The sequence below is a fragment of the Tasmannia lanceolata genome, unplaced genomic scaffold, assembly GCF_043159265.1.
Source record: "Tasmannia lanceolata isolate RefF3 unplaced genomic scaffold, GAP_Taslan_0.1 ptg000002l, whole genome shotgun sequence".
Lineage (NCBI taxonomy): Eukaryota > Viridiplantae > Streptophyta > Magnoliopsida > Canellales > Winteraceae > Tasmannia > Tasmannia lanceolata.
This window is the reverse complement of record NW_027518679.1, coordinates 26,486,502-26,558,590: the sequence shown is the minus strand read 5'-3', so window position 1 is coordinate 26,558,590 and position 72,089 is coordinate 26,486,502. Positions and strand designations below refer to the sequence as shown.

General features: G+C 39.8%; 3 protein-coding genes across 8 annotated transcripts in view; all 3 read left to right on the top strand.

The window, feature by feature from the left end:
* The window catches only part of LOC143848312 (receptor-like serine/threonine-protein kinase SD1-8), a 21,291-nt gene extending 7,146 nt beyond the window's left edge, over positions 1-14,145 (top strand). Inside the window, exons 3-8 of one of the 6 annotated variants that reach the window (XM_077357259.1) lie at positions 9,220-9,345; positions 9,436-9,632; positions 9,925-10,159; positions 12,610-12,847; positions 12,943-13,093; positions 13,174-14,145. In XM_077357259.1, coding sequence (XP_077213374.1) covers positions 9,220-9,345; positions 9,436-9,632; positions 9,925-10,159; positions 12,610-12,847; positions 12,943-13,093; positions 13,174-13,485 — 1,259 coding nt within the window. In that variant the 3' untranslated portion in view covers positions 13,486-14,145. Of the gene's footprint in view, positions 1-9,219; positions 9,346-9,435; positions 9,633-9,924; positions 10,160-10,228; positions 10,366-10,417; positions 12,101-12,609; positions 12,848-12,942; positions 13,094-13,173 lie in introns of those variants that run through there. The other 5 variants (XM_077357333.1, XM_077357405.1, XM_077357542.1 and 2 more) reach the window with 5 other exon arrangements.
* Positions 14,146-29,431: 15,286 nt separating this feature from the next.
* On the top strand, positions 29,432-33,736 carry LOC143883283 (uncharacterized). The gene is made up of 2 exons (XM_077386632.1): positions 29,432-29,787; positions 31,275-33,736. Exons 1-2 carry the CDS (start codon positions 29,709-29,711, stop codon positions 33,620-33,622), a joined length of 2,427 nt encoding a protein of 808 aa, XP_077242747.1. The 5' UTR covers positions 29,432-29,708; the 3' UTR covers positions 33,623-33,736.
* An 11,368-nt stretch (positions 33,737-45,104) lies between these two features.
* LOC143890049 (uncharacterized) lies at positions 45,105-66,068 on the top strand. Its single transcript, XM_077394579.1, has 3 exons — positions 45,105-45,177; positions 47,380-48,285; positions 65,746-66,068. Exons 1-3 carry the CDS (start codon positions 45,138-45,140, stop codon positions 66,066-66,068), a joined length of 1,269 nt encoding a protein of 422 aa, XP_077250694.1. The 5' UTR covers positions 45,105-45,137.
* The last annotated feature ends 6,021 nt before the right edge of the window (positions 66,069-72,089 follow it).

Sequence of the window (72,089 nt, the reverse complement as noted above, 5' to 3'; positions counted from 1 at the left end):
GGAAGCAGTGAAGGGGAGATTGTGGGTGTGATTACGGGTGGTGGGGCGAAGAAGAAGGTGGTTGGGAGGAGGAGGTGAAGATGGTGGTTGGGATGAAGGTTGAAGATGGGCTTGAGTAGGTAGCAAAGGTAGGAGGGAAGAAGGAGAATGATTGAAGGTGGGCGGCAATGGCGGAGGTGGGGAGCCGGCACCGGCAAGATTGCCGGAGAAGAGAACCTGCAAAATCCCTCTCTCTCTCTCTTAGCTCTCTGCGTCTCTCTCTCTTTCTTGATTCTTAAGAAACCCCTCTCTAAAACCCTAATCGAGTGGCCTTTTAAAGGGAAATGATAAATTTGCACCCCCTTTATTTCCTATAGACAGCCCTCCTCAAGTGTATTTATAACTACTCTTTTTCTCTACAAGGTGGGGTGAGGTGAAAATAGGGGTGTGATTATCTTACAACAAGAAATGATATTTTCACACTACTTTCCCTCCTTGGACAGCCACCTTAAATTCATTCATCACTACTCTTTCATCCTATGGAGGGTGGCTAGGCAAGGGGAGGGACAAATATATCATTTTTCTTTTAGCACAAGGGATTAGTATTGGCACACATCCCTTGTCTAAATAGCCCCCTTTCTAGCCTTGTTTAACTAAGAAAATGATAAGAGAACAACCATTTTTTTTGGGTAAGTGCACTCCCCTAGCTCGCCATTTATCTTTTGGGTTAAGAGTACATGGGAATTGACATGGGAACATCCCCGCTTCGATAAGCCACCCTCCTTCAACATTGAATGAAGGATCAATCAGTATCTCTTTCCGGGTTTTCAAAATGTTTTGTAAACGAAGGAATTTTAGACTTTTCAGGTTTTTTCGCACTCAGGACTAGATTTTTCAGAAATTTCGAGATCGATTTTGAGAATTTGAAATTGACTCTGAATTCGGTTTCGAAACTCGGGTTTTGGGAATTTCGGGATTAGTTTCGGACGCTTCGGGATTTGATTCTAAATTTAGTTTCGAGACTCGGGTTTTGGGAACTTTATTCAATTTTGGGCACTTTAGGGTCCGGTCAAAATGGAGTGTCTACAGTAGGGAGGTGTTACTATCGATAAAATGTCGATACATTGTTGATCCGTACATAACCACTTTAGTTGATGTTGGTAATGACGATATCCTCCAGTCTCTGATGAAGATTTTTGACAAAGATGCAGTCAATTCTGTGATGCTGTACATAACCCAAAGCAGAAGCCCAGAGGATATTAATTCAATGAATACGTTTATGCTTCCCCCGAATAATGTTTGTATGTACCCATCTATGCTTCCCCCGAATAATGTGTGTATTTCTGAACCCTCTCATCATCCACCAATACCTTATGTTTCAATTCCACATGTAAGGGATAGAGAACGCCGAAATTTGAAACGCCCAATCTTGGAAGTGGATTTGGAAAAAGACTTTGAAGATGAATTTGTTAGTGTTACAGGAGGTGATTCAGCCCAACCTAATGACAGTCAATGGTATTGTACTTCTTCAGGAATGTTTTAGGACCTCTTAAACAAAGGATTTACCGATGATCCGTGTATGAAAGATGTGGAGTTTGCTGCGGACCATGTGGGGGAATATTTTGATGATAGACAAAATGAGACAGTTCCGAACCATGTGGAGTTTGCTGCAGACCATGCGGGAGAATATTTCGATGATAAACAAAATGAGGCAGTTCCGGAGGGCTTGGATCATCCTATGGTCTTAAGGGTTAAGATTTGAAAAAAAGTAACATTCCCTACTTAGTCAGCACCCAATTATGCTTCTGCAGCTGTCAGATTTCAGCACCCAATGGTGCTTGTTCAACAACATACCAAACATGTATACATGGGTTTCAAACAACTCAGTCACTGTTTACTCAAACCTGTATATGTACAACTGAAAATAAAATGTTTACAATGTCTCAATCATTTACACTGAAAACTCAGTCACTGTTTACAATGTCTCAATCATTTACACAAAACAAAATGTTTACAACAACTCAAAACACAACGTATACAACAACTCAATCATCTTTGCTAGCTTTACACTCTCCAAACTCCCCCTGTAGAAATCTTTGACAAAGAGCCTGACGCATGTCAGGGATGTCTGCCGGGCCAAATTTCCAAGGGGCACCGCGATAAAGATGGTCGATGAATTGTAGAACAAACAATCCACAGTCAAAGCTGCATAGTAAATAATGAAAAAAGCAGTGAGAAAACTTTTACTAAATTTATAATTAAACAACTTTACAACAAACTTTCTATTCTGACTAACCCATTGTCTTGCTGTGGGCAATCACTCCTCTGTTCATACGGAAACTCATCTATATTCATAGCACGATCCTTGAAATATTGCTTTATGCAGTCTATCTAAAAAAGAAATTAAGGTGTGATACGGTGTTATACAAATAAATTAGGGTGTCAATTAAACGGTGTTATACAAAAGGTGTTTTACTTACGGTCGGTGCTGCCAGTTCCTCAAATTTGAATCCCGTTTATGACTTGAACTCGACGAAGGCTTTTTTGACCAAGTCAACCCTGAGAAGAGCCCAGTGCATATTTTGACATAACGGGAATAAGATCATATCCAACTGGGTCAAATCTTCATCCCCAAGAGCATCGGCCAACACCTTCTTCCCGTCCGCCCACACCTCCAGCTTTCTTCTTATATCCATCTGGTCACGGCCAACCGTTAGATACCCCTGAACAACCGTGTATGCAGATATTAAGTTGGAAAGAAATGAACATTAATAAATAAAGATATTATGTAACATGCATATGTAGAGAAACTCTCTTACATGGAGTGACGAACTGACTAATGCAATTCGGTTCTGACCGGTTAAACAGTAGTTGGAGTGAATGGCCTTCTCCCATATGTCTACTATCTGTTAAAAAAAAGGATTCGAATTTAATTCAAAACTACTATTGGTGCTGATGCGAACCAAATTTGAAGAGAGGAGTGCGATGCCACTTACAGAGGTTGCAAGGTACCCTCTAAGGCTCCAGAGTTTGTACAAGTCCTCCGCAATTACCCTAGTGCCATCATTGCAGGTAATGAGTTCCAAGCTGCATAATCATAGAGCCGTTAAAATTGCAACACACTCGCATTACCGTGACAAATAAATCTATGTACTACAATCTCGCATTTACGTACTTTTTATTATACTTTATGAGCTTCTGAATAGCTGCGCTTCGCCTGCCTGCCCCTCCCTTCTTCACATTGGGGGCTCGCTTCCCCTTCTTGGGGGCTGCCTTCGTCTCCTGCTCATCGGTTTGAGGTTCCACGTCGAAGGGTGATTGTTTGAACCTGCTCGTAGCCCTGGTCTTTCTCTGTTTCACTTTCTTTTCAATACTACCGATAGGAGGAGCTTCGGCATGCTTCCTCTTCAGAGGGCTGTCCTTCTTGGGGGCTACCTTCGTCTCCTGCTCATCGGTTTGAGGTTCCACGTCGAAGGGTGATTGTTTAAACCTGCTCGTAGCCCTGGTCCTTCTCCGTTTCACTTCCTTTTCAATACTACCCATAGGAGGACCTTCGGCATGCTTCCTCTTCGGCATGCTTCATTCCAACACTTCCGGTCGATGTAATAATGAATGGTGTGCTCTCAACCTCTAGAGGACTGTCATTAATGGTGACAGCCACCGTTTTCAAGACATCTGGAACTTGTAGAGGACTGTCAATAATGGTGAGAGCCACCTTTTTCAACACATCTTCAATCTCCTTCTCCACTACATCGTCCAATACACCAACTCGAGCCTCCTCCAACACATCACCATCCTTCTCCTCCAAAACACTGCCACCCTCCTTCCCCATTACACCAACTGTCTCCTCCTCCAATGCACTAACTCTTTCTTCTATTACGTCTTCACCCCTCTCCCTCTCTTTTAGGAAAGCTTCCCTCACTTTCCTAAATTATTCAGTCTCCCTCCTAAAGGAAGCTTTCTCTTCTTCAAAATCCTCCATCTCTTTTCTCGGCTCCTCTTTTCTCTTTTCTACTTGTTCCCTCTCCTTTGCTACCTCCTCCCTCTCCACCGATTGTCTCCTCCTCGCCTTCCTTATGTCCTCCCTCTCCATCCTTGTCTCCTCTCTCTCCTTCCTTTACTCATCTCTCTCATTTCTTTGTTCATCTCTCTCCTTTTCTATTTTGTCCTCTCTTTCATGAGGATCGTTAAAGTCACTACCACCAATTGGCTCGTCTTCTCTCTCATTTTCTCGTCTCTCGGGTGGGTTGGCAAATGCAGGGGGGCGTAGGGGAACGTGTCAACGATAGAAGCCCCTCTATTGAACCCGACTCATCATCCTCCTGCCATACAAAAAGTGTAAATAATAAAAGGACAATAAAGAGAGAAATAAGCGATGAAATACTGTGATTACAATATAAAGTGCATTACCTGGTAGCTTGAGGGCAGGTACCGTAATTCCTCCCCATCCGGAGTTAATGAGACGACCACCAGATGATTTCAATAACCTATTATCATTGTCTAATCTCATTTAAAAATAACAATTAATGAACAATCTATGTTGGTTATGTCTCACCTCATGTCCACCGATGCGTCTTTTTTCGATCGATTGATACTTCGGTCACTCCTCCTCCGACCCGGACTTAGTATTCCAGTCCCACTTCAGGAGACGTGGTCGGGCTTCTGGATTCTTTGGAACCTATAACTTGGTATGCTCATAGAGCCACACCTACATAATACACCTAATCGTCATAATTTGAACATATAATGATTTAAAGAAGCTGAAATGACACCATACCTGAATTACCAAAGAGCAGCCGCCGAGGTATATTCCAGATGACAGGTACTCAACTAACCAGTCATATACTGCGTGGCCCCAGGCGTAATCGTCTATCTTCTGCAGGTCCTCTATGTAGGGCCAGAACATCTGGTCTGCCCGATATGCGGTATGCGTGAAGAGGATCATCGCAAATAGGTGAAGGAGAACATACTTCACCGTTGCGTCGATCGACACTTAGTCCTCCCTGTTCACTACCGTCATAATCTTCTTCTCAATCTCCGGTGCCATCGCAGATGCTTTGGGAAACACCCAACCCGGCACAAGAGGAGGGGGATTCCTCTTGTCAGTAGGGATTACCCTAGCTATGTTTACTCTTTGTCCTCTCAGTGAGAGGCCTAGCGCCAATGTGATATCAGTCACTTCAAAGGGAACTGCGATGCTCCCTAAAATAAAGGACTTCGTATGTGCATTCCAATTAGAATGCAGTCCTCTGATTAGGGGCTTGTGTATCACCACATCTTCTAAATTCATCAAATCCTTGAAGGGAATCATCTTCAGAGCATTCTTATGTCATTCCCTCAGCTTCATCCTCCCCATGGCAGCTGTAAAACATGCAGGCGAACATCGTGCCGGCACGTTCTTAACCTGCATGACAGGTTAAGTCATCAATGAACATAAAAGAACTGCTAATACATCAAATAATAAACTACAATAGAGTACACTTACAGGTTTCTTCCCTCCCTTAGCCATATAACAAATGAACAAATATATCGAGGTCTGTACAAACATCATCAAAAAGTTATAAACAGCCCACATTAAAGAAACAAATGAGTGAATTCATTCAAGATACAAATAAATGAATTCATTCAAATTCTGTTGCCTTCTAACTAGACTGAATTCATTCACGATACAAAGAAATGAAAAAAGCCCACATTAGAGATTAAAAGAATTGAACCGAATTCATTGCCAACATAATCAATAAACAGAACCCACATCAGAAATCAGCACATCTAAACAAACATATGGAAATGACAAATACAAGAACAAGAAGAAGAAAGATGAGTTTTTTTGGTTTCATACCAGAGGTATAAACAAATAATCTATTAGTTTGCCTGTTCGTATTGTGATCTAATTTCAGGAAACTCACAAGTAATTCAAATGGATAATCTAACGGCAAGGCTTATAAGTTTAAACAAGAGTTATCCTATCATACAGATGGGTTATCCTATTATAGACAAGGCTTATCCAATTATACATAACGGATGCCAAGTTATACATATGGGATGCCAAGTTATACTGAGGTTATCCAATTCTATACTGAGGTTTATTCTATAATGAGGTTATCTATACAGAGGTTATCCAATTCTATACAGAGGTTATCCAATTTATATTGAGGTTATCAATTTATATACAAGGGGTATCCAATTCTATACTGAGATTTATTCTATACTGAGCTTATCTAGACTGAGGTTATCCAAATATACAGAGGTTATCAAATTTTTACTGAGGTCGTTAATTTATAAACAAGGATTATCCAATTCTATACTGAGGTTATCAATTTATACCATTATAGACAAGGGTTATCCTATTATAGATAAGGGTTATCCAATTGTACATAAGGGATTCCAAATTAAACATATGGGATGCCAAGTTATACATATGGTATGCCAAGTTCAAAGAGGGCCTATCATCTGGTATTAAGTATAAACAGGGGTTATCCTATCATAGAGAGGGGTTATCCTATTATAGACAAAGATTATCCAATTCTACATAAGGGATGGCAGGTTATATATGGGATGCCAAGTTATACATAGGGGATACAAATTACAAAGATGGCATATCATCTGCTTATTAACTTTAAGTACGGCCTATCAATTGGTTATTAAGTATAAACAAGGGTTATCCTATTATACAGAGGTTATCAATTTTAAACTAAGGTATCCAACTCCATACTGATCTTTATTCTATACTGAGGTTATCTATACTGAGGTTATCCAATTCTATACAGTGGTTATCCAATTTATACTGAGGTTATCAATTTAGAAACAAGGGTTATCCAATTCTTTACTGAGGTTATCAATTTATACAATAACAACTTCTTTACAACACACCAACAAAATGAAATAAAAAAAAAATCCAAATATCAATTATTAGTTTTAAAATAGGTTTGGGATCATAAGAAAAACAATGTTTCCAAATATAAATGGGGGTTATCCAATATTTACAGGGGGTATCAAGTCTAAACAAAGGATTATCAATATAAAAAAAAACTTCCACTTACTTATTTACGCCGGGAAACTAAATGCTGGAAGGAAGTGGACGGTGACGATGACGGCAGCGGCGTCAGCGGCGAAGGCAAGGGAAGTAAAAAAACTTCCACTTACTTTTGAGGAAGAAGAAAACGAGGGGTTTTCGGTGGTGGCAAACTAATAAAGGGAAGTAAAAAACGAAATGTAAGATGGCTTGGAAAGGAAAAAAGAGGAAAAAATACGGTGTTCAAGAAACCTTGAAAAAATGGAGGAAAAAAATGGCTTGGAAAGAAGAAGAAGAAGAAGAAAACAGATGGCTTGGAAAGAAGAAGAAGATGAAAACAAATGTCTTGGAAAGAAGATGGCTCTAAATATGGCTGTAAAAAGAAAAAGAAGAAGATGGTTGTAAAAACTTGCTTGGAAAAAAAAGAGGATGAAAATAAGGTTTACTTGAGGGAGTTTGTAAAAACCATTTCGATTTGACGAGGAGTATTTGTGTTATTTTCTCAGGCGGGAATTGGGTTTCGACACCACTTGGACATGTTGAAATTTGGTGACTTCAATCGGACATTTCCCTATTTTTCCGACTTCACATGGAAATTTTTCCTATATATAATCAAGACTTTAATGTCTGAAATCTAAACCTTGAATTAAAGAACCCGTGAAAGACCCTCTTTCCATGATATTTCAGTGTCAGGGAATGATTTGTACACTGCAAATGCTTTTCTAGGCTCCATTCCAATTCAAATACTTTTTTATTCTCTATATTTGGTAGGAAGACTTTCTAGTCTTAGCCTCTCCACACCTACAACCATCCAACCAATGAGCGTGAGCAGGACCCCACCCTGATTAGTGGTGGGTATTCCATATGAGAGGCGGGAGTTTCCACGCATGGTTTTTTTTTTGTTTTTGTTAGGTTGTCAAGACTCATTAGGAGTCTTTTGCTAGGGGCGTAGATCAATCTTCTTATTTCACTCGTTCCATAGTGGGCCCTACTCTGGTTATTGTAACCATCAAGTTATATATGGGATTTGTTTGGCAATTTCGCACAAAACCAATTCACGGCTCAATTTTGCAGTAGAGAACAGTCCCACAAGCTCATTTTTTGGAAGATCTTGTCTTATTCATTTAGCAGGATTGTCGTATGAGTGTGATTTTCAAACTAATGGCTCCATCAAGTGAACATGATAGACACAAGCTTAAAAACCAAGATCACTAAGCAATGTAACGGATTTTCAGGCTCTGAATACAACCTTCTATCAGCGGGCAGGCTCTTGTTATTTGTTAAAGTATAAAAGACTAAATAACACCGGCATAAGTTTTTGGAGTAACTGGTTGTTTTCACATGGTATCAGAGCTATTGCCTCATGGCAGGTCCTAGGATCAAAACCTAAAAATCCTTGTTATTAAAAATCCACATGCACATGCACAGCCAACCCAAAAGAGGGGCCACATGTGCCATGTGTATGGCCAGGGGCGGAGCCAGAAATCTACAGTTGAGGGGGCCGGATTAATTTACACTTGTCTGCATTGGTCATTGGGGGGGCCATGGCCACTAAAATATCTAGGCATGCATGTATAGCCATGAACCATAAAAGGAATTTTGCAAGTCATGGGGGGGCCATGGCCCCCCTCAAGCTATATGTGCCTCCGCCCCCGTGTATGGTGAACCCAAAAAAGAGGGGCCACACTGTGAGAGGGAGTGTTGATGTATTGATGCTTAAATAACACCCACACTTACATCTTAAGCTTTTGGAACAATTGGTTGTTTTCACATGATATCAGAGTTGCTGCCTCACGGCAGGTCCTATAGCATGAGGGGGGACCATGTGCCCCCCCCCCCCCCCAACCCAAAAAAAAAGGGGCTTGCAAAATCCTTTTTATAACGCATGGCTGACTGGCTGTACATGCATGCATAGCTATTTTAGTGACCATGCCCCCAGCCCCCTCGGCCCCCAATTGTAAATTCCTGCCTCCGCCCCTGCGCAACAACTCCTTGATATTAAAAATCCACATGTACGGCAAACTTAAAAGAGGGGCCACATGTGCCACGTTTATGACTAGCCCTAAAAAGAGTGGCCACACGTGACGAGTAGTGTTGAAGTATCAATGCTTAAATAACACCCACTCTAACAGCTTAAGCTTTTGGACTAATTGGTTGATTCAAATTATTTTTCTTGCATCTTCTCTGCTTGTACCATAAGGTGAATGATTCATTTGAAGATTATATAGGCAATGGTGACAAGAAGAGAGTGGCCATCATAGTCAGTGCAACCGTGGTTCCAGTGATGCTTCTATTGGGCTTGATTGGCTATTGCGTATGGCGAAAGAAGAGGAAGAATGCAGCAAAGAAAAAAGGTGATTAAAATGACACCTTTGTTCTCTTTAAGGAGCGTGGAGTTTCCTTTAGTTATATCTCTTATCTTTAATGTATTTGTTGTAAGTCAGGTAATTCGGAGAAAAGCCAAGAAATTCTTTCGGTTGATGAAGTTGGTAGTAAATCAAGGAACAAAGACAAGGACGATGAAAGTGGAAAGGAAGACCTTGAGCTGCCTTCATTTGATCTGGGTATTGTAGCAATTGCCACGGACAACTTCTCTGTTGCAAACAAGCTTGGAGAAGGTGGATTTGGCCCTGTTTACAAGGTAATTTCTGATTTTTTACCACTTCTTTAGTAGTATATTAATTTAGCAGGGTTATGCCTATAGTTTAAGTTGTTAGAGTTGGTGTTATTTAATCAGTTATACTTCAATACACGTGCAAATGTGGCCCCTCTTTTGGGTTGGCCATACACATGGATTTTTAACATCAAGGAGTCGTTGGGTTTCCAAACTTGCCGTGAGGCAGTATTGTGAAACAACCAGTTACTCCAAATGATTAAGCTGATAGAGTTGGTGTTATTTAATCATTTATAACATTTTGGATTACTATATCCAGGGGAAGCTCACAGATGGCCGACAAATAGCAGTGAAGAGGCTTTCTAAGAAATCCGAACAGGGTCTAGAAGAGTTCAAGAATGAGGTTTTATTGATTGCCAAGCTTCAGCACAGGAATCTGGTTAGACTACTGGGTTGTTGTATTGAGGGAGAAGAGAAGATGTTGATCTACGAGTACATGCAGAATGGAAGCTTGGACTCCATTATTTTTGGTTTGGCTATTATCAACTCTTCATGTATTCCACTTCAAAATTTAGTTCTTTACTTATGATTTAACTCTATGAGATGGATTTGTCTAGGAAACTTGTGAAACATTTTGGGTCCACTAAATGTTTTCAACGTGATCCAAACCTTTCAACTGGTGACTACCCTCCCTGAATATGCCACAGCCCCAAAGTCGCACTTGTTGGATAATCGAAACCATGCAATCAGAGAGCTTCAAGTAAACTCTTGTGCAATTTCTTCTATAATCCCATTTATGCAGCTGTTAAATGAATGGTTTAGATTGTCTAATTGGAGCGATTCAGTAATAACATCTCCATGGTAGGATCATCCAGATAGAAGATCTACACCATACTACTTGTAGTTAGATCTTATATGGCCAATCATTGATCTTAGATTGGTATTTTGATAAATGAGATTAAGTGTGAAATTACTGGATTTACCCATTGACCATTGTGATCAATAAAGGCTATAAGAGTAATCAGTACATCTTATCCTATTAAGACAAGGATAATTAGTGTCACACTAAGTTTAGCTACATCAAGAATATTAGTTGATTAAACTGTTGCTGCTCTATTATGAGTCGCAACACTAGCAGTTGTTTTCTCTGTATATGGGGTTGGACTCTGCTGCCATCCATGAGACCTCAAGGAGATCTTACCTATCAGAGATCAGGTCATCCAAGAGAGGCAGTAGAAGATCTGGCCCATATCGATCTCCAACTTGGCAGATTGAGATTAGTTTTTTTTTATTTTTATCGGTAAGCTGGGGTTAGGCGGACCCCTACCAGAATATTACTTAAAGAAAGATGATACAAGAAAAGGAACAAGACCACTCCCCCATCCTTTGAACAATGACTAAGGAAGGGGGCAAAACAACCAAGGACATGATACCCTTGATATCAAAACTTAAAACAAGCAACAAAGGGAGAATACATGTGAACTCTAGAACCAATCCCCATACTCATGTGATTGAACCCCTAGTGATCCAAGACTTCTTTCATCTTCCGGCTAAATTTCCTTGCTCTCATGTTCTTCCTCAATTTCTGAACCTTTGGGGGTTCAGTTTTCCTTTGATGGAGGAATTCTTTTTTCTTCTGTTGGGGGTGATCTTCCCCAACTTCATGATCCAACTCTTCTTTGGAAGAGTACTCCGTTTCAGTGATTTCCTACTCTTCTAGGGAACTTGGCCCTTCATTTCTAGGCTTTGCTAGCAGGTCCTTCCTCTTGTCGGCATTTAAGGGTTGAGAGTGATTTTTATGATCACTCTTTTCCCTTGAGCCGGTGACCATAACTTCATCCTCTTCAATTCCGTCATGCGTTTGAAATTACGATCCTCTGTTTTGGGATGGGGCTGGAGTGGTGTGACTCCGGAGATCTTTGCTTCGAGCTGCTTCCATCTGGACATGCCAGATCAATTGCACAAAACCTAGTGCTATTTTGATCCTTGGCATGATCAAAACTATTCTGCCTCGCACCTTCTTTGTTTGGTTTTTGAACTGGCCTCCACTCTGATCTAGATTCCACTTTTGGATCCTTCTTAGGGCAATTTGTGTTTCCATGGTTGAATGTTTTGCAGAAATTACACGAAGGAGGTCTCCATTCGTATTCCACCATTTGAGAAGTGACACTAGATGATGTCTTTAAGTCCAGTTGATCATGTAAGCTTGCCCCGGCTTCTATTTCGACACAAAGACATGCGTAGCTAACGCGCGATCCTTCCGCAGTGTGAGTGTCCATATACAAAGGCTTACCAATTTTGCTTGCTATCTTACTTATCCCTTCCTGAGTCCAAAATTTCAGGTGTAACCGGAACCGGAGAGAGAGAGACAATCTTTCAAGCGAGATGTCCGGAGTCCATCTTCGTAGGATCAAAGGTCGTCCACCAAATGAAGTATTACTTTCCAGAATTTTCTCACAATACTCGGCCAAGTTGAAAAGCCTCCATGAAGACCGGTAAGTTGGAAGTCACCTCTGATCTTCCAAACCCTCTTTAGATGGTCCCTTAGAGCCACATAGTATGGGCGTCTTCCCAGAAAGTATCCCACTAAGGCGTTTTTCCATCTCTTCTCAGCTTTCGTGACTATCTCGTCCTTGAATATCACCTCCGTATCACCTTCCTCTGGGTCTTCAATGAAGTCCAAATTTGCTGGTTGGTTTGGTTGGGACTGAGTGAGGAGGGCACTCCATGCGTTATTAGTTTGATGGCTGTCTGGTCTTTCATCTGATGGTTGGTTTGGTTGTTAATTCATGGTTAGACCAATTTAAATAGACATGTAATGTTGTTTTGATTAGATCTATTGTGTATAGCTTTGAATGCCTTGATGTAGTTTTACACGTGAGTAGGTCCAGTCAATGCATGTCGCAAGTAATCCAGATATGCACCTCATTGTATCATTCACCTTTCATTTATCTTGGTATACAAAACAGAAGTTCTAATTTAAATTCAATAAAAATTGCTCCAGATGAGGCAAAGACAACATTACTAGATTGGCAGACACGCTTCAACATTATCATGGGGATTGCTCGTGGGCTTCTTTATCTTCACCAAGATTCTAGATTTCGAATCATTCACAGGGATCTCAAAGCTAGCAACATTCTATTGGATAGCAAAATGAACCCTAAAATTTCAGACTTCGGCACAGCAAGAATTTTTGGAGGAGATCAGATTGAAGCAAATACAAAGAGAGTGGTTGGGACATAGTAAGTATAATTAAATATATCAGTCTTTGGTGAAAACATAATTAAATTTATTAGTTGCCGTGAGCTAAATACATTTTGTGAACAATGTGATGCAGTGGATATATGGCCCCTGAGTATGCAATGGATGGTCATTTTTCAGAGAAATCCGATGTATTTAGCTTCGGAGTTTTGGTGCTAGAGATAGTGAGCGGCAAGAAGAACCGAGGTTTTTCCCACGCCGAAGAAGACCTTAACCTCCTAGGACATGTAATTATAGAAAATAAGATGTTACTTTCATATATCTATGTCATTGTTTTGGTGACTGAATTGGAATGGAATTGTTTCAGGTATGGAGACTGTGGAATGAAGGGAAGATCTTGGAATTTATTGACTCATCAATGGGGTTTTCATGTCTCATGTCTGAAGTGTTGAGATGTATACAAGTGGGACTCTTATGTGTGCAAGAACGAGCGGGTAACAGGCCGGCAATGTCGTCTGTGGTTTTGATGTTGAGTAGCGAAAATTCTTCAACACTGCCCAAACCCAAACCGCCCGGATTTTGTGCAGGGAAGAGTCTCCCCCGGTCGAATTCATCATCAAATGTGATACAATCTTGGTCTGTAAATGGTGTAACTGTTACAACACTAAATGGACGATAGAGACCAATCGGGGTTCTAGGACAAAGATTTACATGGTTTGGCAAAGCCTACGTCCATGGCAGAGGCGACGAGAAAATCCACTATAAGAACAGCAGATTACAAGAGAAGATCACACTGTCTTTCACAAAAACCCACTTGAGAAAATCCACTATAAGTCCATAATACGAAAATAGCCCTAAAACCCCCTTTTATAAGGCGGCCCCAAACTTGCTCTCTTCAGGCCGAAATCACTTAAAAACGGGCCGGGCCTATTCGGATCGCACACAATATTTCGGACCCAACCGGATTTAATTCAAGACACCCAACTCAACATCTTCCATTTTTCGCTTGTTTTTTAAAATACCCATAAGCCTAAGATTGTTTTTTTTTCCCCGGAATTTATCTAGAAACTAAAAATATTGCTGAAGGTGTCATTGACGGTGTTGTTTTGAGTTAAGCTAGTTGCAAGGCAAAACCACATTGAAGGGAATTTAATTAGCGGGTAAAAAGTTTTTTTTATTGATTTCTCAACTTGTGGAAAGGTGATTATTATTCTTGTACTTATGCTTTTTAATATCTGAACAGTGGATTTTTCATTGACTGGTAATCTGAGAGAGAGAGAGAGGTGGGCAATGATGTAGCCCACCTCATGGTATTTAACATGACCTACACATTTCATCATCTAGATGCCACAAAAATTACTTTATTCTTTCGCCTATATTTGGATGGCTAAAGCCCACATTCAAACGCTTCCACATAAATGGATGCTTGAAAATAAGGCAAAGGCAAAGGCAATGGAGCAACATTCCCCTCCAAGGTCAGTAGACTAAGTAGTAGTCAGTACTGTTTGAGCCTCTAGCTTGGGAGGCAAATGCTTGGGAGCGACATTCAAATGCTTTCAGATTACAAGTGCACTTGGGAGTTAAAGATTGTCCCATATTGGGATTGAGCCTCTAGCTCAACGCTCAAAACTTTGGTCTTCAACCTTGAGGTCCAAGGTTCGATCCCAGCTTACCTACGCAAACAAAAAAGAATTGCCCCTTATAAAATGATCATTTAGAAGCCCATAATTTGGCAAGGTGATCAACCAAATCATTGGCACTTCTAGGTACAGGAGAAAAAGAAATAGTACCGTGTACACAGAGATCTTTAATCTCATCCAATCATTCGATTGGTGACTCTTCAAATACATTATTCTTGGCTAGCTAGATAAAAACTTTTTATAGATAATTCTTTTTCCATGGAAAAACCCCACAGTTCTGCTCTTCCCAACTATTAGTTTTTGTTCATATATGCTAAAATAATCTCGACCAACAACACAAGTAATGTTATATGGTTAGCACATTAGCGCAGAGGTACGATGGTGTGAAAGGGTCCCAAATTACACAGCAGTTTGGTCTTTGAACAGTAGTAAATGGGTAGCGCAAGTCATACTCTCCATTATTTTATTAGACTAGATAAAGACTTTTTATAGATGATATCTTATTGGACAGGCAGTCTATAGGACACGCCATACTCGTGTTTGGTCTTTGATTTTGGATATGGATTGACGTCAAATAAACATCTAGTTGCCACATAAGGAGTAGAATTGCATAAATTTCATCGGGGAGATTATCCTCACAAAAATTTTCTACTAGGATGAACGCAGATGGGGGCTCACCGAACCCAAAAAAAAAAATAACACACCCTCCACATTTGCCACAATAACTAAGCCATTGCCATAGTTTTCTATGGTCATAGAGCCTTAATTGGTGGGGCCTACTTCCGCCATTTTTTGGAGGAAGAGTGAACGTCCACAAGATACCCCTGGCGTTGAATGAGACATGTAATAAACAAAGGGATGCCCGCCCAAGAGACTAAAATCTTAAATAAAACTTTTAAAAAAGAAATTTTGTGTTTTACAACGAGGCATATAGGGGCATGTGTGTGAGATACTATGAGTTGACCTCATCCCAAGAAGAGATACTATGTGTAGGATAAAGGACTACAAAAACCAATGATTTATATCTCGAAACTGGGCTTGATCAACGCTTGTTTGATCGGGTGCCCAGGATTATCCGATCGAGGTGGTCTCAACGGCATTTGGCCTGCTCGGAGTTAGGGGTCTGATCATAAAAACAAGCTAGAATTAGTGTCCTAGGATGGAAAGTAATAGTACTTTCTTGTAGCCTTTTTCCATTAACAAAGCTAACCTTTTTCATTGCTTTTTCTTTGACAACTTTAATAATTTATTAACACAATAAGAACAGATGAACCTGTCATCATTTCTTCATAACGATTTGACAGTGACAAAGCCCTAACACCCAGTTTGAGAGTCACAGTTGTAAAAAGGATTTTCACAGCATTCTGGAAGGTACAACTCCAAATTTATGATATAAGTTGGGCAAATCATAGAGCAAATCATAGACAAGTCAAAGAGGTTATCTTCCAGGGTATATTGTGATTAATTAATGATGGGGTCCGGACTCAGCACTGAGGGAATCCGGACTCAGCACTGAGGGGTCCGAACTCAGCATCCAATTAGCTGCTGGCACGTGGCCCTCACAAGGACCGTTGGAAGGCCAACACCTGTCTCCACTAGGTGTGGCACCTGGACCAATCAGGGACCTCTACCTGCCCTCCTTAGGTATGAGACCTGGTCCATACAGAGGCCACCACCTGTCTTGGACAGGTAGCTCAGAACTACCACCTGTCCTAGACAGGTGGCTCAGAATCACTATAAATAGCCTTCACTTGTACTAAGGTGAGGGTCCTGAAAATCTGAGAACCAAAACTCTAAGCTTTTGCTCTGACATTGCTCTGCACTCCTGCTCATACTGACTTGAGTGTCGAAGCGCCCGTCCGGAGTATCACTCCGGGTTGGTCCTCTGACTCTTTTCTTTCTTGTCTGTACTCTTGTGCAGCGCAGGACTCAACCAGTCCCTCAGTCGTGGCTTGTTAGCTCGGACCACCCAGCCCTACCATAACCTGTTACCGATTTTAGGCCTAACAGATTTGGCGCCATCCGTGGGACTACGCAACAAAAAGCTGTTCGAAATCTCACTCAGATAAAAATGGTAGGACAGACCGGCAAGCGAGCACCTCCGACTTCTCGGGCTACTCGGGCTACGGCCCCCCGTGAAGGACGAAGTGAGCGGCTGGCCTCGCAGGTGGAGGTCGGAGCGGCCGTGGAGCGGACTTCGCCCCACTCGGACCGTTCAGACCCTACCCCGACCCCAAGGGAGATGCGGGCCCTTTTTCAAGAAATGACTGCTGTAGTTGCGCAGTTCAGGAATGCGGCCCCCGCACTCCAGCAACACCCAGTCGAGGTTTCTCGACCCGTTCAGAGGGGAGAAAGCTCCCGCAGAGAACGCGCGTCTCCACCCCGGGACCAAACTCGTCACTCCACAAGAAGAGACCACCGCTCGCGGGACAGGAATGTGCGCCCTGAGCCTCGTCAGCATCACCGGTCACGATCTCCCTCCGTGCAGAAACGTGGCAGCAAGAGAGACCCCATGCACGGAGAGGGATCGCGGCACCGGCGAAGGAGTCCCCTCAGCCAATCCGGATCCGCAAGGAGCCCATCAGCCGTAAGGAGTAGACCTGCCCGTCTGGCCGAACAGAGGGATGATCCGATGTTACTGAGAATCCAGAAGATCGATAATAGAATCGAAGAGCTGGCTAGAGATCATGGCCGCCCTGCTTCAAGGATCTTCAGTAGCAATCCCCCTTTCACAGACAGGGTACTCGGTGCGGCAGTCCCCTTGGGCTTCAAGATGCCGCAGATCCCGCAGTACGATGGGACCACCGATCCCGTGGATCACCTGCAGACCTTCAGGACCACGATGCTTCTCCACGGGGCGTCGGACGGGTTCCTTTGCAGGGCACTCCCCACCACATTAACTGGAGCCGCGAGAGACTGGTACTCGCAGCTGAAGCCCAAGTCTGTGGACAATTTCGACGACTTCGGGGACGACCTGGCCCGACATTTCATGAGCAGCAGAAGACCTCGAAAGACAACGGCTTCACTGATGGCCCTGAGGCAGGAAGACGGTGAGGCCTTAAAAGCGTTCGTTGGCCGGTTCAACAGGGAGGCCCTGCAGGTACCCAACCTGGACCCCTCCGCGGCAACGAATGCTCTTCTGGCCGGAGCCCGGTCCACCGACTTCAGAAGAGCAGTCGCTCGACGCAATCCGCAGTCCTTGGCAGATCTGATGACCGGGGCGGAAGAGTACATTTCCGTCGAGGAAACTCTCGCTGCCCTGGATTCCGTCAGCAAGAGAAGACCAGAGGAGAAGAACCCCGCCAAGCAACGTAGGGACGACAGGCCCCAGAGGAAGGAGAGCAGTCCGTCCCGGAAGGAAAGGAGCTCCCCCCGGCCTCGAAAGGAGAGGAGCCCCCCGACGAGGGAGCGCTACACGCCGCTCACCGCATCCAGGGCTCAAATTTTGGCAGCCATTCGGAAAGAAGACTTCATCCGATGGCCGAAGAAGCAGACACCAGAGGCGGGCACGCAAGATATGTCCAGGTATTGCCGGTTCCATAAGAGCCACGGCCACGACACCAATGCCTGCATTCATCTCAAGGAGGAGATCGAGCAGCTGATAAGCAGAGGGTACCTCGGGAGGTACTTAAAAAATAATGACAGCACAAGGGAGCGCCAGGACAACCCGAGGCCCAGAGACAGAAGCCCTCGAGACGCCCAACCCCTGGGCGACCGCATCCAAGCTCCTGCCCCGGCCGTTCTCCCTCCTCAGGTACCGCAACCTCAACCTCAACCTCAACCTCATGGTGTTATTGGTACCATTTCAGGAGGGCCGACCGCGGGAGGAACCTCTTCATCGGCCCGCAGGTCCTATGCCCGGCAGGTCAACGCCGTCCATACCTGCAGCAAGAAGGCCGAACCGGAAAATGAGATATCCTTTTCGGAGGCAGATCTTGACGGTCTGATCCTCCCGCACGATGATGCCCTGGTCGTCACCATGCTAGTGGCGAACTGGGAAATGAAGAAGATCCTGGTCGACAACGGGAGCTCCGCCGACATCCTCTACTATCACGCCTTCGAACAGATGATGATCGGAGCTGACCGTCTGAAGCCGGCCAACTCGGATCTGTTCGGGTTCTCAGGAGAAGTTGTCAAGGTCGAAGGGCAGATTGAGCTTCCAGTTCTCATTGGGGAGCCGCCCCGCCAGTCCTTCGCTATGGTGACCTTCCTGGTGGTTAAGGCCAAGTCAGCCTATAATGCCATTCTAGGACGCCCTGGCCAGAACCTCCTCCGAGCTATTCCCTCCGCTTATCATCAGAAAATGAAGTTCATTACGCCAGGAGGCGTAGGTGAAGTCAGAGGGGATCAGCCTCAATCGAGACAATGCTATGCGGCAGCGCTGAGAGGGAAGAATGCGTCTGAGTCTCTTCCAATCGAGCTGTACGATCTGAGAGACGAAGCGCAGGTCACAGTCAACGAGCCCGCAGAGGATCTCATCTCTATTCAATTGAACAACGATGACGAACAAAGGGTTGTCCAGATCGGCTCTGCCCTGCCAGAGGCCGCGCAGCAGAATCTCGCTCAGTTCCTCAGAGCCAATGCAGATGTCTTTGCCTGGACTCCTTCAGACATGCCCGGCATTGACCCGTCGATTAGCACCCACGAGCTCGGTGTCGATCAAACATGCAAGCCCGTGAAGCAGAAGCGGAGACACTTTGCACCAGAAAGGCGGAGAGCCATCAGAGAAGAGGTGGAGAGGCTTTTGAAGGCCGATTTCATCCGTGAGATCCAGTATCCGGACTGGCTCGCGAATGTGGTGATGGTGAAAAAGTCCAATGGGAAGTGGAGGACCTGTATAGACTTCACAGACCTGAACAAGGCCTGCCCAAAGGACAGCTACCCACTCCCAAAAATAGACCAGCTCATTGACGCTACAGCAGGTCACGAGCTGCTCAGTTTCATGGATGCTTTCTCAGGATACAATCAAATCAGAATGTACGAGTCAGACATCCCGAAGACATCATTCGTTACCGACTAGGGGACTTATTGCTATCGGGTGATGCCTTTCGGACTGAAGAATGCAGGAGCCACTTACCAGCGTCTCGTCAACAAGCTGTTCAGAAATCAGATCGGTCGGAACATGGAGGTCTACGTTGATGATATGCTAGTGAAGAGCAGAAGTGCTTCCAACCACGTCTCCGACCTCGAAGAGGCCTTCCAAGTCTTGAGGGAACACAACATGAAGCTTAATCCGACCAAATGTACGTTTGGCGTCGGAGCAGGCAAATTCCTCTATATCTCTATCATCTATTATAAAAGTGCAAGCAAGCCTACCTTCCCATTCTCCAATCGCAACACCACAATCATCACTCACCTTTGCGTCATATGGGATGAGACTGGCATGATTTCCATTGGGGTCAAACTCCACAATTTTATTGCAATAGTTAAGTTTCCAATACAAATGGCCGCCTATGTAAAATGATTGAGAACCAAAATAAAATCTGTCGTCGAGGATGATGTTTGCTTTAGATAGCTCCCACTTGTTTGTCTCAGAAGAGAATACTAGGAAGTGCATTTGACATCTGCTGATGACATAATCATTATTGCACCTCTTTCATCATATAAGCCACCCTATATGATGGAGATAGTAAAAACAAATTTTGAAGATCTGTTAAATAAGGTTTCTTTTTACTTAGGGTTAGGACTAGGGTTTTTAATTACTAAGCTCCAAGATTCAAATCCATGATTTTTTTATTTTTCTTGCCCAATTAGGGTTTTGCCAACGATTGACAAGTAAGATAACTTCGACCATGTTTGTTTCATATTATCACAACTAATGGTGCGGGCCCAACCGATTATGAGCCGAAAATTATGTTTAATTTTGGGCCGCTTAATTTTGGGCCAATAATTGTTTGGGCCCTCAACATCGGTTTTCACAATCTGAAACGAATCGGGCCTTCTCTTAGTCCAGTATTTTTCAAAAAGTATTGTACCACTACCATAGGATGATCCAAACTGTCCATTTGATAGCCAAAAATTCATTTCTATAAGATGATCTTAGCCCTACGATTTATAGAGGAACTGCATATAATGTAAACCACAATAGATCGGAGGAGAGTTGGGATTATGTTGCGGCCCATTAAATGGACGGTTTGGATCATCTTATGGTGTCTGCCCTATTGGATCATCCTATGGTGTGTGCTGTACAATACATTTTTGAAAAGTACTGTACTTGCTTATACCATGGGATGATTCAATTTCAAACCGTCCATTTGATGCCCCAAAAAATCATTTATGCTGTGGCCCATCAGATGGACGGTTTGGATAATCCTATGGTGTAAGCCGAACAGTAACTTTCACACAAGAATGCTACAAATATGAAAGTACGCACCTCTTTCTCAAAACAGGTCCAAAACTAAGCTTCTATAGCAACTTAACGAGTGCCATTACCTTACAGTTGAAATTTCCAACATTCTCCCTTTCTCCTTTAAATGTTACTATTTTTTTTTCTTACCAAAAATATGAACCAATCCTATTCATTTTTAACTTATGATGATTATGTCCCTAAAATTTTGCCATAATCACATCATTTCCAAGAAAAAAAAGCCTATCAAAAATGTTTTTCTTGCAGTCTAATTAGATTAAGTAATGGCGTTGATTATTTTATATTATAAATCATAATTGGATGATTTTGGTATGTTTTCTTATCGAATCAGGGATTTTGCTATGCTTGATCTGATAATAGGATCTTGATCTAGCCTCTATGAAAACATAACCAAACATGTCATCAGAAAACATGAATACTGAACAAATGAAAGAAAACAACTGTAACTACATCCTTGGTTTGGCTTTTAGGATGTTCTAGGGTCAGGGGATGGTATGAAGTCTTCCGTTAGTACCAAAATCTTATTTAAGAACCTTCTGTTATCTGTCTTTGGTTTTTGCTTTCGCTTACTAAAAAAACTTGTCCACACCCATCACCTTGTCAACAAAAATTCAGGAAATGTGGAGCTAGGGGGCAAGCTACCGGAAGAGGCCTCTCCAGAAGGAGCTCGACTTCTACAAACTCCAGGACCACATGAGGCGCCCCCTCTCCCTTCTAATTACCTCCTTTATGAGTCTCCTACCAACTCGACGATGGGCAGATACTCCAGACTGATGGTCTGAATCGCGGTTCCACCCTAGATAGAGTCCACTAGGGGGCAGGCTACTGGAAGAGGCCTCCGGGTTCATCTCATCCTCACCCTCCATTCCGCTTCCTACTCTACTGTCAACCAAGGTTTTAAATTTCAGTTTCGGAGGTAATGTTGGTCCTATCCGAAAACTAAATTTTAGCCGAAATCCCGAAATTTTGGCCTAAATTCGGTAACGGGCGCTTGAAATGTCGTTTTTTTGGGCAGAAATTTTGGGCTAAATTATGTAAAGGAATAAAATTTAATATTTTATCCAAAATTTCGCCCAAATTTCCGAAAATACCAAAATTTTGACCGAAATTTGGTAAATTTCGGTTTCAGAACGTTTCGGTTTCGGCCCTCACCGAAATCTGAAATTTCGGATTTCGGACGAAATTTAAAACCTTGCTGTCAACCTCCCACACTCCCGTGACTCCACCACCGGACCCCATATCTTCTGGCATCGTCTAGGATAAATGGAAAAAAAATGAATAGGGATAGAAGGAAAGGAAACGAGGGAACTAAAACTTTGAGAAGATGAAAGAAAATCAGAGGTCACCGGAAAAGAAAGAATACGGTGGAGGAAGAGAGAATCGCCGGAAGGAAGTAAGGCACCCTAATGACAGAAATGACGAAAAACGAAGAGGGAAGACCCTTTATATAAGAAACGAAGGGCCCCACGCGGGAAAAGTCTCGTCGATTGGGAAACGGGATCTCCCTCCACGTGGCAGGCAAGGAATGGATAACAGGTTTAGCGCCCATCATAACGGCATCACTTCTGTATCGGGGTGCAACTCGGGTCGGGTTTGATCGAGTTGAGGCCAACCCTAACCCAACCTGAGAGAGCATTCCCTCAACCCTAACCCAACCCAACCCAACCAGGGCCTCGGGTTGAGGATGGTCAACCCTACCAACCCGCCTCTAAATTTCTCAACCCTAATTAACCCAACCCATCTAACCAGAATCAGGTCAGGTGCACCTTGGGCCAAATAGAAAAATACAATAACCCATAGGAAACCAAGATAAAATTAGAGGACGGAGGTCGGGTTTGGGTTGGTTCAGGTTGCCAAGGCCTCAACCCTGACCCAACCCGAAATTAAATCGGGTTGGCTTTTCCCAACCCAACCCAAGGAAATGCCAACCCAACCCGAGCCAAAATCGGATTGAACTCGCCGGGTTCGGGTTGAGCCCGACCCAAGTTGCACCCCTACTTCTGTAACAATTATCATTAATGCTAGGAAGTGCAGTTTTGGTTTTAGAAAGACGTAACTTTCCATCTTCCCGTTCCGGCGACGCTTTGGTTTCCTGGCAAGACGACGAAGCTTGGCATAGGCATTAGGCATGAGAAAAATACGACTTTAAGACGCTATTAGATCAAAAATGTAGTAAAAAAGTCAAATAAATGGAAACACAAATGAATGGATTTAAAATTTTGTTATTTACAAAATATAGAGGGGTAAAGTTTGAAAGTTGGCCAAAAAAACGTGTTTAATATGTTTAAAATAGGTTTTAAATGATTTCCTCAAAAAATTAAAAGTTTTAAACAGGGTAAAAATTTTAAACCATTTTTTTTTGTTGCTTAAAACGGTATTTTGCAAACTATGCTACCTAGGGATTTGCTTGGGTCCATCGCAAAATGCATTTCGGGGAACGTCGAGATTTGTTAGGGTCCATCAGAAATGGGATTTTGCGAAACTTCTGTTGCATGAGAGAGCAGCCACATGAGCTCACTTTCCAACAGATTTTGTCATTATTCATAAGGTGGCTGAGCTCTCTCATGCAACAGACGTGCTGCGAAATGCCTTTTGCGATGGACCCTAGCAAATCCCATGCTACCTGTAAGCTACCTACCAACACATGTAAAATTTTGGCAGATTGTCAGTCTATGAACGCATTTCATTGTTGTTGTCCTGATAATTTTTTTGGTAGGTAAGCTGGATGGAACCTTCGACCTCAAGGTTGAGATACAGTCTCAACCACTGAGCTACAGGCCCAACCTCTTGTTATACCGGTATGATTGGCCAATCTAGATCCTTGACTCCAACCAGATGTATCCATGTATGTAATCATTGTCATGGATATATAATCTCCATTTAGTACGGGATATAGACCAATAATGACGCATGGTGGTAGCCCCTTAGTTTAAATAACGAAAAGAAAGAGTAAATTAGTTATTTTATTAGATACAGAACTGTATATATAAGGAAATGTTATCAGCACTACTGTATTTTGATGAGGGCACTCCTCACTTTATTAAAAGTACGGTATGGCCTGCACCATAGGATGATCCAAACTGTCCATTAGATGGGCCACAGCCTAAATAGGTTGTGCCCCAAAAATCGTTTCCATAGGTTGAACCTAACCCTCCGATCTGAATGTTAGAGGGTTGATCCTAACCCAACCCTACCTGAGCCTCGGGTTGAGGATGGTCAACCCTAACCCAACGTGCCTCCAAATCGGCTCGGGTTGAGACAGGTTGGGTTCGGGTTTATCTATGGCGAAATAGAAAAATACAAGAAAAAAATAGCATAATCCAAGAAAATTATGATAAAATTAGGGGACAGAGGTCGGCTTCGGGTCGGGTCGGGTTGCCAAGGCCTCAACCCTAACCCAACCCGAAATTAAATCGGGTTGGCTTTTCCCAACCCAACCCGAGAAAATGCCAACCCAACCGGAGTCGGGTTCGGGTTGAGACCGAGCCAAGTTGCACCCCTAACAAGGGGGCCAGTTACGTGCACATATCATTGGGGCCACTTTGTTCAAGTATCGAAAGTGTTCATTTGTTGAGCCTCACATAAATAGGTCGTGCCCCAAAAATCATCTCCATCGGATGATCCTAACCATCCAATCCAATACGACGAAACCATATATAAATCTCTATGGATTGAAGAGTTAGTATCATCCTAGGGAGATGATTTTTGGGACATGGCCTATTGTGCCAGGTCACAACAAATGAACAATTTGGATCTTCAAAATGGTATTTTTTTTAAATAAAGTTTTTGGCGTCCACCTTCTTCAAAGATCTAAACTATTCATGGTTGGGTACTGAGGGTTCGTCTTCAAAGAGATGAGAGAGTACTGGTCGTGAAAATAAGTATGAATAAGTATGGGTGAGGCCTACATGTTGAGAACAAGTGATTGCCAAGGCAACGGAAAAACAAACCAATTTGCGAAAAAACGTATTTTATTTTATTTTCATTTATCCCGCTCAACATCGCATATTAATTTAAATTCTGAAAAATATAGTAAATTCAAGAAATCTAGAATCACATACATTGAGATCGAAAGAATAATCTTTCTGCTTGACTTTTGGGTTAGGATCAACCCTCTAACATTCAGATCGGAGGGAGCAAATCCTTATACTATATATAAAGCGTGAATCAGGGGCTAAAGTCATCCTCACTTTTGCGTTATTTACATTCATGTCTCACAGCCTAGCACAATACCTTTTCATTGGCATTTCTTATTTTCCTTAGGGGTATTCTCAGTATTCATGTTGGGCAATAAATACCCAATCATATCATAAAGTCATGTTGGGCAATAAATACCCAATCATATCATAAAGTCAAGTCAGGACGAGGCTTCCATTTTTTCAGTCATTGTCATATGTTGTTACATTTTTTCATATATTTTGTCGTAATTTGTCGATTTTGCTTCCATTTTCCCGTAATTTTTCATTTAAAACTTAGTACCCCATGATTATTATTTATTGCTATTATATATTGTTACCCACCTTTGCACAAATCCTACTTTTGCTAATCATTGCAGTTTGCACCACATCAACAATAAGACAAATGTCTCAAAAAGTCAACAAACATAAATGGGCTAACATCACATGATCGCATGCAATTGCAAAAGATGGGTTGGCGAAGGTGGCTAGCAAATCCCTACACAAACAAAAAAAAATCTTAAAAAATATGTCAAGCTATTATTTATTGCTACCCACCTTTGCACAAATGGATGGTACTTCTCCCAATCTTTGCATTTTGCACCATCTCAAGGATAAGACAAATGTCTCAAAAAGTCAATAAACATAAAGAGGCTAACATCACATAATCGTATGCAATTGCAAAGGATGGGTTGGCGAAGGTGGCTAGCAAATCCCTATACAAACAAAAAAACAGCTGAAAAAATATGTCAAATAGCCGACTGACCTCGGGTCGACCAGGCCCGTACAGGCCGGGTGCAGGTCCAAGCTTAGTGACTCGTATAATTTCCCGGGTCATTTTTGACCCGTCCCTTTTGCCCCAGACCCGTACGGGCCAGGTCGATCCCGGCCTGACCCGGCCGTTTACCAGGTCTATTCCCTACGATCCAAAAGCATCCGCCCATCAAAACCATCCATTTCCATTGACAGGCCTACAACCAAATCTGATCCGAAATTTCTAAGTTATATTGAAAACGAAATGACATCAGCACCACAATATTTTAATAATTGCACTAGGGTTATTGCACTTCCCAAAAGGTTCTGATAGGCTAATGACAAAATAAAAGACACGCTAAACTTCTGCAGCTATAAATCGGAATTACATTATGGAAATTTCTACATATCGGACCGTTGGGATCATTTTGCTATTTTGGTCCTAAATTGACTTTTAAAATTTTATTTTATTTGGTAAATGTTAGGGGGCATATTAGTATTATATATGTTTATGGAAAATTAGTAAGATTGACAAAAAGCCATTTTTGGATTGCATGATATCAAACCCTATCTGATTGCTGAGTTTCACAGCTGTTAGGCTTATTTCAATTAGAGAAGTGTACAAAATGAGTACAGTCATTACTGTAGTATGGGAATGCAATATATCATTGTCCTTCTATTGTTCAGATTCAATGGAAAGCTTGGATTAGAATCAACGTATTTGATATTGCCAATTCTCTATCTCTATTACTTTATTTTCATTACTTGACAACTTACGTTATTTAGTTGGAAAATGAAAATTTTCTATAAAATCAATCTTCTATGCTTATATCAGCACAAACATGTTTTAATAATTGCACTAACTCATCTTGTCTTATATCATATAAAGAGCTGCCAAGGTTATTACTGTTCCCACAAAGCTCTGAAAAGCAATTTTAAAAGACAAGACAAGCTTAGTTCGTGCCATTATTAAAACATGGTTGTGCTATACCATTTTCCTAATAATAAATGACTCTAATAAAAGTCATGGGGGTGTGTAAAGTGAGGACACAAAAGATCAAAATTTAAAAGAGAGTTTTGTCCTCTACTCCATAACCTGCACCTACTGGCAGATTAACTTGTTTATTGTTTTTCCCATTACATAATCAGTTCAGGAAGACTGAATGCATTTGTCATTAGCTTTCTTTCCCATTATTGTTTAGTTGGCATTTACATTTCTCTGCATTTCTTCCACCTCTGGTTTTTCATTTTTTTTTCAATGGAAACAAAGATAGAGGAGCTAGAGAAATGCGTGAGCTTGAAAGTGAGGACACAAAAGATCAAAACTGAAAAGGAACTCCAACCTGAAGAACAAGTTGGTGCAAAAGAAGAGTTGTGTGAGCAACAAAGAAGCATTTTCTTCGATGTAACTCAAGGTAAAGACATTTTTCTATCTTTCCTTTGCATTTTTATGGCTCTCTATTGAGAGGTTTCTATTTTGTGATGGGTTTAAGTAAGAAGGTTTTTTATTAAAAGGTGGTATTGTGTGGACTTAAAGGACTTTCATGCCCTAGATTTACTGTATCTGCTTTTATCAGTGGGGCATGCTTTAAGGTTTCACAGATACGAAGAGTTGGAGATTGACAAAGTTCATTTTTATTTTTTTCTTTCTGTTGGTGAGTATTTTCAATTGCATTGGATGAGCTATTTGTTTGATTTGGAAATCAGCTTTCAGCTTATGAATTGCACTGGAAGGTTATAAATTTGATGAAAAAAGGGGTTGTTTTATGATTTTTGGGCATTGGGTTGTATAATATATATTGGTGGGACCAGATTAGGTTGTGGATTTTGATGGTTTTGGCCTTATATGTGCAAGAGATTATCTTATCTATTGTTCACTAATTTTGTTCTGCTAATATTTTTATCCAAGAACACAGCACAATGATTCTTCTCAAGGATAAAATAAATTCATGCCTGTTAACCTGTGGAGAACAGACCCAATTGATCGATGAGTCTAATGGGATGATTAGCACAATGAGTCTAATGGGATGGTTAGCGTTGAAGCTTAGGAATGTTGGACTGATTTATTTGATCTGTAGGCGTAATGGGTATTGATTTATTTGTTTGTGCTGAAACCATTTCCCTAATGTATAAAAACATGTTTTTCATACAGCATATCCAATTCGAATTGCTGAATTTACACTCTAATGAATTAAAACATCATGTTTCCTGCCTAAAAAAATCAATCTTAATTCTTTTCACATTAAAAAAGAGTGAAGGTTTCGCAAGAATATAGAAACAAAGTTTTTCGATTGAAATTATCATCCTTTAGAGTGCTCAAAATGTTCCTTTTGTTCTCTGCACAATGACAAGATAGAAAAGTCGAAAGGGGTAGTGATGGGTAGCGAAGTAGACAGCAAGCAGCAAGTATCACTTACTAATAGGGCTAATGGGAGGCCCCTATGCAAGTCTCTAGCTGACGCCCAGTTTCTTTTAATCTTTTTCTAACGTACGACATGTTTTTCATTATGTCATATTTCTCAAAACTTTCTTTTTCCAGTACAATGATGTTTTCTATCATGTCCTATTACTCAAAAACTTTCATTTCGAATACAATGATGTTTTCGAAAGATAAGTTAATGGATATCATTTATAGATTACTATATATGTGCTATTCTTTGTAAAAATTTATTGTGATGATGATCCGTAGAACATGTACCTTTTGTAAACTTATCATTCTAAAGATTTTGAAGATCTTCCAAAATTGTACTTGCACTCTACAAGATTTTCAGACCAATTTTCCATCCAAAGTGAGGAATTGTTCAGATCAGTGTTCAGCAAGAGATTCTGCATGATATATAGGTCAAAGCGCGTGTGGGTTAAAATCTATGTGATTTCATGATTTCCATGAACATATGTAGTTTCAACAATAGTTTCCATTAGAATACAGATTACATATGTAGTTTCAACAATACTTTCCATTAGAATACAAATTTACACATGCTTTTAATACATGTTATTTTGAAGTTGTAATTGCACTTATGTGACGCTTCATTTTGTTATTGAAAAAAATGACTTGTAATCAACACAAACCCGAATTCTCTAAAATCGACCCCATTTGCACCCCTAGTTTGTGAAACCCAGTAAATGAACCAATGGTTATGCCAAGTCTAGTGTTAGTTTACGTGCACTGTACTTTCTAAAAACAGAAAGGGTTATTAGTTCCCGAATTTGCCAAGACGAACACATATACAATGAGGGATACTACAAAAGAAAAATGCCCTTCCATTATCAATCTTTTTCATACCAAGTCCAAACATATAGTTACAATTTGTAACCGACCAAATTGCCCATATTATGATTACTATTATACCCTTAAGATTATACCAATCAAGCAAGATTACACCAATTTGATCATAGCCGTCCAAAATTGTAAAAAACAATTGGTGGATAGTCCATATTTGTTTAGAAAAATACTAGTGATTATATGGTTATTATGGGTATATTTTTTGTGTAAAGACTTTACGGCCATGATTGAGTTTGTGGTACCTGTAATGAATCTAAGCCGTTAAGTGAATCATAATCACTTGATTTTTTTTTTGGTCTAAATTAAATAGGGTTAAGGTTCGAAGGGTAGTTTGGTCAATTCATAAATAAGATTAGGCAACAAGTAATTCGGCCTAGAGTCCAAAATAGAAAGTGTGGCAGAGTTGTAAGTAAAGAGAAACACACCGCCTCAAATAAAAGACGTGAGCAAACACAAGACGTGGTTCTTTGGATTTTCTCTTCCTATAAAACCTTCACTTACTTCTCAAATTTCTACTTATAAGCTTTCCTAATTTGGTCTCTGCTAGTTGATTTTGAAACCCATCTCTGAGATTATTCTCTTTCCTTTCTTGGTTTTTCTCAGAGGGGTCCTTCTTGTACTTGTTTTGGAGACCTGTTTCCAAAAAACAAAAACAGCTTTCTTTTTATTGAGTTCTAAAATATGGAAGAGTGTAGTCTATATAATTATGAAATGGTTCCTAGTAATCCATGGACATCCCAAAATAGGCGACGTCGTCAAGGTATACTAAAATTTCTCTCTGGGATTTATTTTAATTTGTTTGTTTTGTTCACTGTAGAGTACAATAGTAGTTGAGGAATTTCATTTAATTTTATTTCTAGGTTTTTCTTATAGAGTGAGGTGTGTTTTGTATGGATTCTATAAACGTCGCTCTCTCTCTCTGTTTTTTTTATCAATGTGTTTTGAATTGAAAAGTTGTGTTGTTGCTTGATAGATAATTTTGGTGTTGATGTTAGTAGGAAAATAGAAGTGGGTTTGTGATTGGATTGAGGTTTTTTTATTTGGGCCATTGAAAAAATAGATGTGTTATCTGTTGAGGAATTACTTATTGCATATGGGTTTTTAGGATTGATGATGAATTATTCATTGGTTTTTAGTTTCTCTTTCTAACTGTGGAATTCTTTTAAAGTTCATGGATCCATTTTGTTGTTTATGATTATTTTATGTAGAGTAAATATTTCCTAGACAGGCAAATTGTGGTACTTTTGTTCTAAAATCTTGATTTGAAAATATTTAAATTGCATGCTTCTATTATTATATGAGAATTTGTTTTTTTTTTATTTGGGTCTTATGGTCTGGGAAGTGGGATTTTACTAGTTGAGGAGTTGGTTATATGCTTGCCTTTTAGTCTGTTGTTTTTAGAATATGGGATACAAGGTTAGATTTTGACTCAAATCTGCTTTGATTTATTTTATTTGCCTAGTCCTTGATTGTCGTAGAAATCACGTCTAGTTTCTAGGTTTTTTATGTATCAAGAGTCAGTTTATTGATTTTTTTATATGGGCAATTTTTAACCTTTCATAATTTCTTGTTTTTTAACGGAATCAAGATTCAACCTGATCGGACCGGTTTGGATCGAGTCGTAGCCTTTTTCAGTTTAATTAGTCGCCCTGTTTTTAAGACATTTATTTAGATTGTTTTGAACCACTAAGTTCTACTATGCTAGATTCTGCTTTATATTTGTGGGATAGATAAGGGGTCATTTTTCATGCATTGAGGATTTGTTTACATCATTGCATTGTAATTCTTTTAATTTCATTTATTTTCATATATATATTTTTAATTTATACCAATGTTTAAGCTTGAGTCGACCTTGTTCTGCCTTGGGTGAGTTCTTGAGCACCTTATAGTTCTTAGATATTGATCTTTAGTATTGTTTCAACTTTCTGCCTATATGATTTGGGATGTGAGATTAGGGTTGTCTATTATATCTTCTGTAATTTAATTTTGAACTGCAGAGCTCTATTTTTATGTTAGTACTATCTCTTGTTTATGGAATTGGGTTATTAGATGTTGAGGATTTATTGGAAGACTGAAGTACTTATATTTATATTTCTTGAATTGTGGTGGGGTAAAATTTGGCTGTTTGTTTATCACTTCGCATTAAACAGAATGGGCTTTTGTAGCAGTGCAGTTTTGTTTTGTAGGTCTGTCTTTCTTCCTTTTTTTCTTTTTACAAAGAGTTCTTCTTTCGTTTTGTGCTTTCAGGATCCTGGCGACCCACAGTACCTTCATGGGAGAAGAAATTCTGCTTTTCTACATGCGCAATTTCATGGAAACAACTCTGTGACACTAAGAAGCGGATGTGCTTCTACAAAAATATTGCTCAGTGGGATGATTCATCTGGCGAAGAGGCATTTCTGAATGCGAAAGCCCGGTTTTGGGCAGAGATTAATGGCTTCCCCTTTGATATCCCTCTGCCGGATCCAGATATTTATACTGATGAAATTGACTGGACTTCCGACATTGATCTCGAGCTGCCATTGGATTTGGATAAAAAACCTCTAGCTCCTATTGATGAAGAGAAGGATGAGAAACTTGGTCGGGATTCTTTCAACTTCCCAATCCCATGCACTGGATGGGTTGATGCTGAAGACCCAGTTCATGATTCTCCACCCGAGCTCACTTGGGGAACTTTTGATCAAAATGTTAATAATAACATTGAGAACAGAGATGTGGAGCAGAATTCATGGGAAAACGATGGAGCTAAAGGGCAAGGAAATTGTGATGGAAATGCTGATGGTGATACATGGGATTGGAGTGGTTGTGTACCTTCATGGGTGAAGAAATTCTGCTTTTCCACATGCGCAATTTTATGGAAACAACTCTGTGACACTAAGAACCTGATGTCCTACTACAAAAACATTGCTCAGTGGGATGATTCATCTAGTGAAGAAGCATTTCAGAATGCGAAAGCCCGGTTTTGGGCAGAGATTAATGGCTTCCCCATTGATATCCCTCTGCCCGATCCAGATATTTATACTGATGAAATTGACTGGAATTCCGACATTGATCTCGAGCTGCCATTGGATTTGGATAAAAAACCTCTAGCTCCTATTGATGAAGAGAAGGATGAGAAGCTTGGTTGGGATTCTTTCAACTTCCCAATCCCATGCACTGGTTGGGGTGATGATGAAGACCCATTTAATGAGCCCTCTAACTGCCCAATCCCACTCATTGGATGGGGTGATGATGAAGACCCAGTTAATGATTCTCCGGCCGAGCCCTCTAACTGCCCAATCCCATGCACTGGATGGGTTGATGCTGAAGACCCAGTTCATGATTCTCCACCCGAGCCCACTTGGGGAAATTTTGATCAAAATGTTAATAATAACATTGAGAATAGAGATGTGGAGCAGAATTCATGGGAAAACGATGGAGCTAAAGGGCAAGGAAATTGTGATGGAAATGCTGATAGTGATACATGGGATTGGAGTGGTTGTGTACCTTCATGGGAAAACAAATTCTGCTTTTCTACATGCGCAATTTCATGGGAACAACTCTGTGACACTAAGAACCTAAAGTCCTACTACAAAAACATTGCTCAGTGGGATGATTCATCTGGTGAAGAGGCATTTCAGAATGCGAAAGCCCCGTTTTGGGCAGAGATTAATGGCCTCCCCTTTGATATCCCTCTGCCCGATCCAGATATTTATACTGATGAAATTGACTGGAATTCCGACATTGATCCCAAGCTGCCATTGGATTTGGATAGAAAACCTCCGGCTCCTATTGATGAAGAGAAGGATGAGAAACTTGGTTGGGATTCTTTCAACTTCCCAATCCCATGCACTGGATGGGGTGATGATGAACACCCAGTTAATGAGCCCTCGAACTGCCCAATCCCATTCATTGGATGCGGTGATGATGAAGACCCAGTTAATAATTCTCCGGCCGAGCCCTCTAACTGCCCAATCCCATGCACTGGATGGGTTGATGCTGAAGACCCAGTTCATGATTCTCCACCCGAGCCCACTTGGGGAAATTTTGATCAAAATCTTGATAATAACAATGAGAACAGAGATGTGGAGCAGAATTCATGGGAAAACGATGGAGCTAAAGGGCTTGGAAATTGTGATGGAAATGCTGATAGTGATACACGGGATTGGAGTGGTTGTGAAAGTAGAGCTAAGGAGAATAATTCATGGGAAAATAATGGGGGTAATTCATGCGGTTGGGGACATTGTGATTGTGATATTAACAAGCTGCCTTATTTGGAATCCCGAAAAAATAATGTGATTTTGGAAACAAATAATGTGAACTGTTGGAGGAGAGAAGGTGGCGCTCGAAATTCTCCAGGGTATAAAACTTCAAGGTTTCAAGGTGACAAGCATCAGTTGAATAATGGTTGGAGGACTTACAGAGGATGGAAAGGAGAGAATTTCCTTGTGGGCTCGATGCGTTCTTCTGGACCTGGGAATCATCATCTCTCTACCAAATCAAAACATTCTTGGTGGGTGAAGAAGCCAATTTTTTATGCATTCTTTGCTTTCCTTTATTATTTTTTCTTTTTTCTTTTGGTTGCTTTAGATGGCATTTTACAAGCTGTATGTTGAAGTGTTGGATGGTTGATGTATCTTCAAATACTTTATTTTTTCGGCATTCAATGATAGAAACCTGTGATTTATACATTTCAAAAATAAAAATAAAAACCTGTGATTTATATTAAATTTCGTACTTTTCTAAGATATCTGTTTAGTTTCTTTCACTGGTTTCTTGGTTATATGAGATTGTATGAGAGCAATGGTTCTTGAGAAATGAAAATGGAGAAAGATAATTTATATTCTCCTAGCTTTTGTTTTCTGTTCTTCATGAGTTATGATTAACTAGGCTGCGGAATTCGTGGCTTGTATCTGAATTCACATTATCAAGTTCTTAAATTGTTGGTCATTGTGGACCCCGATCCTGAGGACGAGTGCGGCGAGGGACGCGAGGTCCCCACAGCAATCCTCAAAGATCTCCACAATGTGAAGGAGAGCTCTGCCAAGGAACTCTCGAAACTGATGCCACTCTCACAGCATAGCATGAGTGGCGATATAAAAAGAAAGAGATATGTCTTGATCCGGAGCCGGGGCTCGAAACCGAGACATACCTAAAATAAACTCAGAGTCGCCATCCATGGACAAGCCATGGAACCAAACAAATGCTCTGTTTGCAATGGATAACCAGAGATACAGAAGGTCCGTGCCTGATGACGAATGGAGAAGGTCCGAAGAGCGCCCCCAATTCGCCCGAGTGCGAACACTTGGTCTCTTATGCCATTTATTATTAACCTTGAAGAGTTTCAAGCGAAAATCATATGAAATGGGAACACGCATCTCCGAGAAAACGTCTATCTAATCATGCATGTCTCGGAGATGAAAATAAGCACACACAAAAGAACCGAAATAAATGTCACCTAATGATAACTAGGTTATGAGTGACATGCTAATAGGTGTCTAAGTTCTGCTGGACAAACACATGCATGCTACAGCTAAAGGTATAGGTCTGCACAAGAAAGTAAGAAAACACAACAAAATATGCAATATAACACAACAAATCCTAAGACTCTAAATGATTTAGCCCGAGTCCTCGGATGGTCTGATGTTCATCCAAAGAAGCCTACGTATCCCCGCCTCCACGAGAATCAAGGCAACGTAGTTCTTCGCGCCTATTCTAAGTTAGGATGCCTAAGACACCTAGACCTCTATCTTAGACTCGATCTAAAAGACCGGACTAATTATTAAAGCTTCTTGAACAATTATTTAAATTCCAGTGAATTGTAGATTTTAGGACACCCTATATGCCCTAACTAAATGCAGGTTAGCCCTAAGCTAATGAAGGTAGTTCCTACAACCTATGTGTAACTAGGCTGTGCGTCCTAAGGAAAACAATGGGATCACTAACGCATCTTAGACCTAGTCATCAGTCGGCGATGTAAATCGCCAACTGACCGGACGGAGGCGCTCCTATAACTCTAGGACAAACCCCTAACTCTAAAACAAGCACACAACAAATCAAAGACTAAAACCAAAGACAAACCCCTAACTCTAAAACGCTCCTTCTAGGACAAAGTCCTAACTCTAGAGGAAGATTTTTCGAAAACAGGTTTATGAAATCTTTTTGTACTTTTTTAAAGAGTTTGAATGATTTATTTACAAAGGTTTGGCTGGACCTGGGATAAGAATCCCAAGCTGCACTACGTACCTCGTGGAAGAGGATCAAGCCAACGTAGTTCGAAACGAACTCTCAAACTACGATTCTAAAAGAAACACTCAACACTTTAGATTTTTTTTAAGGTTTTTTATGTTTTTCAAATATTTTTGATATTTTTAAAGTTTTCAAATGTTTTTTTTAGTTTCGAATTTCTGATTTTTTTTTGGATTTTAAAGCTTTTCCAATGCTCTAAACCTTTAAATGTTTTCAATCTTAAAGGGAACACGCAAGAACAACCACAAACTAGGGCAAAGCCCTAGATCTAAAGGGGAAACCCCAAATAAGCAACTAGCGTCTCAAAGAGACAGACCACAACAAGAAAGATAGCGTCCCAAGAACAGAGAAAACGATCTAAGATCCCAAGCAGGGAAGGCTCCAATAAGACTGAGTTAGTCTTGAATCAAAGTGAAGAAAAATGTTATCAAGTAAACTCAGATTTCCATTCAGTTATTATAAAAATAAATCAAGTGGTAAGCAAAGAAGAATTTTCAATTAAAAAACGCACAACCTATAGCAATCATAAAATGATAAACAACATAAATTAGTCCAGACCAGCCGCTGGATAGCCTAATAAAGCAAAAACAATATCAAACACTTCTATGCCCAACCACAAACACCACCCCAATATGGGGATGAAATCAGATGATGCTAAAGTAATCATCTGATATCATAATACACAAGATAATATTTCTAATCCCGCCTTGAAATCAGACAGTACTCATGTCGATAATATCGAATAGAGTAGTCATCTGATCTCCTTCTTTCCTAAAACAATTTATTTAAATAAAATTAAACAAATATGATAAGCTTCAAGATAATCTCACCTGAACAGTCCATTCATTATTGTCTTCACAACCTAACTCAATGCTTAAGATAAGAAGAGTATTAGAAATATCAAAAGATTATGATAATCCCAATTAGTAAAAATTTCAGTGCATACAGGGGACGTCAACTTGTGCAGATCCAAGTGCAAAGCGGTGAGCCGCAAAACATAAAGACGGGCTCCAAGTAACCTTATCATTGCCCTGAGAAGGGTTCTAACTGGCTAAACACTCCAAGAGGAGAGAATCCCTTAACCTGCGAAAACTCTAAGGCAGGAAGGGAAGAGGCTGGCTCAAGAAACGTTCCATCGTTGCCAAACCTAAGAGAGGTGTTCCCAAAATCGATGAAATCCTGAAACTCGAAAAGGATCCCGATGAACGCGCAAAGAATAGTCCCGAAAAAGAAAGAAAACCCCTCAAACCCTGTGAAGACTCTAAGATGGGGAAAATGATAGGAAGGGCAAGGGGCTGGCTCAAGAAACATTCCGTCATCGCCTAAACTCGAGAGAAACATTCTAAAAAATCGATGGAATCCCTTGATCAATGAAACCTGAAAACGCACAAAGAATGATCCTAAAGAACTGAGGTAGATTGAAAAAGACAAGGATGATCCTAAAGATCCTAAGAAACCATGAATCCGAGGAGATTACAAGAACCTTATAATAACCCCAAACACCGAGGCAAGGCCTGAAAGAGAGTCGAAGAGGAAAAGGCGAGGGGCTTGCCGCCTTGATTGACTCGTTCCATAGGAAACGAATTCAACTCGACTAAGAGGGATCAACTATCCCGATCGGCCTGTTCTACAAGGAATGAATTCTGCTAGAGTAGGATGAAAGGATGATCCGAGCCCATACATGCACCTGTTAATCAAATGCCCAATGAATTTTTGTATAGCCCCTACACAAACAGAATTTCCTGATTTTCCAAAGACCTACCATTAAACATGCTCTCACTAAGATGATGGGCACCTGCTTTAGCAACCAAGGAACTAAAATCTTAAGCATTCCAATGATCAAAGAGCACAAAACCAAATATAGAATTTGAGGAACAGATTGTAATCCTCTGATTTTTTCTAAATTCGGAATGCTAAGAATAAAAATCAAAAGAACAAAATTGTCCAAAACATTTTCCAGATGCTAGCATTCATTTTTATTTTTTTTAGAATTTCAGAGAATATGACAATGCTAACAACAGACCTCAAAGATACCTACACAATCAACTTGATCAAAGAAAAATTGTTATTTATCAAGAGAAAATGATAGTAAAGAGATTCAGCAATTTCTTTCTGATCGAGAATCCTTCAATTCAGCACAAAACAGTGAAAATTATGGCATCATCATAGAAGCAACAACTTGCATACTCAAACATCATAGATAATGAATAAGGCACAAGGATTTAAGAGAAGTATCCACACTTACAGTGAATTAAACTATTGGACAGCAAATCCCTGATCCCTTAGAAAATTCGCTAGCAATGGCGGAATTCCCGACAAAGATCAAGGAAGATGGCGGTACTAGCCGGCGGCAATGGGGAGACCGCAGATCGGATTCCGGCCGGAAATGGGGTTAGAGGAAATGAAGTGGGTTTGGGGTGCGGCTGAAATTGGTGATGGCTGGAGTGGTGATGTGGTGGCAATTGGGGGTGAGGGTGAAAATGGAGGTTGAAATTGAACGGGATTAGTGGCGGCTGATGTTGGTTTGGGCAAAATGGAGATGGGTTTGACGATGGTGGATGTGGGGTAGAGGAGAATGAAGACGATGATGATGGTGGCTTGGATGATGGCGAAAATATCTATGAAGAAAAGGAAGAACGTGGTCGCGGCCGATCGGAGTTCTGGCGGATCTGGTAAACCCTTCTCTCTGTTTTTTTCCAGAAATGGGTTTTGGGTTTGATGGTTTTGGAAGTGGCTGTGGTAGTGGTGGAGGGTAGCGGTGGTGGTGGAGATGGAAGGAGTGGGTTTGGGTCGGATTTAATGGCGGTCAGAGGGAGATGGCTGAGAGAGGGGGGTTGATGGAGGCGGTGGCCGGCCGGCCGGAGTTGCAGAGATGAAAATGGGGGTTGGTTTTGGAGATGAGAGGCAAGGATGGAGATGAGAGGTGGATGATGGAGGTTGCCGGAATTAATGGGGGAGGGTTTAGGAGAAGATTGTGGTGGGTGAAAGAGGCAGCAATGGCCGGTGGGTGGCTTGCCGGAGAAGGTGGCTGCGAGGAGAAGGGGTTTGCCGGAGGTGGAGGTGGCTGTGAAGGGTGAAAGGGGTAAGGGTGATGGCGGCCGGAGGAGATGGGGTTCGCCGGAGCTCCGGCTAAAGAATGTAAAAAAAAAAAAAGAAACCCTACCTCTGTCTCCTTGCTACCTCTCTGCAGCTCCCACTTGCCAAAAATCTGATCGAAGGTTTGAAGATGATGGCCGGTTGGAGCTTGAGCTGCTCGGAGAAAATGGTGGTGGCTGATGGAGGAGATGGGAGGTGGGTGGTGAGATGAGATGGGTTTGAGTGACGAAATGGGCAGAGGGAGAAAATAGGATATGGTGGAGGGTTAGATTGGGGGTTCATTAGATGGGGATGACCGGATTCCGGCAAGGCCACCGGAATCCATGGAGGTTGGAGGTGAATGGGTAAATGAAAGGGGGTTTTGGTGGTGGAGGACCGGAGAAGATGGCGCTGGGCCGGATTTCCGCAAGGATGGCCGGACGGTTGGGGAAGATGATGACGGGGCAAGCTCCTTCTCCTCCCCCCTCTCCTCTCTTTCTCTTTTCTGTAAATTTCTCTCCCTCTCTGCTTCTCTGCTATGCGGCTGCAGATGGGGCTCCCTCCTCCTTTGAGAAAACCCTATTTCGTGGGTTTTATGCAGAAAATGAAAATTTTATACACCCCCTTTCTTTCGAGACAACCCCCTATACAATTGATGCACCCCCCTTATACATTCAAACCACACCTCCTTCCCGGCTCGTCCTATCTGCCATTTCTCAGCAGATTTTGTCGAAACTTTACGGGGACCTCAGGGGGACCTTAAGCTGCCTCAGGGTTTAATTTATGATCCCAACTCACTGATTTGACGAGGTTAAGCATAAAACATGGAGGTGAAGGGCACGGTCAAAATGGGGTGTCTACAGTCATGTAGGAGAAACATATGTTATTATTTTTTAAATATTGACTTTACAATGCTTTTCTGTAAAATATTTTTTTTCTGAAGCTGAATGACAGTACTGTTCATCTCATCATCTGAACTCTGTTTACTTTTAACCTTTAAATGGAACTAAAACTTACACATTTAAGCATTATCTATCCCTGATTTTTTCATTGATTGTAACTACAGAACCCTTTTTTATGTGTTGTAACTACAGAACCCTGCACATGGTTATTGAGGTGTATATCTTGTCATGCTCCAAAGGCTACGTAGAAAAAAAGAGTTTAATTCTGTAGGACACCTGGAAGAGTACAAAAATTTCTTACCAGACTGTCCAGTATAGCTATGTTGTCAAAATGCCTTTAACTCAAGTGCATGCTCTTGAAGAACACCATGAACTGCATAGAAAAAAGAGTTTAATTCTGTGGGACACCTAGTTGTTTCATTATCAATTCTAGGGTGATGGATGAGTTGCATTGAAACCCTTTGGTCATTGCACAGCATCAGCCTCCTCTATGACTTGAACACCTCAAAATGAGTGTCATAGCCATGCCAAAATCCTGAATTTTAAGTAAAAATTTAAAAACCATATGCATGATTTGGCTCTTAGGACTTTACTAGGATTAGGAGCTGGTATGAAATATTTCAATTCATACTCCCAAAGTCCTACATTTAAGAACTGTTATCTGAGACTGGTTTTTTAATGGCTTAGTAAAAACAAAAAAACTTGTCCACACCCATATCACCTTGCCTACAAAAAATCATTATGATTTTTTAAGTGTCTCAGTCTTAAAGTTACCATTATCAAAGAAAAGAAAGAAAAGTGTGTCAAATCTTGTATTAATTTCATACAATATTCCCTTAGATTTTTTGTATTCTATGTAACGGACTGTTTTTTGAAGAAGCATTCTCGTTTACTCTCACAATTACCACTGTCACAAACCTTAACCCCTAAGAAAAAGATGCTTAAAATCTTTCCTTGTTGTTAAGTCTCCTATGTGAGTTGCACAACCAATTCTACTGATATCCGTACTGCCATATTTTGATAATGGCACTATTCCATAGGAGGGTTAGGATCATCCTATGTTAACTTACCAACTTCTCCAATAGCTCAAGCTATTGGAGATTGGTAGTATTTAATCTTTTATACTTTAACACTCCCCCTCACGTGTGGCCTCACTTTCTAGGGTTGGCCTACACGTGGCACATGTGGCCCCACTTTTGGGTTTAGCCATTGCATGTGGATTTTGCTATCAAGGAGGTTTGAACCCAGGCATTTGCTCTGATACCATGAAAGTGAGGCCACACGTGAGGGGGAGTGTTAAAGTATAAAAGATTAAATACTACCAATCTCCAATAGCTTGAGCTATTGGAGAAGTTGGTAAGTTAACATGGTATCAAAGCCAAAGGTCTCGAGTTCAAACCTCCTGGATAGCAAAAATCCACATGTGATGGTCAGCCCAAAGTGGGACCACATGTGTCACGTGTTTGCCAAGTGGGCCACACGTGCCAGGGAGTGTTAAAGTATGAAAGATAAATAACGCCTTTCTCCAACAGCTTAAGCTTTTAGAGAAGTCGGTAAGTTTCTAACATCCTATGGAAATGATTTTTGGGGCACAACCTAGTTACCTTGTGGCCCAACAAATGGACGGTTTGGATCATCGTGTTGGCTGTACCGTGCTTTTCAAAAATACGGATTAGATATAGGAGATTTTATATGGTGTAAGGGCTTACAACAATATGGTATGGGTACCACCCTTGATATTTGATCCAACAGCAGCTCACTTTTTGAGGAGCTGCTGTTGGATTAGATATCAAGGATGGGACTTCCACCGTACAAAGGCCTTATTATTGTAAGCCCTTACACCATATAATTTCTCCTCTAAATATAGAATTGGATATATGTTCTTTTCAATTTCTTCTTCAGGCACGAGGAGTTATAATTATAATGGGAAATGATATGGAGACCGAGAGTAACACCAAGCAGGGGAACTGCAATGAGAATGTGCCATGTGCAAAAAATTGAAGGTTTTGTTGATTTTCCTGAACTTAAAGGGATTGCTCATGTCACTTGTGAGGATGCGGACATAATCAATTTGTTAGGTCCCCTTTTCGGTGGTACTCTCGGTCTCCTCATGAAGGTCAACTTTCTTGCAGTGTTGGTAGTAAGGCCGGAGAAAAGTACGGAATGTGTTCAACTATTGCAAATAACGTTGTGCGCGTAGTTTTGGACCCGAAAAGACTATTTTGCCTTTCCTGACACAATCAGATACCCTCCTCAAATTTTGTGGAAGAGAGTACAACTCCTCAGATTTTGTGTTGTACTTCTTAAATGGTGTAAAATGATATAAAAAAAGTAGATTGGGTTCAAGTTATTTAAAGTTGGGATCAAATGACTAACCGGACGGGTGACCTAGTGAATAACATTGCCGTCCTTATATTAAAGAGATTTTTGCAAAAGAAGTCCTCTACTTTGCTTTATTTGCAAAAAAAATAGTCTTGTAGTTGGACAATTTGCAAATAAAGTTATCATGTTCAAGTGAACTTAGCAAATCAGGTCATGCCATCAATTTGTGACCAAAATGCCCATAGTAGATTTTTTTTTTTTAACTCGTAAAAATCAAAACATCCAAGAAAATTACCTGTGAAAAGACCAAAATGCCTGCGTGATAATATTGTGGGACCCACCAACTAAACTCAAACCCATGCATCGGGTGGGGCCACCATTTTGTCTCTTGTTTTGATGGGATAGGTGCCACGGTCTCCACACAAGCCTATGTATATGGTGGGGCCAACAATTTTACACGGCATGTTTTGATGGGGCTAGCCCATCTTGTTTACACCTGTGCATGGCATACGTCAAGAATCCTACTATATATAAAAATGATATCCGCAGACCCCTGATTCAAAACCTATAACTGACTGTCATTGGTATTTTGGGTTTTTGTATATAGGGAAATGATTTCAGCACTCCACTCTTTTTATAAGATGCACGACACATCTTGTCTTGTAGTATTTAAAGGGCTGTCAGGAGAATATTATAGTTCTCAAAAAGCTTTTGCAAGCCCTCCATAAACACTAAATAATAAAATACTTTCGCACATCTTATAAAAAAGTGGAGTGCTGAAATCAGTTTCCTTTTTATAATGCAATTTTTGTATTTTCACCAATAAGGGCATTTTGGTCTTTTATGAGTTAAAAAAATTTACCATGGTTATTTTGGTCACAAATTAGTGGGCACCAAGTAGAAGACTTCTTTTGCAAAAACCCCTGTACTGAAATAATGGGATGACTAGTAAGGGATCGACTACCTTAATCAACGCGGGGCGATCATGAGTTAAAACGGGTCAAGTGAAAAACGTCCTTTCCAGTGGTATCGCTGCTGTCAAAAATTACATACATAGTCATATCAGGTTCTATTATTGGGCCCGTATGAAGTAACCGATGGACTACGGTATTCAACTGACTCAAGTTGGAAAGATGGTGCCGGCATGTTAAATAACATTGCCGTTCTACTACTGCGGTAATGACTCTACCGGTATGTGAAATAATGCTGTCGTTGCTCCGTTTGGATGCCAGAATTTTTTTGGTTCTTGGGACTTTTGTGGAATTTCTGCAGGAAACCCACGTTTGGTTGCTAGTTAAATAGTGGGCCCAAAAAAATCCCACGAACTAAAATAACCCTGCATGAAACCCAAAGCTGGAAAAAAAAAATATATCCAAGGAACCAAAATAATCCCACACGAAATTCGAGGAACCAAAATAACCAAAAGAAGAACTTTTTTCTTCCCAACAGTTCAAGCAACCAAACAAAGCAGGGATTTTTATTTTACCGGGATTTTTTTTTCCCACCATAGTCCGGTCAACCAAACATGGGATTTTTATTTTACCGGGATACTCCCAGGGAATTTTTTTTCCCACCAACCTCCCAGGAAGTTTTTTGTTCCACACAAGTCCCAAGAACCAAAAAACTTTTGGCATCCAAACGGAGCAAAGCTACGGTTGGGGCCGAAGCGAAGAAGGTCTTTTTAATTATTTTAAGGCACTACCGACTATCTTAATCACCAATGGGTCGATCAAGAGTTATAACGGGTCAATTAGAAAATGTTGTTGTTCAACCCGGGCTCCCGTTAGTAGGCCCATTTGAAGGAACCGATGGATTACCATTACCGTATTCAACCCGGGATGTGTGGAAAAGACTTGGCTTTTGCATGAGAGATAAGCCACCTCAGATGAATTAAATGAGAGGAATGATAGAATGAAGGGCGCCCTTGCAAAAATCAGTTCGAACTATTGGTTGATTTTTGGAAAGTCAACACTTTAATTTCCTCTTTTTTAGGGGCATTCCACTTTTTTCGGCCCTTTACTCTGCAAATATCCACCAACAAGGGCACCCTTGGTGCTGATTTTTGCAAGGGCGCCCTTCATTCTATCATTCCTCATTAAATGAATTAAGACAAAATCTGTTGAAAATTAGCCTGGTGGCTCTTCTGCGGTGTCAATGATCCAGACGGTCCGATGGATCGTCCGAATCCGAACGTTAATGAACGGGATCTAAACATATGAATAGGATCCATGGGCATATTTCGGATCTTCAAATCTGGGATCCGAAAAATTTCGGATTGTGTATGGGCACGCCACAGATGCCCATTGGATAGTCACGATCCGAAATGTTTTGCAAAAATACCCTCCAAATTTTGTTAATGCTAACCTTTCTATGAAGGGCATTTTGGTCAAAACCTCTCTTATCATTTAATGAATATCGGATGGGAATGCGATTTCACTCATTTCATTTCATACTTTTACGAATGAAGAGAGAGGGGTTTTAGCGTAATTTATTCGTTGATAATAGTTATACATTATATTCGTGTATGTAATTTTGATTAATTTTATTGTTTACAAGTATTATTATACACATAGATAAATTTTTAATTTAGTTGAAGAAAATGCATGAAGATACACTAATAGTAGACTGTCATTCTAACTATTTTTTTTTTAAATAATTGTTTGCTTAACTTAGTGGGACATAATAGGACACTCCGATAGACGGTCCGAATTAAAATGCATCGTGACCATGACGTGTAAAGTAAGATCTGATGAACAATCTGACTCCGACCCGACCGATAAGGAATTTGAATGGATCGTGACTGTGACTAAGTGGATCCGACCCGAAGTGGAACTTGACACCCCGTCTTCTCACATGCAAAAGTCATGAAATTGTTTAGAAGAACCAGTCACGAAAAGGCTTTCCATGTGCAAAAGTCAGTTCTTTTTTCTCTCTCTCCAATCTTTCTCTCCCCTCTCTTTTGGCTCTCTTTATACGGTTGTAATGCTCAGAACGCGTCAGATATCTATTACTTTGTACTTCCTAAAAATAGAATATTCTCCAAATTTGCCTACACATGTTGATATTTAATTATTTAGTACATACAATTACAAGGATTCCGCAGCAAGAAACTCCCTTTATTAATCTTTTTCGTACCAAGTCCAAACATATGCCCATACTATAATTACTATTATACCCCCAATATTACAGCAATCAGCACGTATCAAATGATCTTGATTGTTCAAAAAAAGGGTATTTTGGTCAATTCGGAAATAAAATGTCCTAAATAGAATGATGGCAGAAGGGCAGGCCTCAAATAAACAACCTTTGCAAACTCCCCACGTTGTTCTTTGGATTTTCCTATAAAACCGTCACTTAGCTCTGAAATTTCTACTTCAAATCACAATCTTCCTTAATTTAGTTAGATTTTGAAACCCATTGCTGAGATTAATCTCTTTTCCTTTCTGGGTTTTTCTCAGAGGGGTCTTTTTTGTCCTTTTGGAGACCTCTTTCTCAAAACAAAACCTGCTTTCTTTTTATAGCTTTCTAACATATGGTAGAGTGTAGAGCATATCGAGGAAAAAATTCTTATCAAAACTTTCAGATGAATCCATCGAGACATTATAATAGAAGACGTCCTCAAGGTATACTAAACTTTTCACTTTGTGTTTTATGTTAATTTGTTTGTTTTGTTCACTTGAAGAGTTGGATAATAGTTGAGGAATTGTAGCTTATTTAGTAATGTGTCTTTTTTATTTTTGATATTTATCTAGGGTTTGCATGGATTCTGTAATTGTTTCTCTTTTCTTTTCTTTTTTATCATTGTGTTTTGAATTGAAAAGTTATTTTTGTGTTGATGTTAAGTGGGTTTGTGAACGGATTGAGGATTTTTTGTTAGGGCCATTTATGTTATTTCATGATAGATTTATTTTTGTGTTGATGTTAGTAAGAAAATAGAAGTGGGTATTTGAACGGATTGAGGATTTTTTGGTTGGGCCATTCAAAAACAAAAAAAAAAAGATATTTTATCTTTTGACGAATTGCTTATTGCATGTGGGTTTTTTGGATTGATGATGAATTTAATGTTTTTTGGATTGATGATGAATTAACCAAGATGGCCTTCTCAGGGCCAATCGGGATCAAGGAATGTAATGAAGTGGAGGTGAGGGTGTTTTTTCAAGGGATAAGTCTCATATAAAGTAATGACTTGAATAGATTGATAGTTTAGGTAGACTCTCTCAATGTGATTGGGGGGTTGTAGGTAAGTCATCCACATCCATGGAGTTTTGCCGGGATATTTGATGAGATACAAGATCGAGTGGTGGGTTCTTCCATTTCTCTTCGGCATGTAAAACGATTGGCCAATAATGATGTGACGGACTGGCTCGAACATGAGTCGATAGTGCTAGCTTGGAGATCTTTGATTTTCTTCCTCCTTAAAGAGATAGTCCTTTTATTTCTTGTACCGACCACCTCGGTCTCATGATTTTCTCTCATCTTTATTAATGAAATTTCCATCATTAAAAAAATATGATTTGTGGACACTGACACGAGTGTCGCGTCTCGACACTGTTGCGGGATGTCTGATACGGAAAACCGCCAAAAGTTAGAAACGAGGACATGGGTAAAATAGAAAGTATATATAATTATAATTTGTCGATACAGATTCGTGTGTTGAGTTTCGACACGGATATGAATTGTCTGACATGGCAACATCTAAAAATCTAGAAATTGTGACATATACACACAAAATTATTGGTAATTACACAAATGAGTGTCCACATGCCCACATTAACTCTACGCTCCTAGAAATACATTTAAAATTGTCCAAAGGAGTGTCGACACGCCAGGACACGTGTGTCGGCAATAAATTCAAAGTGTCGGCTAAATCATAGTAAAAACTAGAAAAGTTAATGTCATTTAAGTTGCTTCTTCCTAATTTATCTCAATAGAAAACTAATTGAAAAGCTAACTAAATGAAGGAAAATTTTCCTTCTAACTTTCTAATCACTAGAGAAGAAGTGTTACAAAGTTAATTAGGAATGAAATGGATGAAAGTTAATGCCGTTCTTTAACTTAGTTAATTACCATATTACATACTCAAGTTACCATTGCCTATATTTGTTTTTCTTATTTAGTGTTTATTTATTTAATTATTACCTTTTATTTTTTTCTTAAAAGTTTTTCTAAATTTTTGTTTTTTAATTGTCAAACTAATTTATTAATGGAATCACAATTTGGACCTAATCAAGACCTTTTTCACTTTGATAATCGCCCCTCTTGTAAAACATTGATTTAAATTATTTTGAACTACTAAGTTCTACTATGCTTGGAGGTTCTTTATATTTGTGGGATTGATAAAGCAAGTCAAATTTCATTGCGTTGAGGACTTGTTTTGATCATTGCAATGTCGTACTTCTAATTTCAATTATTTTGATAAGGTTATATAACTATAGAGTTTATAACAATGTTTAGAACTCAGCAACCCCGTTTGATCTCTTGTGTGTACCTTTTTTACCACCTTTTTACCTATTAGATACTGGTCTCTACTATTTTTTTAACAATTGCCTTCTGTCTATAGGGTTTGGGATGTGAGATTATGGTTGTCTCTTAAATCTTCTGTATTTTACTTTTGAATTGCAAACTATGTTGTTATGTTAGGACTTTCTCCTGTTTATGGAATTGGATTCTTTGATGTTGAAGATTTATTGTTAGATTAAAGTACGTATAATATATTTCTTGAATTGCGGTGTTGTAAACATAATGGGCTTTTGTAGGATTGCAGATTTGTTTTGTAGGTCTGTCTTCTTATTACAAAGAGTTCTGATTTCATTTTGTGCTATCAGGATCATGGCAACCCAGAGTCCCTACATGGGAGAAAAAATTCTGCTTTTCAACATGCACAATTTCATGGAAACAACTCTGTGAGACTAAGAACCTAATGTCCTACTACGAAAACATTGCTCAGTGGAATGATTCATCTGGCGAAGAGGCATTTCATAATGCAAAAGCTCGGTTTTGGGCAGAGATTAATGGCCTCCCATGTGATATCACTCTTTCCAATCCAGATATCTATATTGATGAAATCGATTGGAATTCCAACATTGATCCCGAGCTGCTATTGGATTTGGATAAAAAACCTCCAGCTCCTATTGATGAAGAAAAGGAAGAGAAACTTGGTTGGGGTTCTTTCAACTTCCCATGCACTGGATGGGGTGATGATGAAGACCCAGTTAATGAGCCCTCTAACTGCCCAATCCAATTCATTGGATGGGGTGATGATGAAGACCCAGTTAATGATTCTCCGGCCGAGCCCTCTAACTGCCCAATCCCATGCACTGGATGGGGTGATGCTGAAGACCCAGTCCATGATTCTCCAACCGAGCCCGCTTGGGGAAATTGTGATCAAAATGTTGATAATGACAATGAGAATAGAGATGTGGAGCAAAATTCATGGGAAAACAATGAAACTAAAGGGTATGCATATTGTGATTGGAGTGGTTTGGAAAGTAGAGGTAAGGATAATAATTCATGGGAAAATAGTGGGGGTAATTCATGCGGTTGGGGACATTGTGATAGTGATATTAACAAGCTGGCTTATTTGGAATCCCGAAAAAATAATGTGATTTTGGAAACAAATAATGGGAACTGTTGGAGGAGAGAAGGTGGCGCTCGAAATTCTTCAGGATATAAAACTTCAAGGTTTCAAGGTGACAAACATCAGTTGAATAATGGGTGGAGGAATTACAGAGGTAGGAAAGGAGAGAATTTCCTTGCCGGCTCGACCGCGAATTATCATCTCTCTACCAAATCAAGCAATTGTCGGTGGGTGAAGAAGCCTGTTTCTTAGGCTTTTTCTATAGTTATTCAACATGAGGCGGTTTTAATTGGGACATAGTAGGTATATGTTGCCAATTTTATGCATTCTTTGCATTCCTTTACTATTTTTTCTTTTGGTTGCTTTAGATGGAATTTTACAAGCTGTAGGTTGTACTTTTGGATGGTTGATGTATCTTCAAATACTGTATTTTTTCAGCATTTAATGATAGAAACCTGTTATTTATAATAAATTCCGTACTTTTTTAAGAAATCTGTTTAGTTTCTTTCACTGGTTTCTTTGTTATATGAGATTGTATGAGGGCATTGGTTCTTCAGAAATGAAAATAGAGAAAGATATTTTATATTCTTCTAGCTTTTGTTTTCTGTTCTTCATGAGTTATGATTAACCAGGCTGTGGAATTCGTGGCTTGTATCTGAATTCACACTATCAAGTTCTTAAATTGTAAACATATGTTATTATTTTTTAAATATTGACTTTACAATGCTTTTCTGTAAAATGTTTTTTTTTTTTTGGAAATTTATTCTGAAGCTGAATGACAGTACTGTTCATCTCATCATCTGAACTCTGTTTACCTTTTAAACCTTTAAATGGTACTAAAACTTACACATTTAAGCTTTATCTATCCCCGATTTGTTTCATGAATGTAACTACAGAACCCTACACATGGTTATTGAGGTGTATATCTTGTCATGCTCGAAAGGCTACCTAGAAAAAAGAGTTCAAAAACTTCTTACCAGATTGTCCAGTATAGCTCTGTTGTCAAAATGCCTTGAACTCAAGCGCTTGCTCTTGAAGATCGAACACCATGAACTCAAGCTCATGGTTGCTTCATTCTAAATTCTAGGGTGATGATGAGGTGCACTGAAACCCTTTTGTCATTGCACAGTCTCAGCCTTCTCTATGAGTTAATCACCTCAAAATTCGTGTCATAGCCATGCCAGAATACTGAATTTTTAGTAAAAATTTTAAAACCATATGCATGAAGATGCATATGGTTTTAAATGAGGCGAATGTATTAGTTCTCTTTGGATCTTTTAAAAGGTAGATAAGGTAGATTCGCCCTCTTTTTTACTTGGGACAGCCCTTCTGAGGTAAAAGAGAAGTCCTAAATTCACTAGAGGGGGCTGTCCCAGATAAAAAGAGGGCCAAATATATTAACACCCTATGGATCTTTGAAAAGGAAGACCCCACGATAGTTTCAAATGAAGTACGTGCATGCGGAGACCATATAATTGGGCCCACTTTGCTCTCGAAGGCCTTACTCATAAAATCATCTCCATGAGATGATCCTAAGTTCCTAACCCTCCTATATACTGACAGGCGACATCATATATAAACCTCTAAGGATTGAAGAGTTAGCATCATCATGAAAATGATTTTATCGGAAAGGCCTATTTGCGTCGGGGCCCAACAATTGAACATTTGAATCTTCTAACAAGGTTGGTCCCAATGAATTTTATAATAAATATGTATTATATAGTGCCTATAAGCAAGGTTTAAAATTTCGACCAAAATCCAAAATTTTGGGTTTCGGTCAACCTCAAAACCGAAATTGGGTTAACTCGAAACGTTATAAAATTTCAATAAAAGTTTGGAAATTTCAGTCCGAAATTGAAGAAAAATCTCCAAAAAAATCTAGATTTTATTCTTTATTTAATATTTTCCAAAAATTTCGGTAATTTCGTTTTGAAAATTTGTACGAGATAAAATATTATTTTATTTGATTTCGTTAGATTTCGTCCATAATCGGTTTCGGTGAGGCACGAAGCGCATTCCGAAACCAAAATTTGAAACCTTGCCTATAAGTAGTGCACATAGTGTGGCCCGCCTCACCTTATTCAAAGATCTAAATGATTTGGTTGTTGGGCCTATGGAGATGCTTTGGGGAAATGCCTATTTATATCGGGGTCCAAGAAATGAACGGTATGGATTTTCGAACAAAGTGGGCCCCAATAAATTTTCTAATAAATAAGCATTATATAGGGCATGTACGGAGGTGCACGTATTTGTTTTAAAAATAGCGGCCCCCCCCCCCCACCTTGTTCAAATATTTAAAACATGCAGTTGTTTGGCCCAAAGTAAATAGACCGTACCTCCTTAACCTTCAATAGGTAGAGTTTTCTAACGATATTCGAACTTCCTGATCTTGGAATAAGTGCGCCTAAGTGATTCTCTTTTAAAAAAGATACGTACACCTATGTATGGGCACCATATAATGGGTATTTATTGGGGCCTATCTTGTTCGAAGATCCAAATCGTTCATTTCTTAGTCTTCCTCCAAAAATTCTTTCTACGGGATGATTCCAACTCTTCGATCTATTATATGTTGTCTTCTGTGTATAATCGGATGGTCAGGATAATCCTTTGGAGGCGATTTTGGAAGGAAACCTATTTATATTGGGGCTCAACAAATAAAAGGTTTGGATCTTTGATCAAGTTAGGCCTAATTGATTTTATTTTTTTAAATACAGTCTATGCAGTGTCAACAAAAAAGGAGAGAGAGAGAGAGAGACTGTTTACCACAACCAGTATAAAGGTGAGAAGTGGGCGGATAGGTTCTGGCAGGGGGTGAACTTATAAGCGCCCGTTACATTAACGTGCCTCTTTTATAGCAAGTTACTCTATCCTTTTTACCCGTAGTAATCACATATAATCGTGCAAGAATTTCAGCCTTTTCGAATGCTGCTGGGAGGCAGAAAGCTGGGTGAAAAAACCTCCATCATCGCGTGTCCAATAAAATCATTTTCATAGGATGACCCTAACTCTTCAATCTGTAGAGGTTTATATATGATATCGTTTATCAATATATCGGGCGGTTAGGACCATCCTATGGAGATGATTTTATGAGTGTTGGCTTGACTCTTCAGACCTCCTTCAGTCTGGGAGTGTGAGTTAGGGTGTTATTTTAATTTGTTTGTTTTGTTCACTTGAAGAGTAGCATAGTATTTGAGGAACTATATTTTATTAGTATGTTTTTCTTATAGAGTAATGTGTATTTCGTATTTATGATATTAGGGTTTGCATGGATTCTGTAATTGTTTCTCTCTATGTTTTTTTTGTCATTATGTTTCGAATTGAAAAGTTGATTTATTGCTTGATAGATAGATTTTGGTGTTGATGTTAGCCAATAAGAAAAGGGCAGTGATATCCCCCCCCTCTTTAACAGTTTTCTCTTCTTCTTTTATGAGGCTCTCATATCTGAGGATCCAAATGGAAGAAGTCGATGAATTCTTGACCCACAAACTTTTTCCTCAACTCTAAACTGAGCCCGTTTTGAGCCAACTTCACATAGTTAGCTTGCTGCAAATTTTAGTGGCATATGTCCATCTTGAATAGGGCAATGTACAAGTCCACAGGCTCATTGGGTAATTGGCTCAACCAAGCCAAGTACACAATGTTTCCTTTGGGCTCAATACGGTAGAATTGGGAATAGAAAATATGTTCCATGTCTGCCCACGTCTCAATGCTATTTGATGGCATACCTATGCACAAATTAAAGGACACTCAGGTGAGACGGTTGGGAAAAAGCCACGTTTGTGGACTTCATAGCTTGCCTTCCCACACTAGGTAGTGAAACGACAAATTTGCTCGACAGTAAACTTGTTCCATTCCCTAGAAAACATAGTGAATTCATGAATCCTATATCCCTTAGGGTATGGGTAGTAGTAGTCATACCAATCGGGATATGAGTTCTTGTACCCCGAACTGTATATCGGTCTGAACATCGATCCGAGTTGTTGTTATATTATCTCCATGAATCGGTCCTTGTTTAGGACGATGTTGTGGGGGTGTAGTTGCCCCAAATAAAAGGTTGAAGCATCCTAGGATCGGGCAACACCGATTGCCCCCATCACCACCTTGAATCAAAAGTCCCATAGCCACCTGAGGGTTCAGAGGTGGTGTGCGAGGCTTGTTCTGGTTTTGGTTGTTGTTCCATTGCATACCAGTCCCATTCCCATTCTGAGAACCACCACTAGGATCGGTCATACCCTCATTTGGATTAACGGTTCTAGGGTCTGGTCGGTCTACCACAAAGGATCATCTTGCTTGTTGTTGAGGCATAGTAGATGCGAAATCACTATCAATGGTGGGGTTTGTTGGCGGACTATATCTTGGCACCGAATGTTGGCTTGATTCTCCTAGGGCAAATACGGCGGGGCCGCTAAGTGGGCCTCCCAGAGAAGGATTTGGCTTAGTTAAAAGCCGGAACTGGACGAACCTAATTTTGCTCTCTCATCGGTAGTAGCACTCGAACATTGCTGATCCAGTGTATGGTAGCTACTAGATTGCTTATTACCCTGCCAAAGAGGCGGTTGTACAGGCGCTGGCCGCGCCATTCTGTCGGAAAGTAAACCAAACAGTCTATCTACTGGCTTGGAAAAATTCTTGCTAGAGAACTGAAAGAGCCTTATCACTTCAGAGATTTCACGGGCCACAATCTTTAACAACTCATGGGAATTCTCGTCCATGTGCTACCTGAGTGTGGCTGCCACCTCCAGAAGTGACACTGGCACGTCAGAGTTTCACCCTTGTGGAGGAGTTCCTCTACTCGATGAAACGGTATTAAAATTTTCTCCTAGCAAAGAATTTCCCCGGTTAGAAATCCTTTGATCATGTGTTTCGCCACACTTAGACACGTCAGAGTCATTAGCGTTTCCATGAGCATCGGCGCTCGTAGTTTTACTTCTTCTATTATGAGCCTTTTAACTTCACTCAATGCACTGGGTCCCACCATGCATGCCAAAAGAATGGAATTCGGCCTAAAATTCCCCATCGCGGTCAGTCAGTGCAACCGTGTGTATGTTAGCGACTGAAAACTCAATTCGAGGGGTTAGCAACTAAAATGTTTTCGTCCCTTGGGATTGGATTTCAGGCAATTGAGAAGGAGGAACGACACTTCTTCCTTGGCTTCCTTTGCCTTTACACAGATAGAAAGGACTATTTTAGTACAGACGTGGCGCAAAATGTAGGGATGTTTAGACACGCAGAATGTGAACGACACGTCAACATGTGTAGAACGTGAACAACTCGTGATTGGTTGAGAAATGGTGATGCGAGCAGAACACAAATGATGCTATCGATGCATGCAGAATGCAAACGACTCTCAGAGTTGACAAACCTTTCGATTCAAGCTAAACGATAAAATCACACAAACAAACCGCCAGTGCTAGTGCTAGGGATAGTTGGATTAAAGAGAAAGACTCACCCAAGAAGATGAATTCATTGCTTCTTTAATCCGGAGATAAGCTACAACTACGAAAAGTAAAGGCATTGTACTGAAAAGTAAAGGATAAAATGCTAAAACCTGTTTGGATTTGGTTATGTGACCTCTTACTTGGAGACAAAAGCCTCTTTATATAGCTTTATTCCGATTTTGGCATCTGCCCATGTTTTGCTCCCTTTTTTCCACGTCCTCCATTCTACGAGGTTGTTATTGTTTACCTTCCCACGATTGGCAACTGTAGTGACATTTTTTACTCAGTCCATCCCGAAAGTAACTTGTTAATTAACTCGATCCCACTTGACCGATTGGGCATAGGAATAAGTACAATTAGGATGGAACATTTGACAATTGCCTAACCTTCTAGGTTCTGTTATTCATACTTTCCTCCACATTTCTATCAAAGACCACCTTGGAGCATAACTCTTCCAACTCGGTCCAAACGAGTCGCCACTAACAATTCGGTCTTTCATAACCGATCATGATGCCCCTTGAATGGGTGTAAACAGTAACCCATTCAATTAAATAACGAAAAAAGGGTAAATTAGCTATTTGATTAGATACAGAACTGGATATATGTCCTTTTTTTTGGTACGTCTGTATATATGTTTTTTTTATTTCATTACCCACATGGAGTTATTACAGTGTTGGGCATTGAGCAAATATACTTTATATTCTAAAATAATTTAAACTAGTAAGACCAGCTGTGCGATACACGGAGCGGCAACGAAAAAGAAAAGATGGACCTTACCTTCTTAAATAAAATGAATGAGTGAAAACTGTGTTGCTAGTTACATGTACATGAAGTCACTTGAGTGGTGGTGGTGGTGGTTTCGAGCTGGTGTCCTCCGTAGCCAGTAAGATGTATATGAAGTCACTTGAGTCCTCTGGTGGTAGTTTTGAAATGGTGTACAGGAGCAAATTGACTGACCTATTACAAAAAATAGGAGGGCCCAAGTCATGTCAGGTGGGTGCTAAGACATCTAATGAAAGGTAGGAGGGACTGGATTTTTCTCTATATATTGCCTAAGGCCATGTTTGGATAGCAAGAAATTTCTAAACAAGTTTGGAAAGGATAAATATTTCTAAAATTTTATAGTTTTTTTTTACCCAGGAGAAAAGATAACTTGGACCAACCCAATTCAAATTTCTTCCTAAAAACTTACTCCTCTGCTTCCAATCCTTCAATTTCCTAAAACCTCCAACTTTGCTTCCTAAAACTTGCCCGTCTACTGCCATTCTTCCAACCCAAGCAACCTTCTAAAATGATCATAACCCGAATGGAAGCCACATAATATAACAGATAAAATGGAAAGGTTTGTAGAGTTTACCCATTATCAAACATGGTCGTGCAAATATTAGTTGCTAAACATAAAGGATTCTACTGTACAATTGCCAAAGACCAATCCATATGCTCCCACTTTTAATAAAATTCCAGCTAGAAGCATACATCTACTGTAATGTGCTTCTATGTGGGTATCTGCCAAAGTTAGCTTCAGTGTATAAGTGTATTGAACAGAGTCAAAGGCCTCTGTAACAGTAGGACGATGGTAAAAAGTCATAGCGAAACCCGTAGCTCTATATAGTTCCTAAGGCCATGTTTGGATTGCAAGAATTTTCTGAAAAAGTTTGGAAAGAACAAATATTTCTAAAATTTTCTAGTTTAGTTTTTACCCTGGTGAAAAGATAACATGAACCAGCCTAAGATCATTTTCCCATAAAATCGTGGAAAGGAAATAAATTCCTGAGAAAAGTTTTTCAATCACTTGCAATCCAATAGGCCTATTCTATCCCTAATTTCTTAGGCGTAGGGAAGTCTTGGACCATATTATTGTTGAGTAGGGAAGTCTTGGACCATATTATTGTTGAAGGGGATTCATTGAATGTCATTCGGTGGTTGAAGGGTGGAGTAGCTCCTCCTTGAAGATTTTTGGCGTTATTTGATGAAATTGAGGATTTTGTTGCGAGTTCAGCTATTGCCTTTAAACACGTTTGGAGGTCGGCAAACGAAAAGGCGGATGTGTTAGCCAAGCAGGGAGTTGGGGCGGAGAGTATTCTCTGGTTCGATCATCTTCCCCAGTAGTATAATTTTGTTATTTTTGTTCTCTTTTCTTCTTCTTTCCTATATCTTCTTTCCTGTTTTTGTTCTCTGGGTTGCCCCTTCTCGGGTGCTCCCTTTTCATTTAATCGCTATTTTTAAAATAAAAAAAAATCTTAGGTGTTGGGAATTATCAAATGGAACGTATTGTGTGTGTGTGTGTGTGTGTGTGTGTGTGTGTGTGTGTGAGAGAGAGAGAGAGAGAGAGAGAGAGAGAGAGAGAGATTTGTTGTCTACTTTTTTAAAGAGATAAATTAGAAGGTGAGGTTTAATCGGTTGATGTTTAGAAATTCAATTGAGATAGGGATTTTAGGAAACACTTATTCGAGAAGAGTTGTATGGCGCATGGGAACTGTTGTGGAAATACAGAAGGAAAAGAAGTCTTACGTCATATTTGAAGAGGAAGTTGCCGAAATATGTGTGTGTGAGTGAGAGAGAGAGAGAGGGTAAAAAATGGAACAGTTTTGGAGAGAGATTTTAGGATGGTTAATGTGTTTAAGTAGGCATGGGCAACAAGAGGTTGTGTCTAGGGGTGCAACTTGGGTCGGGTTTTACCCGACCCGCATCGACCTAACCCGAAATAACATGAGTCGGGTTTGGAAATCATGGGTCTTGGGTAGGGTCGGGTCTTAACTTGGAAAACCCGATTCAATTTTGGGTAGAGCCGCGTTTAAAGAAAACAAAACCCGAAACCCGACTCGACTCATATGGGTGTACTGTGACTTTCTTAACTATCTCTTGGATAACATAGAAAATTATTTTCAAATATATTGATACAATTGTTTTCATTGAGGTGATCATGTCTGTTATGTGAAAATCTTGTGTCCATCTTATATTTATGCACTTGATGACATAAATTTGGAGATTTTTGGTGTGGATTTTTTTTTTTTTTTGTTTTCTACAATCTATAAAATTAGTCACTATCCCACGCTAAAAAATGAAAACCCGACCCGACCCGAGAAGCTATCTTAGGTAGGGTCAGGTTTACGAAACTCGAGGTTTCCAGTAAAAAATTAGACCCGACCCGAGATAATTCTCGGGTAGGGTCGGGTTTTGGAAAACCCGACCCAAGTTGCACCCCTAGCAACAAATATAAAAGAATCTGTTTTCTGATTTTTTGGGATTTCTTTCTAGTTTTGTGAAATTAATATAGAGTCAAAAGTGGAAAAGTTTTGGAGATAGATTTTAGGATGGTTAATGTGTTTAAGTAGGCATGGGCAACAAATATAAAAGAATCTGTTTTCTGATTTTTTGGGATTTCTTTCTAGTTTTGTGAAATTAATATGTTTTTTTTTTAAGGACTGCCATTTTGGATTGAGGATGGATTCTAGTTTTGTGAAATTAATATGTTTTTTTGCGTTTTTTGAAGGACTGTCATGTTGGATTGAGGATGGATGGGGGACTGTCCATGTAAGCGTGAACGGTGAAACCCCATCCTGCTATATTATAATAGATAGATACATTGTCCAATTGCAACATGTTAAAAGGCTTATATGGCAGTTTTTTCTAACACCCACGATAAAGGTCAACATTCTTATGGTGTTGGTAATTGGAATTAACCCTAAAGAGTAGGATAGTATTTTCTCTTTGGGTTTTATTTTAGAGAAAACGGTTCCTACACATATGTGTAGAGAGTTCTCTACACACTAGCTTAAAATACAATGGGGGGCCACATTGTTTGGGTGATCCAAGCCATCCATTTTAAAGGCCCTCACATAGATAGGGTGTCTACAAAAAATCAGATCCATAGGATCATCCCAACCCTACGATTTGTGGAGGTAAAATGGATGTCTTTAAACCTTTACAAATTAGTCCATTTTTTGCCTCCACAGTTCGAATGGTTAGGATGATCCTATGGATCTGATTTTTTGTGGACACCCTATCTATGTGAGGGCCTTAAAAATGAATGGTTTGGATCACCCAAACAATGTGGCCCCCCATTGTATTTTAAGCTAGTGTGTAGAGAACTCTCTACACATATGTGTAGGAACCGTTTTCTCTAAAATAAAACCCAAAGAGAAAATACTATCCTACTCTTCAGGTAAACAAAACAAACAGATTTCTCTAAAATAAAGAGAAAACGGTTCCTACACACGTGTAGATAAGTTATCTACACACTAGCTTAAAATACAGTGGGGGCCACATTATTTGGGTGATCCAAACCATTCATTTTTAAGGCCCTCACATAGATAGGGTGTCCACAAAAAATCAGATCCATAGGATCATCCCAACCCTACGATTTGTGGAGGTAAAATGGATGTCTTTAAACCTTTACAAATTAGTCCATTTTTTGCCTCCACAGTTCGAATGGTTAGGATGATCCTATGGATCTGATTTTTTGTGGACACCCTATCTATGTGAGGGCCTTAAAAATGAATGGTTTGGATCACCCAAATAATGTGGCCCCCACTGTATTTTAAGCTAGTGTGTAGATAACTTATCTACACGTGTGTAGGAACCGTTTTCTCTTTATTTTAGAGAAATCTGTTTGTTTTGTTTACCTGAAGAGTAGGATAGTATTTGACGAATTGTATTTTATTAGTAGTTTTTCTTATAGAGTAATGTGTCTATATGATCATATTTAGCTGGGGTTTGGATGGATTCTGTAACCTTTTTTTTATGAATCTGTTTTGAATTGAAGAGCTGTGTTATTGTTTGAAGATAGAATTTGGTGTTTATGTTAGTAAGAAAATAGATGTGGGTTTGTCATCGGATGGAGACTTTTTGTTTAGGCCATCAGAAAAAAAACAGGATATTTTATCTTTTGAGGAATTGTGTATTGCATGTGGGGAAATCTATGTTTTTTAGTTTCTCTTTTTATTGTGTACTGTGGAATTCTTTTAGAGTTTAAGGATCCATTTTGCTACTTATGATTATTTTATGTAGAGTAACAATTTCCTGAACTGACAAATTGTTGTAGTTTTGTTCTAAAATCTTTATTTGAAAATATTGAAATTGCATGCTTTATTTATTGTATGAGAAATGGCTTTTTTGTTTTGTGTCTTATGGTAAGGGATTTTTAGTTTCTAATTTCGTGTTTGTATGTTTTCCTTTTTCTTTCAAATTTGTAGGGTTTTTATGATAGTTTGGCATTTGTTTTCGATTATCGCAGTGTAGGATTGTATCTATATTTATTTAAATCAATGTTTGGAAAACAAACCAAAGTGGCCGCTCCAACCAGCTTCGACCCGAACTGACCAATATTTTGTCTGGTTTCGTTAAGCCAGCATAAGTTTCAAAAAACCGAAAAAACTGTCGGATTAGAACCTCTCCGTAAGGGTTGGACGCTCACAGGCACGGAACCTCTCTTTAAAAGCTAAATTCTTCTTGCTTTCGAAATTTGGGGGATTTGCGAAAGAAGTCTCCTACTTTGCCTTTTTTGCAAAAGCGTACTTCTAGTTTGTTAATTTACAAATAGAGTCATCACGTTTGAGTGAATTTTCCAAATCCACTCTTATGTATTAACAATTTATTTGTGACCAAATTACCCATGGTAGATTTCTTTTACTCCAAAAATGACCAAAATATCTTTATAAGTGAAAGGACAAAATTACCTCAAGTAAAAACCTTGATTTAATTTGGGAAAATTTAAAATTTAAAATCTAATGAAGGTGTTGTCTCTGACCATATCCTTGGTTGAGGCGCTCCCAAGCTTTAGTTTTATCTCCACGTAAGACCTTTGGTACGGTTGGAGAGACATCTGCTAGAGTAGTGAGCAGTCTGAGGCATTATCACCGCTCGGGATGCTCCTGACCTCGACCATCCTGAAGCTTAATTTTGATGGTTCTAATATGGATAGTGCAGGGCCATTCTGAATTGGCGACCTTCTTAGAGATGAAAAGATGGCGTCTCGGGGCCAATCGAGATCCATGACTATAATGAAGCGGAGGTGAGGGCAGTTTTCAAGGGATAAGGCTCATAGAAAGTAATGACTTGATTAGATTGATAGTTGGGGGAGACGCTTTCAATGTGATTAGGTGGTTTAGGGAAGCTATGTTGCATGGATTCTTTGCCCCTATACCGAATCCGTGTTGACGTGTCTCCACATGACGAGTTCTTGACCACATTTTAGTTCTCACATACTATTGCTTCAATTTTCAACCTTCTATCTAATGGTTTGGCATGTTAGTTTAGTGTTGTCTCTTCTGTAATCTACTTTTAAATAGCAGACCTCTGTTGTTATTGTTGGGTATATGTTCAAATATAAGCCCATAGATAATGGTCCAGGTGTTTGGGCCCATATGGGCTAAAGCCCATAACCTCTTATTCTCTCATACTTATCCCTTCAATATTTATTCTTTGAATAAATAGGGGCTGGAGGCAACGTGTTAGCATTCCACTTAGATGCAACCCACGTAATGCTTCAAGCAAACATTCCACCGACTCTCTTTTCTCCTCTCTGCCTCTAACAATCTTGAAGCATTACGCAGATTTTTTGCTTTGCTTTTCTCTTTGTGAAGGATCTAACATGGTTCTTCACCCACAGAATCCGTGATTGAAGTGGGTTTCTCCCTGTGTTCTTGAATCGCTTGGGCGTGGGTAAATTCCACAGTTGGAATCAAGAAGAGAAGAATATACACACTGTTTGTGTGTTTTGGCGTGGATTATTATCCGGTTGAGGCAAAGGTGTCAATCCGGATTGAAGCGAAAACAAAAGATTGAAGAAATCAGTTCTTGGGTGCTGACATCAAGTCATTTGGAGCCGAATTCTTTTGGGGCTGATTATTTTGTGGGAATTGTTTCGCCATCGTTCGTTGCGGTTCGATTCGATTCTCGGCTTCAACTCTCGGATTGGGTTCTTGTGATTCGCCAATCAGGTGCACTCTTTCCAATTTATTTTCATAAATTATAAAATGGAAAAGACTGCTATTCCCTTTGAGATGATCAAACTTCAATCCTTTGGAGGATCTGAGTTCAGTTCCTGGAAGCGAAAGACTCAGTTCGGTTTGAAATATGTGAATGTCTTCTATACTGTTCTGAGTACCTTTGCTGATACGGGAGAAGATGTTAATGAATCTCAATGGAAAAGGGATGAGGATTTCTGCAAAGACTTCTTATTAAATTGTTTATCAGATCGTCTTGCAGAAACCTACAGCAAATTTGGCACTGCTAAAGAAATCTGGGATCATTTATGCTCAATTCAAGAAAGAGAAAGAATTGTCCAAGACTCACCTTGTGGACAAATTCATGGATTTCAAGTTCCAAGAGAACCTGGAAATCACTCCTCAAGTATCTGATTTCAAAATTTTGAGATCTAAATTGGCCAATGATAACATTCCTTTACCTGATGCTTTTCTGGTGGGTGCAATTATATACAAGTTACCATCTGCATGGCACTCTTTCAAAACAGAAATGTACAGAAAGAAAGTGCAAGTGGGACTGGATGATCTCAAACGATTCATTTGAATCGAAGATGATATATCCCAAGAAATTTCCTAAGTCATCCAAGTCAACCAAAAGTGATACCCCTAAGTTGGAGGCCAAAAAGCCTATCTTTAAGAAGAAGAAGGGCAAGTGCCACAACTGTGGAAAGTGGGGTCACTTTGCTGCAGATTGTAGGCAACCTAAAAGGGTTAAATCTGACACACCATAGAAGCAAGCTACTATGATGATAGATAAGGCTGAGCCTAAAAGTTTTGTTGCCATGTTGGCCAAAGGGAAGGCCAGTACTTCTTCTGAGTAGTGGTTAGATACAGGTGCCACTAGTCATGTTTGCAACTCAAAGAAACTTCTCACTGATATTACCCAAGTAAAGGAGACTGTTACAGTGGCTAGTGGAGCAGATGTAGAGGTCACTCACACTGGTACTGCGAACCTGGCCCTTTCTTCAGGTAAATTACTAACTTTAAAAGCTGTTAAAGTAGTTCCTACTATTCAAAAGAATTTGATTTCCATTGGTTTGCTTGACAATGCTGCCATGTGTACATCCTTCTTGGGTGGTAGAGTAACTTTAAATGTTAACTCTTATTATTTTGGATGTGCTTTCTTGATAGATGGTATGTATAGATTGAGTTTAGCAAATGAGACTGTTAGTCAAGTGAGTTCACCTTTGATTGCTCTTAAGTTGTTACATAACAGATTGGGACATGTGAACTATAAGAAAATGGTCCAACTTGTTAAAACTTATGGTATACCTTTAGATATGTCAAATGATTTTGACAAGTGTGAGGTTTGTGCTCAAACTAAGATCACTAGAAAACCTTTTCGTCAGGTTTCTAGGAGCACACAACTTCTTGGATTGATACATTCTGACCTCTGTGACTTTAAAAGTTTTACTACTAGAGGTGGTCGGAAGTATTTGATCACATTTATAGACGATATGTCACGATATTGTCATATTTATTTGTTAAAATCAAAGGATGAAGCTTTTGCTAAGTTTAAAGTTTTCAAGAATCGAGTTGAATTGCAATTGAACCTGAAAATTAAGAGAGTTATGAGTGATAGAGGAGGAGAATACACTTCGACAGAGTTCAAGGAATATTGTGCCTCTCAAGGCATAATACTTGAAACTACTGCTCCTTACTCGCCTCAATCTATTGGTGTAGCTGAGCGTAAGAACAGGACGTTAACAGAAATGTTAAACTCCATGTTATTGACAGCCGGCATGCCTAATTGCTATTGGGGAGAAGCAGCTTTGACTGCAAATCACATCCTGAATAAATTGCCACACTCAAAATGTTCCTCCACTCCTTATGAGTTATGGCATGGACATCCTTGTAGATATGATACTCTTAAGACTTGGGGTTGTATTGCTTATGTAAGGATACCAGATCCTAGGAGACCTAAAGTGGGACCTAAAACAAACAATTGTGTTTATTTAGGAGGTGCAGAAGATAGTGCTGCTGATCATTTTTTGGATCTATCAACCAATATGGTTATAGAATCTCGAGATGCAGTTTTCTTTGAGAATAAATTTCTCAGAGATCAGGGTTTGACCATACCAGGCAATATAGAGGTGGTTACAGAATTGCCGGTTGAGTCAGAACCAGTTACTTCTTACACTTGTCCCAAATTAATATCTGAGTCAGTTCCTGTAAGAGTTTCTACAAGAGAGAGAGTATCCAAAAATTTTGGTGAGGACTTTGTGACCTACCATTTAGAAAATGATCCATCATCCTATAAGGATGCGATGAGATCTAGGGACTCATTGTTGTGGGCAGAAGCCATTGATGATGCGCTCTCTGTTACAAAATCTAACTTGGCAGCTAGTCGATTTGCCAAAAGGGGCCACGACTGTGGGCTGTAGATGGATATTGAAGAAGAAACTTAATCCTGACGGATCTATAGCTCGATATAAAGCACGTTTAGTAGCTAAGGGCTATACTCAAGTGAGTGGGATAGACTACTTTGATGTCTACTCACCGGTTTGTCATTTGGCTACGATAAGAATTCTTCTTGCTTTGACATCTATTGAGCATTTTGTTGTGCATCAAATGGATGTAAAGACAACTTTTTTCAATGGAGAACTGTCGGAGGAAATCTACATGAATCAACCTAAAGGGTTTGTCATGAAAGGTTTTGAGCATAAAGTTTGTAAATTAAACAAATCCTTATATGGTCTTAAACAAGCACCTAAATTGTGGCATCAGAAATTTGACAAAGTAGTAAAGAGCCTTGGGTTTCTATCAAGTGACTCAGATAAATGCCTTTATTATTGTTTTGTGTCGAATAAGGTCGCAATTATTTGCTTGTATGTAGATGACATGTTGATTCTTGGTTCCGATCTCTCTGTAGTGAGTGACGTGAAACTAACCTTGGGTAAAGAATTCGACATGAAAGACCTGGGTGTTGTTGACACCATTCTTGGTATGAAAGTAAGTTTTGATAGGCAAGGAGTTTCCCTTAGCCAAGCCTATTATATTGAAAAACTACTTTCTATATGGGGATGCAGTGAGTGCAAACCGATTGAGACACCATTTGATTATACCAAGAAGCTGATCTCTAATGAAGGAGACAGTGTGAATCAGTTAGATTATTCTAGACTGATTGGTAATCTCATGTATGCTATGAGTTGCACTAGGCCAGACATAGCCTTTACAGTTGGCATGCTGAGTCGTTTTACTAGTAATCCTGGCCATGAGCATTGGGATGCCCTTATGAGGCTAATGGGATACCTTAAGGGTACTCAAAATTATGCTCTTTGTTATAGTGGCCATCCTCCTGTTTTGGAAGGATATTCCGATGCATCATGGGGCTCAGAATTAAGAGACAGTAAGTCTACCAGTGGTTATATATTTACCCTGGGTGGAGCTGCTGTTGCGTGGAAGTCAAAGAGACAGACTTGCATTGCCTTGTCGTCTATGGAATCAGAACTTTATGCTCTAGCCTCAGCTGCAGATGAAGCAGAGTGGATAAAGAATCTGATTATGGACATTTCACTTACTAGATTAAGGATTCATTCCTTAAGTGTCTTCTGTGATAATCAAGCTACAATTACGATTGTGAAGAACTCACTCTTTAATGGTAAGAGGAGACATCTTAGGCTGAAACATGCCATGCTGAATTATCTCATTGAACACGGGATTATCACTTTGATTGATGTGAGATTGAAGGATAATATGGCCGATGCTCTCACAAAAGGATTGAATAAAGCTCGAACATTCAAAATTGTAAAGGAAATGGGATTAAAATTTGTAAAGATAGAAGAAAGTTAAGTTAAAGCCTTTATAGAAAAGACTTAACTTATATTATCCAGATTATGGACTTAATCTACATTCTCCATGTTAATTTGAATTTTTCGAATATTCCTTGTATTGCCCTAGATAAGCACTTGATATGTTTTCTTTATGTTTAAAGTTGTTGTACATCATTCCACACTTGATGATATACCCTCTTTTGAGATAGGTTGTACATTCCACATTTGATGATAAAATTTAACTCAAACTTGGTTAGCCTGTTTTGGAAGGGTTGAACATTCCACACTTGATGATTCAACTTGACTCAAATATGGATAAGATGACTTAACATTTTATGAAAACATGAAATGGTTGTTTGCAAAAGAAACCAATTTTTGGTCTTGTTCTTTATTGAAAATTATAATGAATGGTTCTTTGCAAAACAAGCTATTTTGGTCTTGTTCTTTATTGAAACTTGACAATGATGCTTATGGTGAGAGTGATACTGATACTTTTTCAGCCATTCATGTGTGTCATTTATGTTTTACACAAATGGTTGAATTCATTCTCATGAAATCCATATTGTGGTAATTCACAGGGATTGGCGAAAAAGGAGGAGCGCATCTTGATTTTGACTTTGATGAAGATGACTTACTTGATGAGTAAATCTTCTAAAGTTGTAAAGACTGAGTGCCTTCTTTCAGTATGTGTATAGAGTTCACTTATATGTGAAACTTTATTTTGGATCTTGATGAGAATCATACCCCATGTATAAATTTTTCTGAGATCAGTGAGGTTCATGTATATATGAAACTTCATTTTGGTTGAGTTTATTGTATATAAAACTCTTGTTTGTTCATAAAAGTATTGTGTTTTTCAGTTGGATTACAGATCTTTTATGATAATGTGATGTGGATAGTTCAATATATTGTTTGAACATCACACTTTCTATCTATGGATCGTGCTATATGTAGAACATAAGGAGGAGATTGTTGGGTATATGTTCAAATATAAGCCCATAGATAATGGTCCAGGTGTTTGGGCCCATATGGGCTAAAGCCCATAACCTCTTATTCTCTCATACTTATCGCTTCAATATTTATTCTTTGAATAAATAGGGGCTGGAGGCAACGTGTTAGCATTCCACTTAGATGCAACCCACGTAATGCTTCAAGCAAACATTCCACCGACTCTCTTTTCTCCTCTCTGCCTCTAAGAGTTATGTTAGGATTTTCTCTTGTTTATGGAATTGGGTTCTTAGATGTTGAGGATTTATTGTTAGATTAAAGTCGATATAATATATTTCTTGAATTGTGTTGTTTTAAAAATTGGCTGTTTTTTTATCACCTCTCGGTAAACATAATGGACTTTTGGAGGATTGCATTTCTGTTTTGTTGGATTGTCTTTCATTTTTCTAATTGCATTTTGTGCTTTCAGGATCATGGCAACCCAGAGTCCCTACATGGGAGAAGAGATTCTGCTTTTCTACATGCTCAATTTCATGGGAACAACTCTGTGAGACTAAGAACCTGATGTCCTATTACGAAAACATTGCTCAGTGGAATGATTCATCTGGCGAAGAGGCATTTCATAATGCAAAAGCCCGGTTTTGGGCAGAGATTAATGGATTCCCCTGTGATATCCCTCTGCCCAATCCAGATATTTATATTGATGAAATTGACTGGAATTCCGACATTGACCCCAAGCTGCTATTGGATTTGGATAAAAAACCTCCAGTTCCTAGTCATTCAACAGGATAGGATTGGCTGGGATAACAAAGATGTGGAAAAGAATTCATGGAAAAATGATGGGGCTGAAGGCCAAGGAAATTGTGACAGAAATGCTGAGAATATTGATACAGAGGATTGGCTTGGTTGGGAAAGTAAAGCTAAGGGGAACAACTCATGGGAAAACAGCGGGGTTAATTCATACGGTTCGGGACATGGCGGTAGTGATATTAACAACTGGCTTATTTGGAATCCCGAAAAATATAATGGGAACTGTTGGAGGGGTGGCGCTCGAAATTCTTCAGGATAAAAAACTTCAAGGTTACAAAGTGACAAGCATCAGTTGAATAGTGGCTGGAGGAATTATAGAGGAAAGAAAGGAGAGAATTTCCGTGTAGGCTCGATGCGTTCTTTTGGGCCTGCGAATCGTCATCTCTCTACCAAATCAACCAATTCTTGGTGCGTGGAGAAGCCTGTTTCTTAGGCTATTTTTATGGTTATTCAATATGAGGCATTTTTAAATGGGACATAGCAGGTACATGTTGCCAACTTCTTGCATTCCTTTATTATTATTTTTCTTATGGTTGCTTTAGATGGCATTTTACAAGCTGTATGTAGTAGTTTCGGATGGTTGATGTATCTTCAAATACTGTCTTTTTCGGCTTTAATGATAGAAACCTGTGATTTATATTAAATTCAGTACTCTTCTAAGAAATATCTTCAGTTTCTTCCACCAGTAGCCGACTGGTTTCTTTATTATATGCGATTGTATAAGAACAATGGTTCTTGAGAAATGAAAATAGAGAAAGATATTTTATATTCTCCTGGCTTATGTTTTCTGTTGTTCATGGGTTATGATTAACTTGGTTGTTGTAGAATTCGTTGCTTGTATCTGAATTTCACATTATCAAGTTCTTAAATTGTTGGTCATGTAGGAGAAAGTGAGAAACATGTTATTATCTTGTAAATATTGACTTTACTTTGTCTTTTCTTGTTATATATCCAATGCTTTTCTGTAACATGTTTTTTTTTTTTTTGGAAATTGATTCTGAAGCTGAATAACATTACTGCTCATCTTATTGTCTGAACTCTGTGTACTCTTCAAATCTTTCTTTATGAGATTTTCTTCGAATGGAACTGAAACTTACACATTAAAGCATTATATATCCCTGATCGATTTGTTTCATGATTGTAACTATAGAGGTGTATATCCCCACATGGTTATTGAGGTGTATATCTGGTAAGGAAACTTCTAAATTTTCTTACCAGAGACTGTCCGGTGTAGTTTTGTTGTCAAAATACCTTGAATTCAAGCGCATGCTCTCCAAGAAAACCATGTAACTTGGCATTAGGAACTGAAAATTTGATTTTTCATGAGCTTATGGTTTCTTTATTATCATTTCTAGAATGGTAGATGAGTTTAATTGAAATTTGAAACCCTTTTGTTATTGTACGGTGTCAGCCTCCTATGTGAGTTTTAAACACCTCAATATGGCTTCTGTTGCCATGCATGAATCCTGAATTTTAAGAAAAAAGCCATATCCATGGCACTGTTAAGGCCACACCTCAGTAACATTGTTTGGGCCTAGGATGTTCTAGGATTAGGAGCTGGTATTAAATATTTCAATTAATACTCCTAAAATCCTGTAATTAAGATCCTTCTGTTATCTGCATCTCCATCTGTTTTTATTTTGTCAGTAAAAAAAGGGAAATGTCAGCACTACTGTATTTTGATGATCACTGCTCACATTATTAAAAGTATGGTATGGCCCGCACCATAGGATGACCCAAACCATCCATTAGATGGGCCACAGCCTAAATAGGTTGTGCCCAAAAATCATTTCCATAGGTTGATCCTAACCCTCCGATCTGTAGAGCTACAGATCGGAGGGTTAGGATCAACCTATGGAAATGATTTTTGGGGCACAACCTATTTAGGCTGTGGCCCATGTAAAGGACGGTTTGGATCATCGTATGGTGCAGGCCATACCGTACTTTTAATAAAGTGAGGAGTGCGATCATCAAACTACGTAGCGCTGATAACATTTCCCAAAAAAATTCTCCACTAATCACCTTGCGAACAAAAATTCAGGAACTGCATCATTATGATTTTTAAAGTGTCACTCAGTCTTATAGTTAACATCATCAAAGGAAAGAAAGAATAGTGTCAAATCATATATTAATTTCATACTATCTTTTCTAAATTATTTTGATTCTATATAACGACTGTTTTGTCAAGATGCATTCTCGTTGACTCTCACAATTACTTGCTGAAGCATAATAGATTAAAGACTGCCCTTCTCCAACAGCTTAAGCTTTTGGAGAAGTCGCTAAGTTTCTAACATTACAAGTGTTACAAACCTTAACCATGTTCGCTTAGATTATGGCAACCAATGGTGGGCCCAAAACCTATTATTGGACTCAAATTCACATTTAGGCCCTTGTTCGTTTAAGATTATGACAACCGATTGTGAGTGCCAATCTGATTGTTGGACTCAAAATTACATTTAAATTTGAGTCTAATAAGCGGTTTAGCTCTCACAATCGATTGTCATAATCTTAAACAAACAGGGCCTTAATTTTGGGCCCAATAATAGGTTTTGGACTTACAATTGGTTGTCATAATCTTAAACGAATAGGGCCTAAGAAAAAGTTGCTTAAAATCTTTCTTTTGTTTTTAAGTCTCCTATTCGAGTCACCTTAGCACCTATAAGAAATTCTACAAGAAAGTGGGCTGGGCCCCGGTCAATGGATAATGCCATGTTAATTTTGAAAATGACACCACCCATTTTGTCTAGAACTTTTTAGTTAACTTTCCATGGCTATTATAGTACTCAAGATGTCATCAACATCCAACCAGAAAAGTCAACACAGTGAGTGGTGCCATTAGGGGTGCAAGTTTGGCCCTGTCTGCCCTGACCCGCCCCGAGCCTGAACAGGGTCAGGGCTGGATTTTCCAACCCTGAGGGTGGGTCAGGGTTCATTTTTTTAGACCCTGACTCAGGTCTAGTCAGGTTTTGGGTTAATGCCTCGGGTACCCTGACCGGGCCCGACCCTAAGTTTTCTATTATATAATTGAACCATCTGTACATGTTTCTTTTGCTAACGTTTTCTATTATCTTGGATTGATGTTTCTTTAGATTATTATTATTAATTGTCTCTGTTGCCCGTCATGTTGTTGAATTCATATTGTCTTATTTTGTTCCCTTTCTCTGTTTATTGATCATTTTGTTCTATAGGATAAGTGGTTGCTTTATTTTTGGCACTCTTAACAGGTATTTGCACTAGGGTCAATTAGGGCCGGCCCGGCCTGGCCTTGCTCAATCAGGGCCAATCAGGGCGGGCCAGGGCCAGCACTGAGCCCTGTAGGGCGGGCAATGGGTTGAGGTTTTTCGGCCCTGACTTAGGGTCAGGGCGGGTCAGGGCCGAGATAATGGGATCCAGGGTTGGGCTAGGGTTTTGAAAAACCTGACCCAATCCGACCCTGTTGCAGCCCTAGGTGCCATCATCAAACTATGGAAGTGCGGTTATCAGTCCATTTTGAAATTGTAAATGCCCAACAATGAAAATTACAACTAAGTCCCTACATTTTACATAATCATAAAAATGCCCTTATCTTTATTAATAGCACTCGTTTTTGTACAAAAGACCAAGCCCACAATTTTCCATAAGAGAGAGCTGCTAACTAATTTAGTGTCGGCTGATGACAAGTTGAAGGTGGCTGAAAGGTGGATTAGGAGGGATAGAAGGTGGTGATTTGGACAGGGATAACAAGGGTGGTTATGGCCATGGTTTTAAATTTTGATCGGATTTCAGTGGAGACCGACACCGAAATCGCTATTACCCGAAATGGTATTTTATTATAGAGAAAGACGGATTTCACAACACTGGAAAATTCTCTTCTCAAATAGTGAAACCAAAGTTTACACTAGCCCAAGAACAATAACCAAAAGAGAAGAAGAACAATCACCACAAAATGTAATCCAATATATATGAGAGAAGAACAAAACTACAAGTAGAAAGCTTCAAGAGGAAAGCTTCAACACATAGAGAAAATATGGGAAGTTGGTCTTTGTTTCAAACCTAAGCTTGCACACAAGAGAACTTCAATAGGTTGGCCTTTATTCTTTTTTACTTTTACACTCCCCCTCACGTGTGGCCCCTCTTTCTTTAGGTTGGCCTACACGTGGCACATGTGGCCCCTCTGTTGGGTTTGACCATTGCATGTGGATTTTTGCTATCGACGAGGTTTGAACCCAGGCATTTGCTCTGATACCATGTGAAACACATAACCGAAAGTAGATCTTCTATCATCCAAGTCCACTCCATAATCGGCATCGGTAAATCCATTCAACACAAAATCAACTCCTCTCTCGTAAAGTAACCCAAAGTCAAGGGTAGAATTCACATACTTCAAAATCTTCTTTGCTGCTTCCAATTGTAGTTTCCGTGGCGTTTGCATATAGCGACTAACAAGCCCAACGGAAAAAGAAATATCGGGTCTTGTGATAGTCAAGTAGATGAGACTAACCACAAGAGCACGATATGGCTGCGGATCCGGAAGAAGCTTGCCTTCTCCCTGCCTTATCTTTATGTTGGGAACAAGAGGAGTAGAGGATCTTTAACTTTGATTCATCCCAAATCTTCCAACTAATTTCTCCGCATAGCCTTTTTGAGAAACTAGCACGCCATCCTTCAAGGTCTCCACCTCCAAGCCAAGAAAGTGACTTAGCTCTCCCAAGTCCTTTATCTCAAAACGAATAGATAGCTCCTTCCTTAGCTTTGCAACCTCAACATCATTGTTTCCAGTAACTATAATGTCGTCGATGTAAAGAAGCACAATGACAAGCAAGCATTTGTCTTTCTTCACAAATAAATTAGAATCGGAGTTAGAAGCAAAATAACCACAAAATTGCAAGAATTCACCAATCTTACCATACCATGCCCTTGGAGCTTGCTTCAACCCATAAAGAGCTTTCTTGAGCTTGCAAACATGAGTCGGGTGATCACTTGAATTGTAACCCGGCGGTTGCTCCATGTAGATGTCTCTGTCAATCTCACCATACAAAAATGCATTATTAACATCAAGTTGAAACAATTTCCAACCATGACATGCGGCTAATGAAATTATAACTCGAACGGAAGTCATCTTAGCAACAGGACTAAAGGTCTCCTCATAATCCTCTCCATACTTTTGAGAGAACCCTCTAGCCACCAACCTTGCTTTGAAGTATCCACACTCCCATCCGCTTTCTGCTTCAATTTGTACACCCATTTACATGTAACCGGGTTCACATCATTAGGCTTAGGAACAAGATCCCAAGTCTCATTTTTCACAAGTGCATTCATCTCTTCATCCATGGCATCCTTCCATTCTCTCACCCCTTTTGCTTTATCAAAGCAAGAAGGCTCATTGTCATCAAATGGACCGGAAAGGAAACAAGAATAAGTACTCACCGTGTTTTCATCCCGATACCGTGCCGGCTTGACAACCTTTCTTTTTTATCTTCTAAGATCTGTTGCACTACACTCCTCTTCATTAGTTTCTTTATTTTGCTCATCTTCTTGAACATGACATGCAACATCACTCCCCCTATCACCTTGCTCCCCCATCGGCAAAGAAGAAGAAAACCCAAATTCCATTGGAGCAAGACAGATTTCACAATAGCCAAAAGAGAAGAAGAACAATCACCAAACCTGGGTTTCTGTTGCATGAATATGCCGCTGCATGAATATGCCCATGCCTTGTTTCTCAATTTGCGTGCAAGATTTGTCTTGTTATCAAATCACTTTGGTGGCTGAGTCTCTTGTTTGGGGCTGAATATTGTTTCAAGGGTACAATATCTTTGCAAACCGCGGAGGCTGAAACCCCTTTTTTGGGTTGGGATCACACTTGGTGACCGAACAATCCTTGGATCTTAAATTGTTGCTGCAACCTTTAGAAACAACATTACTTTGATCCGAAGATGTGAAGAGGCTCTTAAAATCAGGTGCAGAAACTTTGGGTACGGTTCTTTCATTCGGCTTGGATTTTTTTTCCTTGAATTTGGTACT

What these genes read in the sequence shown, in the direction of transcription:
- LOC143883283 (XM_077386632.1), top strand. Translation starts at nt 29,709, where the DNA reads ATGGAAGAGTGTAGTCTATATAATTATGAAATGGTTCCTAGTAATCCA. An exon ending in AAATAGGCGACGTCGTCAAG is followed by an intron (nt 29,788 to 31,274) that starts GTATACTAAAAT and finishes TTGTGCTTTCAG; the next exon opens with GATCCTGGCGACCCACAGTA.
- LOC143890049 (XM_077394579.1), top strand. Translation starts at nt 45,138, where the DNA reads ATGAATCCATCGAGACATTATAATAGAAGACGTCCTCAAG. An exon ending in TAATAGAAGACGTCCTCAAG is followed by an intron (nt 45,178 to 47,379) that starts GTATACTAAACT and finishes TTGTGCTATCAG; the next exon opens with GATCATGGCAACCCAGAGTC. An exon ending in TGGGTGGAGGAATTACAGAG is followed by an intron (nt 48,286 to 65,745) that starts GTAGGAAAGGAG and finishes TTGTGCTTTCAG; the next exon opens with GATCATGGCAACCCAGAGTC.